Here is a 63,996-nt window from a genome sequence, read left to right on the forward strand (position 1 = left end):
CATTGCCATCTACTGTGATAAGATGGTTGTATCATTGCCATCTACTGTGATGTGATAGTTGTATTGTTGTTGTCTACTCTATTGTGATGTGATAGTTGTATTATTGCGATCTATTGTGATGGGGTATTTGTATCGTAGTGGTCTACTGTGATGTGGTAGTTGTATCGTTGCAGTATACTGTGAGGTAGACTTATATTTCTTAGGAAAAATACTTTCGATTTTACAAAAGATCAAGTGGAGCAAGCAGTTCTTGTGGAATCCATCTCGAAATTGAATTTTACACCAGAATCACAATCGTTGGATAGGGAAGCGTGGGTGTAAAAGAAGACGGGGAAGAAATTGCACCGGATCGCGCTCGCAAAGGAAATAAATACTTGATCACAAACGAAACGTGCGTTGATGCGTTTGACTCGGATATGTTTGATGAAAACTACCACTTGTGCTACGGATGCCTCGCAGGGAGATGCTCAATAGCTTCGGATAGCGACTCCGGCTCGCCAGCGGTGCTTTTTAAAGATGGACTTGAAATTGTTGTTGGAATCCATCGGCCATCCTGTGAAGACTGGTCAGATAAGTGCACGCCGGAGTCTCCGGGCGTGGGCATGGACATTCGAAAGTTCCGCGCGTGGATGGACAAAGAAATAAAGGAAAGAGAAGATAAGTTTACGGAAGAAAATGTTTGTAAAAAAGCGATGGGCTTGGCTGGTGTGGCTGCAACCAGTGCTTTTGCATTCTACTACAATTATTAACACTTGACAATACAGTGTACTCTTTTCAACAGAATGATAATTAAAAATAGTAACTTTAAAATCTTTAATAAAAAACCTATTTTAAAACAGCAGCTGTTTTGATTTATAATAAGTAACTAATAGTGCTATGATAAGTTATAAAAAACGATAACATAAAGTAACCAGTATATTCAAACAACAAAACAACTCTAATGGTTTATCCAACTAAATTAATATTTCAGCTTTATATATTTTAAACAGCTTTTGACAATGACGTGTATTGCTGTTAAGCAGTTACATGTTAAAAAACTAAAAATATCAATAAACTTTCCTTAAATGTTTATAGTAAGTATCAATTCATTGTTTTTTCTACTTTTATCTTGTTAGTAAAAGTTTCGTTTTGTTTAAAAATAACTTGAAGCACAATTCAATTTCAAAGTTGTTGCTCAAGCTCAATTTTTTGAAATATTTAAAGCTTGTTTAGTTTTATTTTTTAATTTTGTATAGTTTGTTTTTATATGTTTGAAATGATTAATAAATTTGATGTAGAACCATGAAAAAACAAACATACTAAACAAAGTAGTCATTAAGTTTCACTTTAGCAAGAAGTTTCACTTTTGCAATAAGCGATACTTTAGGACTACTTTGTTTAGCATGTTTGTTTTTTCATGGATCTACATCAAATTTATTAATCATTTCAAAGCCAAAGTTACACTCATTTAAAATGAAATCATGCTTTTTCTAAAATTACAGCTTCGAATATAATAAACTTAGTGACTCTTTGTGTTAAAAAATCTCACCGTGCTAAAATGTCACTGCCTGTAAAGTGACCTTCTGTGCAAAGGTGACACACCGTGCTAAAGAGTCTTTCTAAAGTATAGAAGTATAAAAAATAGAACATACTAAACTATCATGCCTAAACTAAGGATGTAGCACTGTGAAAAACAAACAAAATTTATACCGATTAAGTACAACTAAGTAATTATAAGCGCGGGTAGATAACACATGTTTAATAAATAAATCAAATTGTAAGTTAGTAAAAAAACTGAAATGTAAGCCTCATATACAAAACAACAGTTCTAGCAACAGATTTTTTTAGAGAACTTTTAGGTAACAACTATTCAAAATGCGTAATTTTAGTTATGATTTAATTTCGACTACTCAGTCAGAGCCAAAGTTTACCATTTAAATGTGAAACAATTTTCAAGTAGAGCCTTTGTAAACTTAACTTAAGTAAGTCTAACGGCTTAACAATCTACATACAAAAAATTAAACAAACATATTAATAAAAATATCATTAAACATATCAATTTCATTGCAACATAAACATAACATTTTTAAATTAGGTAGTTTTTTCATGCAAAATAAGTGTTTTAATTTTTGTTTAATGTTTATGTATAATCTAGCATAACTTATCAAAATATATATATAGTCTATAAATTTTCGGTATACAAAATAGTATTGAATTTGTCAACTATGAAGACTTTTCAATTTGATATCAAGTACATAGTATTTGAGTTTCTATAACTTACCATAAAAACTTTTTTTTAATTAGCGGTTGAAATAGATATGGATATAGAATTAAAACTTAGAAAGTTAGGCAACTAGCCTTAATTAATTAAAAAAAATTTTATAAACCCCATGATTATATAGTCCTTGCTTTGAAAGTTAATAGTTTAGTGGCGATACACTTATCTTAAAAAGTACACCTAAGCAAAACACTTTTAGTTAAAAGAATCGTTCTAAACTCACATTAGTACTTACTAAACTATCATTTAGTTTCAACTTTGATCTAATTTTTATACGTAACTAACAGCATAAATTCTATTTTTATCCGGGCTAAGTGTTTTTATAAACAAGTCGGGCCCGCGAAAATAATTGCAAATCTGCCCCTCCTCCGACAAGAAATAATGCCCTTCATTGCTTTAAAGTGTTTAGAAATTAAAACATTGTTTATTTCAGCGTTTTTGGAGTCTATACCTGTGTACTTTCTTTTATTTTTATCATTAATTTTTTTGCGGTATACTGAGTAATTTTTTGAAATTTTTAAAGTATATAACTGTTTATTACTTTTACTTATCTGGTTTATTTTTAATTTTTTACTATCAATGTTACCCCTAAAATTTACCTTCAGTCAGTTATTTTGTTGATTATTATAATTTTTTTAATTCTCGTGCAAAAATGAACCTTTGTGCAAAAGTTACCTCTTGCAAAATTTTTTTGTGCAAAAGTGACACATTGTCAAAAGTGTCTTCGTGCAAGAATGTCCCTTCGTGTAAAAAAGTCACCATGCAAAAGTGTTCCTTTGTGCATATTAGAACTGTTCCCTGTTTTAGTAGGTTTGCTTGTGTTTTCTTACTAAGCTTTTTGTATGTTGAATCTAACAACTTTACTTAGTAACAGCTGAAAATAATTGTAAATTAAAACTTCATAATATATCATAACAAATATAAATTTACTTTGTCGCAGTAATCATGCGATAAAGTTATTTAAAAGCGAATGTTGTAAAGTGTTTTACGCAGTTTTCGTGCCGTGATTCCAGTAACAAAAACAAACACTTTTTTTATTTTAAGTTGTTAATTTCATTTCAATGCGTATACATTTGCGTTTGTCTTTCAAATACGCGTTAGTTGCTTAGTTGGTGAATTAGTTATTCCGCACTTCAAGTTACGATTAAATTCAACGTTTTATTTCTAGTTTCGAGAATAAAGAAAACGTTTACACCGCGGAGTTGATGTTAGTATTTTATATAACTTTACTATTGTTAATACTTTTTATAGAGCTTATTTGTGTCGTGATTCAATAGTTTCTTTCTTCAGAACTAAGAATTATTATTGAAAATAAAGTAAATTGCATTTATTCAAAGTGTTTTTTATTCATAACTTAGAGATAAATTTTTGTAACTTATTACTGTTAGCATATTGTTACTATTAGTAAGTATAGCAGTCAGTTAGTAAGTTACTAGATACCACGTAGTTAAGACCCAGAACATAAACCAATAATTGAATAGCCTATTTGGTTAAAGTGGAGACCACGTATCTAATACATAAACATAACTAACATTAAATAGCATATTTGGTTGTAGTGGAGACCACGTAGTGTCTATCAAGAACCTTGTTTCTTCTTGTAGGAATCTTTAAGCAGTCAACAGAATAAATGCACACAAACAACAATGACGATCTCAATCTTAATAATTCTCATCAAGCTGAGATAATGGAAGATAATGTTGAGTTTTGTCCGTCAAAAAAATTCAACAAAAATGTAAGAAATCAAACAAAGTTAAGCAGCTAACAACTGAAGAAGAGTTACGAAAACTGCAAAACGAAATTCAAAATTTGAATATTATATCAAATCAGTCTAGCTCATCAAATTACGAATGTGCGATGCTAGAAAAACGCGAACCTTTTTACGATAACTACTAAAGTAATGATACTAGTTTTGATAATTTTAGCGATACATTTAAGGCGCAAAGACTAAATAAAAAGTTTAAAAGATAAGACTTTGTAAGAAACCCTCGTGACACTTTAAGATATTTTAAAGAGGAAATGTTAAATGAAGGTATTGCTAGTGATACAGAAAAGTATAATCTTTTAACAGGGTCTTGGCCGAAGAAGAGTTGTCAGATTATTATAAAATGACAGAACGAGGTGAAAGAAATTACAGTTCTTTAAAAAATATTTTTTTTTTATTGGGACAACCAGTTAGCTGAAATTTTAGATAAAGTTACACCTTGGAATGAGCGTACACATTTTAATAAAATATTTTCTAAAGCCGTAAGTTTGGCTAAGTGTCCAGAGCAGGAAAGAATTAAGTTTTTTTTTTGCATACTTGATGCCCTTTTCAATCAAAGATAAGATTAGAAAAAAATTTTGATGAAAGCTTAGAAGTTTTTAAAAGAAAAGGACAAGCCATATGTTATGCTTATAAATAAATGGCATGAAAAACTAAGCAAATTAATTACGATAGACTACAGCAGTATGAGCAAAATCATTATAAGTCTAAAATAGATTACCATAGGCGAGTTCGTCCTAATAATAAACAAAACTTTCATTTAAGAGATAATGGTATTAGTCATAGTTACAATTATCGTCAACATAATCTAGATAGAGATAATTTAACATAGCACAGTGTTTGTCATGTCATCAACACTTACCTACAAAAACATCTAATACAACCAAAGAGTTTCAAACAGGCAAAGAGAAAGCTAAGATAACCAAAAACACTATAGCAATTGGAGTAACTGGTCAAGTAGTATGGCTTAATGTTCGCAAAGGTTACAGTTTTATTCATCGTGATGATCGGAACAATGATATTTTTGTTCATTATACAGCTATAATAAAAACATCCCAAACAAATTTTTAAGGTCTCTTGCACAAGGAGAAAAAGTCCAGTTTGATATTGTTGTAGGTAAAAATGGCATGTCAGAAGCCGCAAACGTGATAGGTCCTAATGGTAAAACAGTTCAAGGGTCTAAGTACGCTGTAGATAAGAATTCAAACTACAACCAAAAACTTCAACAAACGATATTTAACGCAAATTATCATTATATTAACCTCGAACAGCAGAAAATAGAAACTAGTAGAGCTTATAAGTAAGCTTTTGCTTTTACAGCAAAACAAGGTAAGCTCAGCAAAGGAAAACATCAGAACCAAAAGCAGAAAAATAGCAGTTACAATAAAAAGTATGATAGCGAACCAAAACATAAAGTGCCAATATTACAGCTTAAAAGTTATAAACAAGACTCAGGCTATCACAATTCTTCAAAAACTAAATCAGAAACTAGTGTATCAAGCAACATGTTAGCTAAAAATTAAAACAATTTGGCAGTATTTGGTTCCTTTAACAAATAATAAATTATAACACAGAATAGAAAAGAGTCAAAATTACTAATAGCAGGTCTGAAACTTTTAACATTTATCATAAAGCCCTTTTGAAGATAAAATATAAAAAATTTCACAAAACAAACAAAACATACTTTAACAATGGTAAAAAATTGTAACTTTTTATTAACATGAAAGTATATTTAAGTGTTTTTTAAACTCAGGTAATATTTTTAAGAAGTTAAACTGAAAGAAACTATTAAGTGTGTTTGTTTTGTGTTCTTTTCTGATAAAATTTCTGAACTGTAAAATTTTATAGCTTTTTTACTAATGCTTTAAAGCTCTTAAATAAAATTCCTGTTTTGAAACAGCAGCTGTTTTAAGTTATAATAAGTAATTAGTAGCGCTATAATAAGTTATAAAAAACGAAAACATAAAGTATCCAGTATATTCAAACAACAAAACAACTATAATGGTTTATCCAACTAAATTAATATTTAAGCTTTTTATATTTTAAACAGCTTTTGACAACGACGTGTAGAACTGTTAACCAGTTAAATTTAAAAAAATAAAAATATCAATAAACTTTCCTTAAACTTTTAAAGTAAAAACAAACTAATTATTTTTTAACCTTTTTCTTTTAAATAAAAAGTTTTGGTGTCTTTAAAAATAACTTTTAGCACAAATAACTCACAAAAATGTTGTTTAAGCTAAATGTTTTAAAATATTAACAGTTGGTTTTTTTATTTTTACATTTTTACAGCTTTTTTCCGGTGCATAACTTATTTAAAAAATAAAACAAAACGCATTTCATTTTTTCTTAAATTTTTTTTAGTACTTTCATAGTAAGGCTCATCAGAAATTGTATCTTACCAAGTTAAAACTGAAATAAAAATAAAATAAAACCATACTTTAGTTAAAAATTTTTAAATGTAAAATGACGTAATAATCGGATGTTAAAACTAAGTGTAAGCTTATACTGTAGACCAGTGGTTCCCAACCTTTTTGATGCCCCGCACCCCTAAAATAATTTTATTTGCTCTCGCACCCCTTACAGTACATATAATGATTTATTTAAGAACAATTTTATAGAAAACGATAAAGATCTGTTTATCAATTTTTTTATAGTGGTCTATATTAAGAAGAAATAAATATATGGAAATTAAAAAATACAACAAACTGCATAAGTTTTTTTTCTAAGGTAAAAAACAGCAGAGCTCACACTCCTTCTGCAACGATAAACGTTTTCTGAAGGTCAAGCAAGTGATTTTTAAGCTCATCACTCGTTATTCTACCTGCCCTATCTTTAAATAAGTTAGAAAACAATTAACTTTTAATCGAAAGAAATAAATATGAACCTATATTTCAACACAAAAACAAATCTTTTATTTTTAACTAACGAAAGTAAAAACAAAAAACTAATCCTATTTCTTCAATAAAACTCCTATTGACAAGATTTGGATCTAGTTAGTAAAAAAAAACTTACAGAAAAGAATTTAAAAAAAAAAAACCCTGTGTAAATTTAAAAGAGTCATATTCGTCAGAAAATCCGTTTGAAAATTAAACACCAACCGTGATTGGCTCATTTTGTACACGTGACTAATTTACATTTGTTCACATTTAAACTATGAAACAAACATTTCAGTAATGCAACTCTTTACCTATGTTGTAAAATTAAAAACTTTACTACCAAATTGTCAATCTTATGGCTAGCTGCTCTACTGATTATGTAATTAAAGTAATTTTAGACTCAGGCTAGTTTGTACTCACTATAGCTAGTTTTTTCTGACTTAAACAGTGGCAACCCTGCTAGTTTGAAAATTTTTGAAAATTTTGAAAATCTAAGGCTGCCTCAGGCTAAATTAGTTTTTTATAAGAATTCAGGCTAGTTTTAAGATTTTTTGAAAAATTTAGGCTAGTTTTCTTCTAGATTTTGAATGAGTTTGAGATGATCCAGTTTTCAATATTTTGTGATTTTCTAGTTAGTTTTGTTCAAGAACTTGATTTTAATTGATTTTAGATTGGTAAGGCTATAGGAGGGTCCACCTTGATTTTTACAAACTGATCTTATTTGATAGATTTTAATCTTAGCTACCAGATACTTTTTACAGCTTAACAAAATTCAAAGTAATTTTCGAGATACAAGGGGTCAAAGCCGGCCAGCCCAATAGCTTCCTTACAGAAGGTGCAAACTAAAAAGGCTAAAAAAAAACATTTCATTAAAAATTGATCTCCTCCTACAGTTTTTAAGCAATATTATTCAAACTTTCATAGTTTACTCTTTACTAAATTTTAAATCATTTGAGTGTAGGAAATTATTTTATTTATAGAAAAAGTCCCCTTTTTTCAAAAAAAGGTGTTTTTTTCGAATTTTAGACCTTAAATTTGTAAATTTTAATTATTTTAAATTCCAAAACTTAAAAGCTTTTATACTGTTTAAGAAATACTTTTTTGAAAATTTGGAGTACCTAGCTTAAAAAACCTAGGAGGAAATAGATTTTTAGTGAAATGGATATTTCCGCGTTTTTAGCTTGCGCCTTCCATTAGGTCCCTATGGAACTCTCCGGCTTTGACCGCTTACATCCCAAAAACTACTTTGAGTTTTGTAAATCTATAAAAAGAATCTGGTAGCTAAAAAAGTATTCTGTTAAATAAGATCAACTTGTAAAAAAAAGTGTTTAACCCCCTATAGCCTTAATTGTAAACATTACTTAAAATGTTCAACCTTTTGGCTAGCTTTTCTACTGATTATTAGCTTAAAGTAATTTTTTTTTTGGTTTTCCAAAACCTCATTCTGACTCAGGAAAGTTTATAATCACTCAGATCAGTTTTTTTGAATCAAAGAGTTGCAACCCTGATATTAGCTAAAATTAGGTGATATTCTGGTTGCAAAAAATAATGGAAAGTTTATAAGTTTAGCAAAAAAGATATTTTAGTGTTTTTTGTTGTTCTTTCAATTTGAAGTTTTTTTTACTGTTCTTATAATTTCAAGTTTTTCTTTTGTTCTTTCAGTTTAATCTAATTTGTGCCGTCGCTGCTGTGCTTTTGTTTAGAGAATGGGGCAACTTTCGTTATTTCGTCGCTTTGCCGGACGGATAAACGCTGGAGAAAATGTTTGTAGTCGCTGCTGTGCTTTTGTTTAGAGAAAAGGGCAGCTTTCGTGAGTTTGCCGGTTTGTCGGACGACGTAATGCTGGAAGAAGTGTTTGTAGTCGCTGCTGTGCTTCCGGTCGTAGACGAGGATAATTTTCGTGCGTTTTCCGGTTTGACGGAAGGCATTTCTGAACCGGCTGTTGGCTCTAATTGTTCTGGTGCTGGCTGCGGTTGTGCTGACCGTTGGGACTGCTTGTTTTGGTGCTGGCTGAGATGGCTCTGATCGTTGGCGCTGGTAGCATAGGTGCTGGCTTCGGTGGCGCTGACCGTTGGGACTGCCCGATGTGGTGCTGACTAAGATGGCTCGGATCTTTGGTGCTAGTCGTAGACTCTGGCCCTGGTGATGCTGCCGTGGTTGCTTAGAACGTTGGTTCTTATCAGGTATTTTTGTTGCATTACGTGACGCTGTACTTGTGACGTCATAATTCGGTATGGCGACAAAGCGATTGCGTTTTAATTCTATAGCAGCTTTTTTGTGATTAAGTTCGGCTTATTCGGCTTCTAACTCGCGTAATTCTTGCATAGATTGGCTAGCAATTGCTCTGCGTTCGAGTTCGGCGTATTCGGCTTGTAATTCGCGGAATTTCGATTAAGATTCTCACTATTTCTCTTATATGAGTTACGTAAAAATAGCTTTAAGTTAGCGAGATTTCTATGTTTAGTTGTGTTTGATTTAAAAAAAAAACAAACATCTCATCAGGAAGTAAAACATTGGACCATAAGATAAATTTTATTCTTTCACTGTTGTCAAGTTCGTCGATACGGTTGTACCTACAAAAGTTTTTGAATATGTTAATTATCGTCTCAACATCATTTATTTCATGGACTACGCCTAATAAAGGGAGATATCTCAAAACATTCTTTATATCGTTAAGGTGCTTAAAGGTTTCTCTTAATACAACTTGGTACTGTTTGTTGCTAAAACATTGGTATTCAAACCATACATATTTATCAAACTGCGTTTTCTCGAATATATCACGCCTACTTTGCCTTTTGTTAAATTGTACTCTTAACAAATCAAATTGAACGTTAAAATCTATAATTTCGTTACAGGCTGTTATAATATCTTCGAGTTTTTTGTGGGCTTCATCGATTACTTCGATGCTCCTATATTTAGGCCAATCGTAAAGAAAGTGGTCTTCCAAGAACCATGGAAGATTTCTTAAGCGTTTAGCTTCACGCTCTTCCCAAAATAAGCTCGTAAAGGTCTTTATCTAGGCATGACATTAAGCAATACAAATCTAAGTAGTTAGTCTGATTGTGATTGTATTTAACGTTTGAATATCTGTAGGGTACTGGTTCGGGTGGATCAGACGAGGGAAACTCTGCTATTAATGTTTTATATTTGTCTTTTTTTAAATTTCTCCCAGGCCCTATAAAGTTGGCAGCTATTAGGCATAAAAAAAAAGTATATCCATGATACTAGTAGATTTTGTTAATGATATAATATAATACTGTTTACTGAAAGTAGGTATAGTGTTTATTGAACTTATACTACTGTTTACTGGAAGTAGGTATAGTGTTTATTGAACTGATACTACTGCTTGCTGAAAGTAGGTATAGTGTTTATTGAACTAATACTACTGCTTGCTGAAAGTAGATATAATGTTTATTGAACTGATACTACTGTTTACTTGAAGTAGGTATAATGTTTATTGAACTGATACTACTGTTTGCTGAAAGAAGGTATAGTGTTTATTCTAAACTATTTTTGGGTCACCATTACGAAATGTAGAAAATGAAAAGAAGAAGTTACGGACTTAAATAAAGTGCGTGTTAAACAACTAGGGTTCACCATTTAACGATCGACCGATGTTTAATTGTTTATTTACTTATATTTACACGAAAATGGTTATTATCTGACTCTTGGAGTTATAATAATATCGGTGATGTTATTTAAATGTAAGAAATGACTCAGCTAAGTTATTTAGCTAAGTCGACTTATTGAAATGTGAACTTAAACATAGACTATAATTTAATGCTTAGCCTAATTAAATAGTTAGATTGTTAGAATGCTTAACTAATTGTATATAAAGAAATCGAGTTCCAGAAATAAAATCTGAATTTTGATGAATACAAACTGCGATAAACATAAAGCAAACTATACAAATAACTTCTTCAATTCAAGAGTTGATATAAAAAACAGTCGCCTTCGTACAACAAGTACGAGGCGAACACAACCTTTTAAGCACGATATGTTATAATTACAAACTAAAAAACTAGCTGGCAAAAAACTAGCGGTTTACTGAATTTAAGCGTTTTAAACTTTGAGAGAAAAGGAAGAAAAGAAAAGTGTTAGCTTTTACAAAGCAATTCAAATCATTAACAAAAAATTGATAATTACACCATAGTATAATAGAATAATTTTAGCCTGACTTTTAAATTTAATACTAATTTAGTAATAAAGAATAACATTTATTTATAATTTAAAAATAAATAGGAAAAAATGGTCATTAAATTTAAAGTAGATATTTTGTTCAACCCTAAATGTTTTCAAGAAAATCTAGCATAAATAAAAACTTAATTTTCCGTTAAATACGTTTTGAGTATTTGCCAAACGACGTGTCAATAGGAGTTTTATTGAAAAAATAGGATTAGTTTTTTGTTTTTACTTTCGTTATTTAAAAATAAAAGATTTGTTTTTGTGTTGAAACATAGGTTCATATTTACTTCTTTCGATTTAAAGTTAATTGTTTTCTAACTTATTTAAAGATAGGGCAGGTAGAATAACGAGTGATGAGCTTCAAAATCACTTGCTTGACCTTCAGAAAACGTTTATCGTTGCAGAAGGAGTGTGAGTTCTGCTGTTTTTTACCTTAGAAAAAAACTTATGCAGTTTGTTGTATTTTTTAATTTCCATATATTTATTTCTTCTTAATATAGACCACTATAAAAAAATTGATAAACAGATCTTTATCGTTTTCTATAAAATTGTTCTTAAATAAATCATTATATGTACTGTAAGGGGTGCGAGAGCAAATAAAATTATTTTAGGGGTGCAGGGCATCAAAAAAGTTGGAAAGCACTGGTCTACAGTATAAGCTTATAGTTAGTTTTAACGTCCGATTATTACGTCATTTTACATTTAAAAATTCTAAACTAAAGTATGATTTTATTTTATTTTCATTTCAGTTTTAACTTATTAAGATACAATTTCTGATGAGCCTTACTATGAAAGTAGTAAAATAAATTTAAGAAAAAATAAAATGCGTTTTGTTTTATTTTTTAAATAAGTTATGCACCAGAAAAAAGCTGTAGAAATGTAAAAATAAAAAGACCAACTGTTAATATTTTAAAACATTTAGCTTAAACAACATTTAGTGAGTTATTTGTGCTAAAAGTTATTTTTAAAGACACCAAAACTTTTTATTTAAAAGAAAAAGGTTAAAAAATAATTAGTTTGTTTTTACTTTAAAAGTTTAAGGAAAGTTTATTGATATTTTTATTTTTTTAAATTTAACTGGTTAACAGTTCTACACGTCATTGTCAAAAGCTGTTTAAAATATAAAAAGCTTAAATATTAATTTAGTTGGATAAACCATTAGAGTTGTTTTGTTATTTGAATATACTGGTAACTTTATGTTTTCGTGTTTTATAACTTATTATAGCGCTATTAATTACTTATTATAACTTAAAACAGCTGCTTTTTAAAAGAGGAATTTTTATTTAAGAACTTTAAAGCATCCATTCTAATTACTATTCCGTTAAAAAGTATTTACTGTATTATCAATTGTTAATAATTGTAGTAGAGTGCCAAAGCACTGGTTGCAGCCACACCAGCCAAGCCCATCGCCTTAACAAGCCAAGCCCATCGCGCATTTTCTTCCGCAAACTTATCTTCTCTTTCCTTCATTCTATTGTCCATCCACGCGCGGAACTTGCGAATGTCCATGCCTATGCCCGGAGAATCTGGCGTGCATTTTTTCGACCAGTCCTTACAGGATCCCTGATGGATTCCAACTACAATTTCAAGTCCATTTTTAAAAAGCACCGCTGGCGTGCCGGAGTCGCCGTTCGCACCCATCGCGCATCTCCCGTAGAGGCATCCGTAGCACATGTGTTGGTTCTCATTAAATTTAAATGGGCCATACGCATCAACGCACGTTTTGCTCCTGATCAAGTTCAGATTTCCTTTGCGAGCGCGATCCGGTACAATTTCTTGCCCGTTTTCTTTTACACCAACGCTTCCCCATCCAACGATTGTGATTCTGGTGTAAAATTCAATTTCGTGATGGGGTTCCACAAGAACTGCTGGCTTCACTTGGTCTTTTGTAAAATCGAAAGTATTTTTCCCGAGAAAGATAAGAGCAATGTCATAAAAAGGAGGATATTTATAATCTTCATGTACGATCACAGCTGACATGTCGACTGTTTTTGATTGAGTATGTTCTCCAAAGGCAAGTCTGTTTTTATTACCGGCTTTAATTACTATTTTGTCGGGTGGATAACTTATGCCATAAATAACTTCGTTATCAAAATTATGGGCAACAGTCAATATCCAATTTTCGCTGACAATAACTCCTCCTCCGTAATACCTTCGATATAGCAAATTTGTCCTAGGGGACATAAAATTTACTTCGATGTAAGCTAGATAGTTGAACTCTTCATCTTCTGCTATTTCACCTCCGACCACTTGAGATGTTGCAGTCGAAGCAAGTACACACAAAATAAATAAAATTAATAAGTTTTTAAACCTCATTTTCATAACTTTACACAAAACAATGAACTGCATGTAATTTCTGTAACTATTCCATGTTAAAATTTTTCTGAAAGTTTTTCTTAATTGTGACGTAGTGCATTTAAAAACTTATCCTGGTAAATTTTTGATAAAGCATAGATATTAATGGCGTTATTTTTTTATCTGTTCCACTAAGGTTGAAACTTTTATTTAAACGTTTTTACTTTTCAGGTTATCTTTTTCAATGTGGATACTTTCCAGAAAGAGTGGTTTCGTGTCACAAATTAATAAAATTTAAATAATGTTGTTTTTTTGTAATATTTGAATGAAACCTGAACATTATCTATAACTGGTAGGTTAGGTAGTAGGGTAACACAATAGACACTTTATAAAAGGGTCGTAGTAGGTGAGAGTAGTTTTAATATGAGTGGATAATATTGTATTCTATATTAAAATTATTATGAAAAAAGCAAAACAAGACTCAAAAGTATACGCAATAACTGTGTTTAGAATAATTTATATTGTTTCGTAAAACAGTGATTGGTTATAGTAACAAAAAAAGAATTATTCAAACCTAAACTACCTTTAAAATGTTTGTTTAAGCATACAGTTTTCATTTGATAAACTGTACAACTAAACTAATTTAAAGCAATAAAAAGACTAATATTCAGTGTTTATTTTCGATGCCAAATTGTTTATTATACCTGCCTCAATCGAAATTGCACATTAGGGTCATCTTGTACCCCGAAGCCTTTAAGTTTAGCACTGCTATTTTTAGTTTGATATATCATGTAAAATACAAGCACAAAAAAATAAACTTCATAGCTTTTATTAAAATTGACCTAACGACATTTGATAATTTCATACTAATCGGTATTTTTTTAAGTGAAACGGATAGGGATGATTTTTTTTCTCAGAAGTTAATTTTGTTTAGTATATATATTTTTTCAAGTTATAAGTTGCTTTCAAAAGCTTTTCATAATGGTCTATTTTTAAAGATATGCACAATCAAAGTTTGAAAATTCAATTGGTCTTTTAGGTAAGAAACAAATAAAGGAGCATTATTTTTGCCCATACCATGGCTTCCAATTTTTTTTTTAAAGCCCCTTTATAAAAAATAAATAAAAAGATTGACTTTCAATTATAATTCTCAAAATAAATACTATTAAATACGCCTGGGACCTTTTTTTGCTCTTCATTATCAATTCCAGAATATCTAGTGTAAGTTTTAAATTATTAGCTAGTCACGCCCCCCTCTCTTTTCTTTACAGCTAATAGACCCTTTAATATCTGAAATGGCACACTTTGGAAAGGTTAACTAAGGTACTTAGATTTGAAATGTTAAAATGTGCCCAAACTGTAGAACAGTAAAAGAAAAGAAATAAAAAACTTGTTACTAATTTCAAAGCTTTCAGTTTTTGCTGTCTTTAGCTTTATATGTATATTTATTTTTAAAGAATTAGTGCACAGTGAATGAACAATGTATAGTTTTTAGAATGATCACTTTAAAAAAGTATACACAAGTTATACACATACTTATCGAACATGTTTAATTTTATCTAAAATAAAGAAAATTTTAACTTATGAAAGACTAAAACTACACTCATGATTACGATTTTTTCGAAATGCTGAATAAAAGAAATTAGTTTAACTCATCTACAACCTTGTAAAGTTGTGTCAATACGAGTTTTGTAAATGATGAAAGCAAAGCTGGTATTTTTTTATAATGTTTATTTTTTTATTTATTTTTTTTTAAATTTTTAAAGGTTTTTCACTGTGCAATAATTTCTAACGAATATTTTTTAAAGTGCTAGTTACCTAATCTTACCTATTAAGGACATAAAAAATTGAAATAAAATCGTTTTATAATGGGACAGAACTAGCCAGTTGTTTGTGTGCGAACAAGCTTTAATCCTTCTGCGTAACTGACTATACTTACTTGTGTAAATCTAAGGTGATTTTTATCAATAGTGAAACTTTTTTTATAAACTAGGGCACAGTGGGCTGGCAAGTGGCCATTGACTATTTTCGCGACTGAACAGTTCAAGCAAGTTTTTTATTAATTATTTAGAGCGGGGTTTCGTCTTTTAAAAACTGGGTTTGTTTCTGTTCTGCTTAAAGTATACTAAAAGTTATGTAAGCTTAAATGTAGCCAAAGTTTGTTTTTTTAAGTTTAAAAAAGCCTCGAAAAATGCTTGAATTTTTGTCAAAATTAAGGTCTACATCTACTGTTAAAAAACACCATAAAAGCTTTTATACAAATACTTTTTTTAAGTTTTTTCATTTCTTTGTTTTAGTGTTAATTGAAAAAAGTCAAAATTCTTTGAATATTTAAATGTAAAAGTATATTATTTCTCATTTAAAAAATCTTCTATTCTCGTCGAAAATTCATTGATGCTTTTCTGGCAATTTAGGGTATTCTTCAGGGTTAATTTAATCAATTTGCCACCGTAGAACCAACATATTTTTTTAAAATAATTTAGTAAAAATGACAAGGAATCTATATACAAATTTACAGACAAATCTATCATGTGGAATATAACTATTTTTTTAAGTTTTGATAAGCGATATTTCTGTTAAAAAAATTGATATAATATCCTATCCCTGGTTTTTCACTATGACAAAAAAGACCATTTTGTATGTTCTAGAAGGTTCCTAATGTGTATAGATTCACTTACTTTTCTTTACAGATCATTTAGGCTCCAGGAATGATGAGAACAGTTAGTATTGGTCAAAATATGGTAGCTTAGCATATGTTTTAGTTATTGAAATAGTTTTTTTTTTTACTATTTTAGCAAATTAAAGGTTTTCTCGAAAAACCGTATCCCACAGGCCATGGTGAAACCTCTACAACAGGTTACGTAATCAAAACTTTGCTAAACATCAATAATATGACTCTGCTGACAAAGCATATTTCTGATGTTAGTTTAAAAGAAAACATTGACAAAATTATTTTGTATGTTTTTATTATTTTATGTCTCATAAATTCTAACATAAAGATTAATGTAGAGAAATACTCAGTTTTATGTCAAAAAAATAATGATGCTGGTCATGTCGGTTAAATGGATTCGCTTTACACCAACTGCGCATACTGTTCTTGCACATAGTGCAGAACTAATTGATCAAAACAACGGTAGAGGTTTGCTAAATTACACCGAAAGTGGATTGGAAGCTAACAACAAGTTTCTAAGGTAGTACAGAATGAACTTATCAAGGAAACAAACCCAGTTTTTAAAAGACGAAACCCCGCTCTAAACAATTAAATAAAAAATTTGCTTTAACTGTTTAGTCGCGAAAATAGTCAATGGCCACTTGCCAGCCCACTGTGCAGTATGAAAATTTAACAGACTGTTTAAATCGATTATGGGGCAAGAAAGACTACGATGTTAACAACACTTTAGACCAGGGGTCGGCAGGCAGTTGGTGGTCGCGGGCCAAATTTCAAGTTTCCAAAGTCTTCGCGGGCCGCAGTTTTAGTTTTAGTGACATTTATAATCTTATGGTTTTAGTTTTTGTCACACTAGAGAAAAGTTTTATTTTTATTCACCTTATTATTTAAAATGACTTTTAGCTATACATAGAATGCCTATTAAAAATAATATTCATTAGATTATGATTTACATTGACTTATATACTTTAATAAATATGTACTATTTGTTAATAAAATATGTACTCTCATAAGCACTTAACAATTTAAACTTAATACTTTTTTTAATTTTACTTACAACCTAACTCTCTATAAAAACCTAACTTGAAAGACAATTTATGGGTTACTTTTATACATTTGTTATATCATCAACACCTTATCATATTTCTAAGAATATTTACTTCGAAAAAAGTTTTTGCGAGTTAAATAATTTACACTCATTAAGAAATTTAGTAATTAGTTAACATAATAAAATTAATACCTGTTTGTATTCCAGAAAACTAAAACAAATGATTTAACATAAATTATTCTCAAATACTTTAATAAAATAATTTATTAGTAATTAGACTTTTACATGGTTGCCACTAAAAAGCAAAAATGTCTGAGATGTATCAAACCAGCTTAGATTTATTAAAATTAGAAAAAGCTAATAAATAGTGGTTAATCAAGCTTAATTACCTAGTTAAAATATCATCATTATCAAAAAGTACACAAAGTGTAAGAAAACAAGAAAAAATACAATTAGTAAACTACACAAGAGTCATAAAAACTATTCTGAGAATTGGAAGATTTCTTTAAAGTGTTTAAAATAAAAGCTTCACACACACCTGAGTTTTTAAGCTTTTAAAATAGCCTGTTTGTTTAGCAATCCAGTTAACATAAAGTTCACTACATAAAGAAATAACAAAGGTTATTAACAGTAAATAAATTACATGCCAAAAATATATAAGTCAGCTGGAATGGACAATTGAGTTTCTTTCACAAGTTTAACAAAAGTATATAATTCTATTGAGTCATTAGCGAAGTAGAATTTTTTTTATTAAGCATGATAGCAATTCTTTATTTGCAATAAGAATATTGCATTTAAAAATATTAATTGTTAAATATAAGACGAGCTACAAGAATAAAAAAGCGTTAGTTAGGAGTTATTGCGAAAAACAATAAAAAAATCACCGAAGTCATTTCCGAAAAAGCACATTATTATCTTCAGTAACTACAGAATAATCAGAAAAAATTGTTAAGGCAAGTAACAAAGTAGCAAAACTTATTACCTAAAATGAGTTATCGTTTATAATTGAAAATTTTTATAAAAAATCGATGTTGGCGGTAATGAAAAACTTTTGTTTTTGTTTCTTCAATGACAACATGAAGTCGTGTTTAGGAAATGCGTTAAGGTTAAAAAGTCGCATAAATCAAATTAGGACTTAATCAAACTTTTAACATGAGAGCACTAATAGAAAAACTATTGCTCATCTGAGAATTTTTATTAGAGATGTTTTTACTAACTTTGACATTTTAAAAGAATTTCTTGGTTTAGTTTCAACGCGAAGCACAACAATCGCTGAAATTTTTTAAGTAAAGGTGCAATGTACCAACACGGAGTTTTTGAAAGTACAATTTCTTCTTTTATTTTTAGTATAAAGTTTAATTAAAGTTTCAAAAAATGTCTTAAAACATTTATCAATATTAGAAAATACTGTTAAGCTACTATAATATATTTTTAATAAACAAACATTTATTTGGTAATTTTTTTGAGTCAAATCGAAATTTCATTACTTTAAATGTAAAAATAGTTTGAAGTTCCAAGTTTTTTCAAAAATTCTCAAATTAAAGCTTTTTTCTAGAATTTTTAACCGTAAATTCACAAATTCAAAGCTTTTCCGGGATTCAACTTTTTTGGCAACACTGATTGTTCATTCTTTAATGTACACAATAATATAAATAAAATTTTGAATTATATCAACTGCAAGACTTAAAATTTAACATATAACAAAACTCAAACTAACACTGTTTATTGAGCAAAACATACATCATAAGTTTAATTTGCCACTCTTTGAAGCAAAAAAGCCAGCCTGAGTTAACAAAAACATTTGATATTTTTGGATAAAAAAAAGCAATTCTAGCTAAAAACTTAAAAAATGGCTTAGTTTGCCTGAGTTTTGAAGTCTTCAAATAGTGATTGTCTGAGTGTGTGGCAATGTTTAGTGTTTTTTTGCTTGAATTTGAACTATTTTAATTAACAATGTACAAACTTTATAAATTTACTATCCCTATATCAAGTTTATATTAAATAAGTAGCTCGAAAAAACAGCAATTGTGTTTATTGATATGCAAGGAATAAAAATTAAATTAGCTTGAAAAAAACAATGTTTGAAAAATGGAATGTATACCTAACAAAAATTATATTAACTTATGTCATATATATTGTTTTAAATGAGTCTGTACAAATTTAGATATGACATGTATAAATACGATGTTAGAAAAGTATGCATAAACTAAACTTAAACTAACTAAAGTATTAAATAAAAAGTGGTTTAAAATATGAGCATTTTTTTAAGTTGGTGTGCATAGAAAACTTATGAAAAATTTAAATGTTTCAAAACAAAAGTCATATGAACCTTATTTCTTATTACTATGTTATTTTAAATGTATTCACACTAAAATATAACATTTACAAATAAAAAAACTATAAAAGAAACTGAGGTATAAAAAATATTGAAAAAGAATATCTAAGCTATAAAGAAATGACACTTTAGTTAATTACTGTGCATTACTTTTGTACAAAATGGAAAATATTTGCATTTAGTTTATTTAATAAATAGGTGTTATATAACCAAGCACTCTTAACACTCTTTTTTCAGATACTTACTTACTGTTGTAAAAAAGAAGTTATCATGAAACTGAGAAACATATCCTGTTAGAACGCTAATCTGTTTTTTTCACACTTTAAACTAAAACAGTAATAACTTGAAATAATTTTAGAATGTTATAGAGAGACTTAAAATCGAACTAATCAAATTTAGCCAAATTACCGAAAAAATTTAACCAGAAATATAATTTTGCTCAGCGGGCCACATTTACATGCTTGCGGGCCACAAAATTTTCTTTCGCGGGCCGCATTCAATTCAAAAAAATAACATGCTCGCGGGCCGCAGATTTTCCCTTCGCGGGCCGCAGTTTGCCGACCCCTGCTTTAGACAGACTGAATTGCACTTATTGTAAAGAAGTTGGACATACTGTGCGAAGTTGTTTGCAGCTATATGAAAAAATTTCATCATGTAGTTCAGAATGGGAAACGTTGTTACATATGCTTTGTGCTACTGAATAGAGTGTTCTATTTATTTGAGAAACTTAATTTCAAAGAAGTTTTAAGAACTTACTGTTTGACTTATACTTTCTAGTAAATTTAAAGTGCTTTTTTTTAATCACAGTCTAAATTATTTTGTTTTTTGCACTGTTTTACAACGAATAAATGTTTTTATTGTTCAAAATGTTTACAGTTTTTTTCCTTTGATAAACTAGTACAAATTAATTTATTAATAGTACAAATTTTGATATACAAAGATCAGCCTTAAATTAAAAATTTACTGTATTTAGAGTAAAGTTTCAACCGGCTTGATATTTAAAACTCATTCATATTTAAACTAAAATTGGAGTAAATGTGACTTTCTTGAGGTAGCCAATTATTATTTTCTTTTTTTTTTAAGTTTCTTTCTTTAAAGTTTCATTAGAAATTAAAATTTAAACAATTTCTTAAATGAAAACAAACATTATTCTTATTGTAACACTAAGTGTAACTTTGAATTTTATTATAGTGCTTTTTATGACAGTTTAATGTCAATGGCCGCTTGATCCCCGTTTTCAGCCCACTGTGTAGGGATCGGCAAACTGCGACCCTCAAAGGCAAAATCTGCGGTCAGCAAGGTACTTGTTAGAAAAGCAAACTTTTTTAAAACTATAATAAGAAAATTTTGTTGTAAAATCTTACAACTATGCTATAAATTTTATAATTACTAATCAGTATTGAGAATTCTGTACTAACTTTATAAAAAATTTTGTTTATAACCGTAGTTTTCTATAGACTACTAATTCTTTTTAGGAATAGTTGAAGCCCATGGAAGTTTAGCACATAATTAGAAAAATTAAATGCTATTTTTGTGTACAAAACATAAAGTTTTTAAAACTAATAATTACTAGCGTGCGATCATCGTTACCAAGGCGTGTTTGATGAAAACTACAACTTGTGCTACGGATGCCTCACAGGAAAGGGTGACGGATGGCTTCGGAAGGCGACTCCGGCTCTCCAGCAGTTGTTTATAAAGACGGAAAAGAAGTCGTTGTTGAGATCCATCAGCGGTCGTGTAACGACCGGAATGTGAAATTCACGGGCATGGACATTTGTAAGTTCCACGCGTGGATGGACAAAGAAATGAAGGAAAGAGAAGCTAAGTTTACGGAAGAAAATGTTTGTAAAAAGGCGATGGCCATGGCTGGTGGGGCTGCAACGGGTGCTTTTGCATTCTACTACAATTATTAACATACAGTAACTCTTTTTATAGAATAGCATTTAGAAATCATTATTTCGAAGTTGCCTAATTAAAATACTATTTTGAAGCAGCAGCTGATTAAAGTTGTGATAAGTAGTGATGTATCGGACTCACTATCCGGGTCCGGATCCGGCTGGATCTTGATATAAAAAAAAATTTAGATCCGGTTCCGGACGGATTCTAATTTGAAAAAAAAGTCCGGATCCAGGTCCGGCCGGATCCTAACAGAGATCCGGCCGATTCGGATCTAAATAGTAAAAAAGAGCTTACAGAAAAGTATTTTTTAAAAACAAACCCTCTGTAAATTAAAAAGAGTCGTATTCGTCAAAAAATACATTCGAAAATTAAACACCTACCGTTATTGGCTCATTTTGTACACGTGACTAATTTACATTTGTTTACATTTAAACTATGAAACAAAGATTTTAGAAATGCAACATTTAACCTATTTGTAAAATTAAAAACTTTACTACCAAATTGTCAATCATATGGCTAGCTGCTCTACTGATTATGATATTAAAATAGTTTTAGACTCGGGCTAGTTTATACTCACTCTAGCAAGTTTTTTTTGACTTAAACAGTGGCAACCCTGCTAGTTTGTAAATTTTTGAAAATCTAAGGCTGCCTCAGGCTAGTTTAGTTTTTTATAAAAACTCAGGCTAGTTTTAAGATTTTTTGAAAATTTAGGCTAGTTTTCTTCTAGATTTGGAATAAGTTTGAGATGATCTAGTTTTCAATATTTTGTGATTTTCTTGTTTAATTTTGTTCAAGAACTTGATTTTAATTGATTTTAGATTGGTAAGGCTATAGGAGGGTCCACCTTGATTTTTACAAGTTGATCATATTTGTCAGATTTTATTCTTAGCTACCAGATACTTTTTACAGCTTAACAAAATTCAAAGTAATTTTCGAGATACAAGGGGTCAAAGCCGGCCAACTCAATAGCTTCCTTATAGAAGGTGCAAACTAAAAAGGCTAAAAAAACCATTTCATTAAAAATTGATCTCCTCCTACAGTTTTTAAGCAATATTATTCAAATTTTCATAGTTTACTCTATACTAAATTTTAAATCATTTGAGTGTAGAAATTTTTTTATTTTGAGAAAAGTCCCCTTTTTTCAAAAAAAAGTGTTTTTTTTTGAATTTTAGACCTTAAATTTGTAAATTTTAATTATTTTAAATTCCAACACTCAAAAGCTTTTAAACTGTGTAAGGAATACTTTTTTAAAAATTTGAGGTACCTAGCTTAAAAAACCTAGGAGGAAATAGATTTTTAGTGAAATGGATATTTCCGCGTTTTTAGCTTGCGCCTTCCATTAGGTCCCTATGGAACTCTCCGGCTTTGACCGCTTACATCTCAAAAACTACTTTGAATTTTGTAAAGCTATAAAAAGAATATGGTAGCTAAGATAGTATTCTGTTAAATAAGATCAACTTGTAAAAAAAGTGTTTAATTCCCCTATAGCCTTAATTGTAAACATTACTTAAAATGTTCAACCTTGTGGCTAGCTGTTCTACTGATTATTAGCTTAAAATAATTATTTTTTTGGATTTCCAAAACCTCATTCTTACTCAGGAAAGTTTATAATCACTCAGATTGATATTTTTGAATCAAAGAGTTGCAACCCTGGTATTAGCTAAAATTAGGTAATTTTCTGGCTGCCAAAAATAATGGAAAGTTTATAAGTTTAGCAAAAAAGATATTTTAGTGTTTTTTGTTGTTCTTTCAATTTGAAGTTTTTTTTACTGTTCTTTCAATTTCAAGTTTTTCTTTTGTTCTTTCAATTTAAGAAAAATTAAATGTAAATATTGTTCAGAAAATTAGCAAATATGCCAGCTACTATTTTTAATTGATAATCTTAACTAGACCTTAATAACATATCATAAAATTTCTTATTATTTAACTATTTTAGCAGTACATTAATATTTTTTAGTCTAAATTTATTAACCATTATTTTTCAAAATTCATAAGTATATAGTTAGATTTAACACATAAAAGATAAACTTATTTAGTAGTTAGTTATATAAAATTGCATTATTGTACAAAGTAGTTTTTATACTAATTACATTACAAATAACTTAGAGTATTAAGAATCCGGTTCCGGATCCGGTTGGATTTTAATTTGAAAAAAATACGGGTCCGGTTCCGGCCGAATTTTAATTTGAAAAAAAATCCGGATCTGGTTCCGGCCGGATTCTAATTTAAAAAAAAAGTCCCGAACCGGGTCCGGTCGGACCCGAAATTGTGGGTCCAGTACATCACTAGTGATAAGTAACTATTAATGCTATATTAAGTTATGATAATATAAAGTATTTAATAACCAGAAGAATTTTCAAATAAGACTACTTTAATGATTTATTTAATTATGGTACATTTTAGTTGTAACATATTTTAAATAGATTTAACAATGTTGTGTTTAACTTCAAAAACTGTTTAATAACAAAAAGAACTTAATAAATCTGATAACGTTTTAACCAATTAGGTTATATTAATGTTGGTTATGTTTAGTCTTAACTACGTGGTCTCCAGTAACTTACTAAGTGACTGCTATACTTACGAGTAGTAAATAATATGCTAATAGTAATAAGTTACAAAACTTATCTCTAAGTTATGAATAAAACACACTTTGAATAAATGCAATTTACTTTATTTTTAATAATAATTCTTAGTTCTTAAGAAAGAAACTATTAAATCACGACATAAAAAAACTCTATAAAAAGTATTAACAATTGTAAAGTTATATAAAATACTAACATCAACTCCGCGGATTAAACGTTTTCTTTATTCTCGAAACTAGAAATAAAACATCGAATTTAATCGTAACTTTAAGTGCGGAATAACTTATTCACCAACTAAGCAACTAACGCGTATTTGTAAGACAAACGCAAATGTATACGCATTGAAATGAAATTAACTCCTTAAAATAAAAAAAGTGTTTGTTTTTGCTACTGGAATCACGTCACGAAAACTGCGTAAAACACTTTACAACATCCGCTTTTAAATAGATTTATCGCACGATTACTGCGACAAAGCAAATTTATATATTTTATGATATATTATGAAGTTTTAATTTACAATTACTTTCAGCTGTTACTAAGTAAAGTTGTTAGATTTAACATACAAAAAGTTTAGTAGGAAAACACAAGCAAACCTACTAAAACAGGGAATAGTTCTAATATGCACGAAGGGACACTTTTGCATGGTGACTTTTACGCACGAAGGGATATTCTTGCACGAAGACACTTTTGAAAATGTGTCACTTTTGCACAAAGGTTCATTTTAGTTACGTATAAAAATTAGATCAAAGTTGAAACTAAATGACAGTTTAATAGGTACTAATGTGAGTTTAGAACAATTCTTTTAACTTAAAGTGTTTTGCTTAGGTGTACTTTTTAGCATAAGTGTATCGCCACTAAGCTATTAACTTTCAAAGCAAGGACTATATAATCATGGGGTTTATAAACTTTTTTTTTATTTAATTAATTAAGGCTAGTTGCCTAACTTTCTAAGTTTTAAAAGGCCATGTCTATTTCAACCGCTAATTAAAAAAAAGTTTTTATGGTAAGTTATGGAAACTCAAATACTATGATATCAAATTGAAAAGTCTTCTTAGTTGACAAATTCAATACTACTTTGTATACCGAAAATTTATTGACTATTTATATATTTTGATAAGTTACGCTAGATTATACATTTACATTAAACGAAAATTAAAACATTCCTTTTGCATGAAAAAGTTACCTAATTTAAAAATGTTATGTTTATGTTGCAATGAAATTGATATGTTTAATGATATTTTTATTGATATGTTTGTTTAATTTTTTGTATGTAGATCGTAAGCCGTTAGACTTACTGAAGTTAAATTTACAAAGGCTCTGCTTGAAAAATGTTTCACATTTAACTGGTAAACTTTTGCTCAGACTGAGTAGTCAAAATTAAATCATAATTAAAAATACGCATGCTAAATACTTGTTACCTAAAAGTTCTCCAAAAAAAATCTGTTGCTAGAACTATTGTTTTGTATATGAAGCTTACATTTCAGTTTTTTTACTAACATATAATTTGATTTATTCATTAAACATGTATTATCTACCCGCGCTTATAATTACTTAGTTGTACCAAATCGGTATAAATTTTGTTTGTTTTTCACAGTGCTACATCCTTAGTTTAGGCATGATAGTTTAGTATGTTCTATTTTTTGTACTTCAATTAGTCATAGCTTTTAGTTTTAAATTTCAAATTTAGGTTATAGATCATAAAAAAAAAACAATATGACATTTTCCAACCATAAGGCGTCTATACAAACTGTCAATACCATACTTTTGAGTTGACTAATTTTTGGATTTTGTTTTCAATTTAGCAAGTTGCTTTTGTAAAACATGAATAAAACATAATTTAAAGTTCTCACTTTTCGTCAAAATATTTGGTGTTTTCTTATTAAAATGTGGTATTTATTATTTAAATAAAAACATATTTAGTTTGTATCTTGTTTTTTCTCTGGATTTTTTATGCTTAAAATTATAAACGTTTGTTTATAATACTATATTTAAAAAGAAATTATTGTTTACATAAAATAAATTACTCTTGTTGTAGTTAGATTGTAAACCGGAAACGGGTGAGAATAGCACAGAGAAACTTTTGAACAGAAAGACTCTTTAGCACGGTGTGTCACCTTTGCACGGAAGGTCACTTTACACGCAGTGACATTTTAGCACGGTGAGATTTTTTAACACAAAGAGTCACTAACTCTATTATAAACGATGCTGTACTTTTAGAAAGAGCATGATTTCATTTTAAATGAGTGTAACTTAGGCAAGAAGTTTCACTTTAGCAAGAAGTTTCACTTTTTGCAATAAGCGATACTTTAGGACTACTTTGTTTAGCATGTTTGTTTTTTCATGGTTCTACATCAAATTTATTAATCATTTCAAACATATAAAAACAAACTATACAAAATTAAAAAATAAAACTAAACAAGCTTTAAATATTTCGAAAAATTGAGCTTAAGCAACAACTTTGAAATTTAATTGTGCTTCAAGTTATTTTTAAACAAACCGAAACTTTTATTAACAAGATAAAAGTATAAAAAAAACAATGAATTTATATTTATTATAAATATTTAAGAAAAGTTTATTGATATTTTTACTTTTTTAACATGTAACTGGTTAACACAATACACGTCATTGTCAAAAGCTTTTTAAAATATATAAAACTTAAATTTAATTAAGTTGTATAAATCGTTAGAGTTGTTTTATTATTTAAATATACTGGTAACTTTATGTCTTCGTTTATTATAACTTATATAGCGCTAATAATTATAGTTAGCACTATTAGTTACTTATTATAACTTAAAACAGCTGCTGTTTCAAATTAGGATTTTTATTGAAAATTTTAAAGTAACTATTTTTAATTATCATTCTGTTGAAAAGAGTATACCGCATTATCAAGTGTTAATAATTGTAGTAGAATGCAAAAGCACCCGTTGCACCCACACCAGCCAAGGTGATCGCCTTTTTACAAACATTTTCTTCCGCAAACTTTGCTTCTCTTTCCTTCATTTCTTTGTCCATCCACGCGCGGAACTTGCGAATGTCCATGCCCACACCCGGAGACGCCGGCGTGCATTTTTTCGACCAGTCCTTACAGGATGACTGATGGATTCCAACTACAATTTCAAGTCCATCTTTAAAAAGCACCGCTGGCGAGCCGGAGTCGCTATCCGAAGCTATTGAGCATCTCCCTGCGAGGCATCCGTAGCACATGTGTTGGTTCTCATCAAACGCATGTGCACGTCGAGTCAAACGCATCAACGCACGTTTCGTTTGTAATCAAGTATAGATTTCCTTTGTGCGCGCGATCCGGTGCAATTTCTTTCCCGTCTTCTTTTACATCCACATCTCCCCATCAAACGATTGTGATTCTGGTGTTGACTGCAATTTCGAGATGAGGTTCCACAAGAACTGCTTGCTCCACTTGATCTTTTGAAAAATCGAAAGTATTTTTCCCAAGAAATATAAGAGCAATGTCATAAGAATTATCAGTATCGTCTTGTTGGTAATCATGATGTACGATTACAGCTGACATGTTGATCCTTTTTAATTGAGTATGTTTTCCAAGGGAACGTCTGTTTTTATTTCCTGCTTTGATTATTATTTCGTCGGGTGGATAACTTATGTTATTAGCAACTTCGGTATCAAAATTATGGGCAACAGTCAGTATCCATTTCTCGCTAACAATAACGCCTCCTCCGTAAAACGACGAAGGTGGCAAATTTGTCCCGGGGAACATGAAATTTGCCCTGACGAAAACTAGATAGTTGAACTCTTCATCTTCTGCTTCTTCACCTCCGACCATTTGAGATGTTGCAGTCGAAGCAAGTACGCACAAGATAAATACGATTAATAAGTTTCTAAACCTCATTTTCATAACTTTACACAAAACATTGAACTGCATGTAATTTCTGTAACTATTCCATGTAAAAATTTTTCAAAAACTTTTTGCTAATCGTGACGTAGTGCATTTAAATGATTTTTCCTGAACATTTCTGATAATTATTTTATAAAGCAAAGATATTAATGGCGTTATGTTTTTATCTGTTCCACTAAGGTTGAAACTTTTATTTAAACGTTTAAACTTTTCAGGTTATCTTTTTCACTGTGGATGCTTGCCAGAAAGAGTTGTTTCGTGGCACAAATTTATGAAATTTAAATACTTTTTTTTTATATTTGAATGAAACCTGAACATTATCTATAATTGGTAGGTTAGGTAGTAAGGAAACACAATAGGCACTTTATAATAGGGTCGTAGTAGGTGAGAGTAGTTTTAATATGCGTGGATGATATTGTATTCTATATTAGAATTTTTATGAAAAAAAGCAAAACAAAACTCAAAAGTATACACAATAACTGTGTTTAGAATAACTTATATTGTTTCGTAAAACAATGATTGGTTATCATATCAGTAAAAAAAATGAATTAATCAAACTTAAAATACCTTTAAAATTTATTTATACACCTTTCACTGTTTTCATTTGATAAATTGTACAACTGGACTAATTTAAAGCAATAAAAAGACTGATATTCAGTGTTTATTTTCGATGTCAAATTGTTTATTGTACCTGCCTCAATCGAAATTGCACATTAGGGTCATCTTGTACCCCGAAGCCTTTAAGTTTAGCACTGTTTTTTTAGTTTGATATATCATGTAAAATACAAGCACAAAAAAATTAACTTCCTAGCTCTTATTAAAATTGACCTAACGACATTTGATAATTTCATATTAATCGGTATTTTTGTAAGTTAAACGAATAGTGTTTTTTTATTCACAAGTTAACTTTGTTTAGTAGATTTTTTTTAAGTTATAAGTTTCTTTTAATAGTTTTTCATTATAGTCTATTTCTAAAGATGTGCACTATCAAAGTTGAAAAATTCAATTGGTTTTTTAGGGAAGAAACAAATAAAAAGAGCTCGTTTTTCGCCCAAATCCAGAGCTTCCAAAACTTTTTTTCATACGGCCCCCTATCAAAAAATAAAAAAGCGATTGCCCTTTAATTTGATTTCTCAGAAAAATTAATTGTAACCTTTTTTTTGCTCTTTATTATCAGCTCCAGAATATCTAGAGTAAGTTTTAATTTATGGCCCGTAACTAGTTATATATTTAACCAATATGCTTGATTTTATCAAAAAAAAAATTTCTAAAAGTTTAAAACTACACTCGTACTTACGATTACTTTAAAATGCTTTATAAAAGAAATTGTTTTAACTCATCTAAAACCTCATAAAGCAACGGTTGGTTTACACAAGTTTTGTATATGATGAAAACAAAACATTTTTTTTTTTATAATGTTAAATTATTTGTTTTTGTAAAAAAAAGTTTCAATGGTTTTTCATTGTGCAAAAATTTTTAACGAATGTATTTTGAATTACTAATAAAATTACTTACCTATTGATGACATTAAAAAAATTCGAAATAAAGTTGTTTAATAATGGACAGTATTAGCTAGTTGTTTGTGTACAAATTAGTTACAACAAGCTTTAGTCCTTCTGCGTAACTGACTTTACTAGCTTGTGTAAATGTAACGTGAATTTTATCAATAGTGAAACTTTCTTATAAAATAAGGATCGGCAAGCTGCGGCCCTCGAAGACAAAATCTGCGTTCAGCGACGAATTTTTTTAAACAATAAAAGTTTATTGAGTATGTGTTTCCACTTTGTCCAATCAAAATCAATTTAGTTAAAGAGAGAATAAAATTGACAAACTGTGTTTCTTTCTTTTACTTGTGATTTTCAAAACAAAACTTAAAATCAGTTACTACATATTACTAATTTAGAATTGATAGACATGTAGTTAGACAATTAGTGACAAAAATTTTTCCAAACAAGGATTAAGTTTATCTCATCTTTTGCTGTTTCATGTATATTAAAATTAGTACTGAAAAAGATTACTTAAACAAATATAATATCTATAATTTTCGAAAATTTTTTTTTTTTTAAATAGTCGAGCTAAGCTTTATTATATGTTTTTGTTGTTAAAAAAACTAGGGGCGTGTCTAAACTTTTTTCAGTAGGGTTGCACATCTTTTCGTTTAATAAGAGAGCATTTATTGTTATAGATTTTAATAAAACAATTTAAATTATTACATAGCTGTCTAAAATATCAACTTAGTCATAAAAAAGCAGTTCAACAAGTTTTTGTGCAACAAATCAACACTTTGAGGTCAACATTTATTTTTTCAAAACACTTAACAAATGCAAAAACAGGGAAAACTTCATTCATACAAACATATTTTTTTGCTAAAAATAAAGAATAATTTTTAACTGCAACCTTTAATTAATGTTTCCAGTTTTTGTTACTCTGTTCAAGTTTTATTTAAATTATATTTTTAAACGCTCACTCGTTATTTTGAAAACGTATTATAAACTGATGATACGTTTTATAAGAAGAATTTTTTGGTTTAATTTTAGCAAATATACATAAGTTTTATAACGTTGCGACTTTTATTCGTTGTTTTCATACTCGATATGCCAACTAAAAGCTTTTACTTTCTAGCGTGCCAAAAATAAAATTTAATCACATAGTTTAAAGAAACTCTAGTTTTAACTCAAAACAAATAAAATATGTACTTTTTTACAGCTTATTTTTGTATTCAAAAAAATTGTTAAAGAATTTATACCCAAGAAATGCTGCAATAATAGAAACCGGATTCCTAATGAAGTCTTATGCTCAAATAATACTTATTTTTATTAAGAATTGAGAGCAATAACATATTAATATTAAAAGGAACTAGGCAAGTAAGAGTTTTCTACATTTTCTATTAATGTTTATTTAGCAAGTCTTTTCGACTAAACTGCATCTTTAAAAGTAAAATATTTGCTAGTTTAGAAATAGCTTGTTTTAATTTTAACATGTAACTTTTAAGAATATTTACTGTAAATTAATTTGTTAAGTTTAATTTTTTAAGGTAGTATGCTTAGGTTAAAATGAGACTGTTAGCAAAACAATATCAATTTTATTTTTGAATATATTAGTGACTTTTCTAATATAAGAACTAACTAAATCACAACTTAAGTTTTCGGAGTACTTTTTATTTTAAAACAAACTTCATTTACTCTTTAAAGTTTTTTCTAATGTTTAAAACCACATACTTAAAAAATCGACATCGCAAATCGTCATGTAAACCTAAATTTCAAAAACTATGTATCCATTAATAAAACACAACGTGCCTTCAACTAAAACAGAAAGCACCTGTTGGCATTATATATAAAAAAAGCAATGCTTCAAGTTAGCAATAAAAATTAGCAGCAAGCGCCAGCTTTCCACTCCTCCGCACCTTACGACTGCTGTCTCCATTTGAACTGCTTCTTCTTGTACCCGCGCTTCTTCAGCGACTTCTTCGCCTTCTTGTTGGACCACAGGGAGGCCAGCAGCGAGTTGGCGATCAAGCCCACCATTTTTCCGTACCTCTTCGACGTTTTGCTGAATTTTTGTTTTTGTAAGCAAGTTTGAAAAATACTTTTTTTTTCATGGTGTTAGTCTAGCTTTATAAGCAACAAGGTACTAGTGAGAAAGAGAACTGAAGTAAGTTTGTAAAGTTATTGCAGTAAATTAATATAGATTTATATTTGACGCTCTCAACTTATAGGACAAAATAGTTCTCAGCTTATTTGAAAATAAGGAGACAACATTAATTAATCAAAATTTTATTTGTAAAACTAAGTTTCAACCTATATGGTAAAACTTAGTAAAATATTATGTAAAAAATAACATTCATTTCGTAAATTGTTAAAAAAACTTAAAATTAATGAAACTTCTGTTTAAGTAAATTTACTTTAGTAGTTTAGTTTTAAATTAATTAAAAAAACTTTAAATCTAAAGAAAAATGGTACTTTTATTAAATAATGTACTAAATTTTTCTGTTTTTTACCTTGATTTTTTAATTTTATTACTTTAAGTTTTGAACAATACTAACAATTAACTAAATTATTTTGTGGCTATACTTTTTTAAGATTTATCAAAATCGACAGTATGATTTATATTTTTGTAATTCTACATAAGCTTAAATCTAAATCATTATATCAATACTTTAGTATTTGAATTGAAAAGAATTACTGACTTCCAAAAAAATTTTTTTAAACAAAGGTACTTGATAAAAATGTACCTTTTAAAAGAGTATTTCATTTAAACCTACAACAATAAAAAGCTATATTAAGCCAAATACAATCACAATTGCCTTATTTAAGAAAAACTCTTGTTTACACTGTTTATATTAAAACATTTAACTAAAAAATTATATAAGAACTAAGTGCTAATGATATAAAAATTAACTTTTTTTAAACAAGCATTGTTTTATAGAAAAATAACGTACTTGTAAGCTTTATAAAACTACTAACTCTATAAAAAAGTAGATTTTTATAAGCATGATAAACATTACCATTCAGTCGCTATACAAGTTAGTAAGATATTTTTAGTTAAGTTTTATTCTCTGCTAACGACTGTATTTAAGATATTATAAATAAACTTATTTAAGTAACTTATAACCACCTAATAAACTTGTGTCTATCAGTGTGCATTAATATAGTTTTTTAAATGTTCAAATTGAAATTCAAAACATTTAAGTCATAAAATCATTATCTAAAACTTTTATTTATTAACACTAGTATTAGTTTTGAAAATTTACAGAAACTTTTTTTTTTTTGTCATAGCAATAAATTTTCAAAACAAACGCAATTTAATATAAAAAGGAACATAATACAGTTTATAAAACAAAGTTCTTTTCCTAAAAAATATTTTGGCAAAGTTTTCTTTTTTTATTTACGACTTTAAAAGTTTAAAATAAAAGAGAAGTTGTTTTTACGCTAAACAGATAACTTTAATACAAAGTGTCCGAAATACTGTTCAAATTACGTCAAAAGTTTAAAACTGACAAACTTGCGTGTCGAATTTTTTATGATTAAAACAGAAATTTAACTTTTAGCTACCCTTATCTCACAGTTTGTCCGAAATTCCTAACCTGTACAAATATCTATTGCAAAAGACATAATTGTAAAAAGATACACCAGTGTTAAAATAGAGTTATGCAAAAACTTTTTTTTCATTTTTGTTTGTGACTTGTTTTGCATAAAGCCGGGCTGTTTTATTATTTCAAATACTTTTTTGTTTTAGTAGAGGTACTTTTTATATTTAAAGCACAGTTCTGTAAACTGCATATTTCCATACATTTTAGAAATTGGAAATATATTTGCCAACTATTTATTATTTTAAGTGATATAATATTAACACTTATAATATAATTCTATTTGTATATATATTATTGAATTAAAAAATATGTTTCCTCTATTTCACATTCGTTTGCTTATTTTACTTAAACAAACTTCAAGCTTAAATTACATCAAAATAAGGATAACTTCAAATAACCACCTCTAAAAGTCGGAAACCATATTTTTTTTTTCAAAAACTTAATTTTAATTTTGCGTAAAAAACAGTTCACCCGTCTTTGATGTCGATGATCTTCTTGACGGTCTTGCACTTTTCCAGGTCGCACACCAGCTCGGGTTTGGTTTCGAGGAGGAGCTTGACGGCGGTGAGGATCGTCCTCAGGGTCTGGTCGTCCACAAACTCATTCTCCTCGCCAAAAGTCGGCAGGTGATCGCTGAGCTTTTTGGCGAACTGCAAATCTGAAAAAACAACAAGATTAATTACGGTGATGACAAATGTGAGCTGTGATGTTGTATTTGTTCTTTTATGTGCTTTTAACTTTTTTTAATAAAACTGTTTGAAGCTACTATAAGTACTACTATTTTTTGAAACTAGTTTGATGTTTCTAAAACTCATGTAAAAATTAATTTTATTAAATGAGAAGCATAGCAGCTTAACAGCTTTTTTGAAAGACAACCTACCCATTTTTTGGAAAATTGCAAACCTGAATTCAGTACGAGTCTGATTAAAGCAATAGTGTCAATTTAAAGCCATTGGTATTTGCTTATCTTTATCTGTTTTTTTAAACAGCACGGTTTGTGTTTTCAGACATTTACATTACTCATTTAAAATTTAATTTTATTATTTTTTTTATTTTTTACTTATTGGGCAACGTTGAAATCAACCTTTTTTTTAAAGTCTAACCTAACCATTATTTATGTTTCTACAACTCAACTGATATTAACAGGTGTTATAGCTTAAAATTTTTTTTGAAAATCAACCAACCCATTTTTTCCACGCACAGCGGCTCATTAGCCAAGTTGCGGGTTATTCTCAGACCGATGAGGAAGGTGTCGCGGTCTTCGCTCCCCAGCATGTACTTTAACACGCGGAACACGTCGGAATCTGACACTATCTTCTTCATTTGATTCGCCAGCTTTGTGTATTTAGTCAGATTCAAAATATGTAACAATAAACTTTTTCATGAGTTTTAACAATGTTACGGAAATATGAAACTTAATAAAAAAAGACAAAGTTTTCTTTAAACCCAAAACGTTCAATTAAAGTGATAAAACATTTTAAATTATTGATTAAAGCATATTGCTAAAAAATTTGAACAAAACTAATGTTAATACTCAAGTTTGTTGTTATTTAAATAATAAAAATTCAACCCAACCAGAAGCGTGGATGATTGAAGTAATTTTTTTTAAAAGGTAATAAAATTTTGACATTAAAATAAGCTTAGTCATATTAATTTATTTCGTTGTTATTATAAATGGGTAGTAACGTTAAAATAACTATAATCAAGTTCCAACAAAAACACTTAACAATATACTTTATCAAAGTAAAGTTAGTTTCTCACTACAGATAATTATAAACTTATCAAAAAAATAGTTTTTATTCTAGATATAAACATTTCAGTTTATGATACTTTATAAATATTTTTGAAAGTAGTAGTAAATTTTAGTACAGATACAAAAAAACAGTACTTTTTATTACTTTTTTTTAATGAAAAGAAAAAGTTTTTTTCTTACGTTTACCATCAAAACTCTTACAAACTTTTGTCTTGCCATTTGTAAAGATGCTGATTAAAGCTGCAGACTTCAAAAACATTTCAGGGTCTTTGTGCTCGCTCTGAAACAGCTCCACAAACACTTTTTTAGTGTCTCTTAAGTGCAGCAGTCTGGCTGGATTGCTCTCATCGACAAGCTCTTCATCTTCTTCAACTTTATCTTTGTTTTTCTTCTGACCTAAACCGAACGATTTCAGTTACATTTAAATACTAATGAAGTAATATTGTTAAATTGTTTTGTGTGAGTTCTTATAGAAATAATTTTCATAAAAACAAAAACGAAATACTTCAGGAGGCAGAAAGTAAAGTTAAAATGTACCTTTGAAGAATAAGTTGAGCCCTCCTTTAGGTTTTGCCTTTTCCTTGTTGATTCCCTGTATTTTGTCGTTCCATTCGGTTGTTGTCAGGTAATTTCTGACAACCATGCAGATTATTGACAAGGCTCGTCGGATCGTCTGTTGTTATTAATTGTTAGAAATTATAGCATTATGTTTATTTATACTATCTTTTTAGTATAAACGAGAAGTTAGAAAGCTCATTATAGAAAAAATTTAACAACTTTTAAAAATTTTAATTGACATGGTTGCCTATGTAAACATTGTAAATTAATAAAAAAAAACTATAGTTAACCGACAATAAGTTTGTTTTTAATACAACAGTCAATTTAATTTTAAAAGTGACTTAATTATAAAATCTAGTACAATATAATAAAAACTTAATAGCTTTGTTTTACGTAAATACTAAAAAAAAAAGTTTTACGACCATTTTTACAACGTTTTTTGTTAAATTTAAGTATATTTTCGTGTTAATGTCCTAAAATACACTTTAAGTGCTTAAAATAATATATTGTTTATTTTAAGTCTACATAAAAAAGATCTTATAAAGTCACCTAAATGTCAAGTATATAAAATTTTCCTGTATTTGATGTTAAACTTTTAATTAAAAACTAAATACATTGCTTTAATTTCAAAAAGAATTAAAATCAAGTACATATACATAAATTTCTTAATTAGATACCGAATATAAAATTTAATTTTTTCAAGTTAACAAGTTACAAAATTATTTTCAATTTACTAGTAAATTAGATTAATAGAAAGTTTTTATGTAAACCTAATTACTTTTAGAAATAACTTATACTTTTTAGCTATTTATCTTCATGTAGTTAAAGATTATTTTAGCCACTTTATGCAAATACACAACTGCAAATTTCACAAACAAAAAAATGTAAAAAAAAATAATCTAAAATTAAAAGTAGCTAAGTGGTGCTATTAAAAACATTAGGAATATTTTTAAGTTACAAAGTATTTAAATAACATCTACTTAAATCTTGATTGCTTTTATAACACTCTTAAAAACTATAAAAGTTTTTAGTTTCTTTTTAATACTAAATTGAGTGGGTTTTTAAAATCAACTATAAAAATTTTTTTATATACTAAGCTTTTAAACTTATCAAATAAAGTTTTTGTAAGATATAATTAATTATTACTAAACTATATATTAAACTTTACACCTGTAGAGATTATATGTTAAAAAATTCTTTAAAATTTAGTTACAAGGATTAAGAACTAACTTAAACAAACAAAATGTTTGTAAACTTACTTTATTATTATTTATCATTTCACAGTTGTTAGTTTTATATAGAGTTAAACAGCTAGGTCAATAAACTAGTTTACAATAACAAGATACTAGATAAATACTTACGCTGAATTTATAATAGTTTATAATACTAAGATTTTATAACTGAACTTTTAAATAATTTAGTATGTAGCAAAACTTTTTTAAAAACTATAGAAACATTAATTTAACTATAGTTAAAAAGATACAACTGCGTTACAAACTAATTTGATTAACTCTTCTTATTTAAAATAACCATTACCTTAGTCATTAAAATACCAAGTTTTTATATCTGTATAGCATAATGGGATGTGAAGTATTTTTCACATGAAATCGTAATACAAACCTCATCGGCAACGTCCAGCATTTGCACTTTGAACCTGATCAACGAAACCAAACACTCGAGAAGACCTTCGACCTGCAGCAACGCGTCTCTGTCTTCGTCCTTTTCGCTCAAGTCAATGTTCCTGCAAAACCATGTGAATTCCGTTTCAAAATAAAGGTTTACAGTGGTGCTCAACGTTTAAAATATTTTCCCAATGCTCATAGAAAAAGTGTGTGATAGTTAGCATTGACAGTCAAAGTTATATACATAATACTAACGCGATGATTCCGATTGCAGCTGAGAGATAAACTCCAGAGTTGGTGCCATCGTTTTTAGGATCGTTTTTGTAATCATTTACTATCGGCTCAATGACTTTCTTAGTCAGTAAAGGCAAAATTTTGTTGATCATTTCCTTGTGAAGCTCAGGTGTGGCGGATAAATTCCATAAAAGCTCTGGAACACGATGAAAATAGCTATTTATAGTTATGAACTGTATTAATTCTTTCTTTACTAGTTGTTAACAACTTGATAAATGCTACAAAACAAAACTTTTAAGAACTTAAAAGTTTGATTAATTGAATTATTTTTGAACAAAGGTGTCAAAAGTTCAATAAAAATCACATAAGTAAAACATTAGGTAAGCTATTTTAGCAAAAATGCGTAAATTTTTCTATACATTTAAAGCTTTAAAGTTTAAAAAAAAACATGTAAAAAAACATTATAAAATTTATATTTTAACAAGTAAGAAACAATTTAATCCGCTTTCAACTTTTACTTGATATAGTTTAAAAAATTAAACAAAAAGTTTTTATAATCTTTTATATCGTTTGATGTTTGAAAAAGATCATTAACCAAAACAACATATTTTAAACTTTGCTTATTTTACTTAATTTAAGCAGACGTAATAAACTAACTCAACGCGGTCAATCTGGTTTCCAGCGAGGCGTCATGCGTGATTATTGCGGACACTTTGGAGAGCCCCTCGTTCGTCATGAACTCGACTTTGTTGACACGTGACCCGTAACTGAGGTTTCTCAACGTGTGCAGGGTGTAATGTCGCACATCCTCGTTGGGATGATCCAACAGAAGGATCAGCTTTGGGATGGCTCCTGTGTATGAATGTAGTTTAAGTCAGATAAAGTTTCTTTTAATATTTTTAAATCAGACTGAATAAAGGACAAAGTTTTATGAAACAATTTTTCTGTTTGCATTTTTTTCATAAAACCATAGAAAGTGTTTATTACTTGACATTTGACATTTTATACTTTTATAGGTAATCTTTTTAAATGTATAACGATGTTCCAGTTTTAACGTTTAAAATAATTATTACTGCTGTTTTATAATGATAGTGTTATACAGTTTATAAATAATGTTTTTATATAGATATTGGAACATAAGTGACCAGTAAATATACAATAAGTTACACAAGACACACAATTTCAAATTTCAACTAAATATATTTCGAGCAATTCTCTTCAGTAGAGTACAATGCTAAGAGTAGTAATAAGATTCTATTGAAGAACATTTAGTTAATAATCCAACTTGTGCAAATAGTTATAATATAAATAGATTAAAAATTATTAAAACTTGTAGTAATGTTTTCGATTTGATTAAAACAGAAGCCATTTGTATTTTGTTAAGGAAACCTGTTTTATGTAAGCAAAACGATTTTGACTATACTGTTTCTTTATTTTCGTAATATTTTATAAGAATTGTTTTCATTTTATTTATGTATAGTTTTACTTCAGATCATTTATAACGTAAATGGTCTTATTTGATTTTAACTGTTACTAATTGCTTTTGTCTTTTATTAATCTCTTGATTACTTTATGATTACTTGGTTACCATATAATTGTGTAAAATTTTATTACTTGTTAGCATTGTACTCTACTGAAGAGAATTGCTCGAAATATATTTAATGTTTTTGAAATTGTGTGTCTTGTGTAACTTATTGTATGTTTTTATATAGACTAAATCTATTTTATAAAAATAAATTAATATAACTACCTTTAAACTTTATTTGAACCCAGTATTATGTATTTACATAATGAAAGGCTGTGAGTCACTAAAATATCTAAAGGTTATAAATTATTACAAAACTAATTTCAATTTGTTCTGCATATAACATTCAAAAAATTAATTGCTTTTGTAAAAATATGTTTAAAATTTTAACCGGAAGTTCTCATGTATTCCTTGATTTCTTTGCACTTGTAAGTACAATGCGCGAGGAACTGAAGGGAACTTGTTTGGTACTTTTCATCTGCTGACAGGCAGCTTTCCATGGCTTGTTCCACATTTCTTATCACTTTCATTCTATATCAGTATTTATATTATAATAAATGTTGTGAAGTAGATTTTTTAATAATATTTAATAAATTGTTTTTAATACAAAAGTGCTTAAACTTACAATCCGGTTGAGTCTTTGTAATTCAGAGTTCCAACCTCTGAAAATCTGTTTATTATTTCCAAAATTTTATAAACTTGTTGTATAACTGTTTTCATCATAACTATAATTAGAAACTTTCACAAACTTTTGTGCAAGTTAAAAATACTAGTTTTTTGCATGTTTATTTTCTCAAATAAGATACGTAAACAGTTTGTTTTTAAAACTAAAACTTTAACAAAAAGTAACTTATGCTATTTTTACACATAAAAACAACAATAACTGTTTCAATCAGAAAAAAGTACTAGTACTTTCCAAAGTTCAATTTTATATATCCGACAAAACTTAAATTTAAATTGTATAAACTAAACATAAAATATTGAAATTCGTAAAGCGTAGTTGTGGAAACTTCAAGTGCATTATTTAGTATAAAAAGATTAAAGTAGATGATACTTGATTAGTATAAGAAAAAATTTATACATTTTAAACTGAAATTACTTTAATGTTGAACAATACTTTTTAAAATTACTTTTACTTGGGCAGTATTAGAATGTCAATACAAAATGTTTCATTATCTAATTGAATCAATTATAGTGTCGAATAAGCTTCAAATATGCTAAATATTTCAATAATTTCATTTATTAAAAATTTTAAAAAGAAAATATCATTTATGTCACAAGTTTTCAAACGATTTTTTTTGTGAAAATTATGAATAAAAAAAAACCTTGCCTTGTGCATTTTTAACTTCATAATTTGTTTTTATAGCTAAAGTGAGTGTAAGAAAGTTTCTGTAAATACTGAGGCAAATAAAATAAACCCTTAAGTAAAAAATATATTTAAAATATGTTTATGAACTTTAGTTTATTTAAATAAAATGTTTTAAATAATCAAATATAGTATCTTAGTATTCAATAATCAAATTTCTCACCCTAATTCAGAACAAGGGGGCATGTACATACCTCCACTGGTTTTCTGCTTCCTCAACCTGCAAATAAAAACATATAAAATCTTTACAGAAAATCCAACATCTGTAGTAAAAGTTAAAACTTACGTATTGACAGTATCGGCAAAGTTTTTCACACTTCTTGGCGCGGGAAGAGGTCTAAAAAAAATATTTTTAGCTTAAAAGAGACTAAAATTAATTTTTTAACTGATAATAAAATAATATTTTCTTTTTTTTTTTAAATAGATAAAATTATAATAAAACAAGTTTTAAGTAATGTTTTAAGATAAATAAAAAAAGCTACATAACAAAGTAAGCTATTTATCAAGTAATTTTTATAAAAACTAACATTTGTAAGCGCTATATTAAGCAATAACAAAAAAAACGAGAAACATTTTAAGGTTGAAGAAAATAATAGAAACTTGTGTCATTAATAGTTTGCAGATTTACAATAACAGTGTTCGAAAGCTTTAAAATATATGCTTTTGTATGCATAAACTACTTGTTGTTCAATAAACAATACGTTTTAAAATATTATAATAAAAGGCATTGATTAAAAGCTTTAGGTCAATCAAACAAAATTTGATCGTAAAAACACTATATTTAAATTTGAATAAGGTAGAGTTTTTCTTTGAAATACAAACAAAAAAAAACTTTATTTAATATCTCGTGAGATTTTCAAGTTCACAAGCAAAACATTCACAAAAACTTCTGCTCATGTGATTTTATAGTTCTAAATAGTTTTTATAAGAACAAAGAAAACTTTATTATCCAGGTGGTACGAATTAAACTTAATTTATTTAAAAATTAAGTAAACATAGTCTTTAGTCGTAAAAATAGTTAATCTATAAAAATAAAGTTTAACCGGATTGAAAATGTTTTTTCTTAATTAACTTATTAAAAAATTTAAAACGAACCTCAAAGTTGAAATGTCCATTACGCTTCTAAGGTGGTTTTTATTTCTTCCTATAGTCATTGCAGTGGCAGCATAGTCAACATTTTCTTCATGTGTATCCAAACTAAATATTAAAATGTATGGGTACAAGTAAACAGCCTGCTAAATATAATGCTTGTGTTGTAAACAAGTAGTAAAACTTTTTATATTCAATATTTTAAAATGCTTATTTGTCAAATTCCGGTTAAACCTTAAGCCTCTAATTAATTATCAAAACATATGAAGTTTATGTACAAAAAAATTCTTTTTTTTATGTTGTTTAAATTGAAAAAAAAAAGCTGCAAAATAAAAGTCACAATTTAAAGTTTTTTACAATTTTTTTTAATGTGATTTGAAGAAAAACAAACCCATTTGTTCCTACATATCCATTGTTGAATCTATCAGGTCTTTGTTTGTGTCTCATGGATGCAGCTCTGTTTGAAACAATTATTATTTTTGGTAATTTTTCATTTTTTGAAAATTTATCTAAAAGCTTTCATGTTGTTTAAAAATACTTATAAAAAAATCAGTAGTTAAACTACATCAGCTATTTTATTTATTGTGAATGATTCTAAAGTGTTTTGGTTTTAATAACGGAATAAGATAATTAAACAACAAGTATTCTTTATTTCAAAAAAAAAACTTTATTGTTGTTGCTTGTTTGTTGTACAAATTTTTGTAAATAACCATAAAAACTTAGAACAAATTTTCATAAATAACCGTAGAGTAATTTTTTTTTAGACGCAAAAAAAAGTTTTGTTTTAAATATACAAGAAATACTAACCGCTGCTTGAGAATGTTCTGAATGTGCGGGTTTCTCGCCAAGGTGGCGTTGTTGCGGTTGGAACTAAAATCAGGTTGCACCACGTTTCTCCTTCTCATCGTGCTCAGGGTGCCGCAGTTCATCGCCTGGGTGGACTGGAACCTCCTGTGGTTTGGCTTCCTGAATTCCTGCGGGCTGCATCTGGACCTACTGGGAGATTGGCTGTGGTACCTGTGGTCATCGTACTGGTCAATGAGCTCGGATGCCATGTTTTCAGTGACATTGGGTGCATCGCAATCTTGCGAGTTTGAATCTTCGCCTTTGAGGTACTCGAAGCAGCCGTGGTGTAGATTTGAGCCTTGCTCCATTAAAAAGTTGTATATTAATTAAAAAATCCTGTAAAAGTTCTCATAAATGACATTCACCAAGTTTATCTTACTAAGTTAATAGTTTTTTGTTTTTTTTTTTACTTTTCAAAAGTTTTACACAAAAGACAAAATTAAGCTTTTGTTTTGTTTTACTTAAAACAAATTGTAAAAGATTTATTCTAACAGTTAATTTTTTTGTGCTATTGAAAGCTTTGAATTGAACTTTAAAATCCTTAATCTGTGCTTTATTATGTTTTTGTTAGGAGCTAGTAGAGTTTTACAAAATTAAGAATGCCTACAAAGCAAGTTCTAATATTACTTACAATACTGAATGTTTGATGAGATACAAATATAATCTTATAAAAAGCAAGTTTGTTAAAAGTTTGTTTTTCTATTTTATTTTCTTTGACTAATAAGTAACTTATCGTACCATATAAGTTTTTGTTATTACTTTGCTTCAAGTCGTGTTAAAAAATGTAAACAATCACTGTTATTTTATAATGGTACTTAAGTACAATAAGCTAATTTTATAAGTCTAATCAGAAAACTAATTATTTCTAATGTCTTGTTTAGACTTTTTAATTATGCTTGTTTAGTAAAAACTTAAAAAATGTTTTAGTTGTGATTTATAATAAGTTTTATTTTAATAACTTGATAAACACACTATCTATATATGGTAGTAGCCTTTTAGATTTGATAAAAAAATAAGTTACTATTTAATACTAACAAAGTATACTATACATATAATGAAACAATAAAAGAAACATGATTAACAGCTTAGTTAGTTAAATAAACTCAAGGGTTTAAGTTATTATAAGCTGGAACTTCTTAGTTAAGTACAAGTTTTTTTTTACAGTTTATAAGTAGTAAACACTTGTTCTAATTAAATGATTTAGCTTAAATGTTTTCAAAAGTGTAAGATTTAGCAAAAACTTTTGTTTACTCTTTAAAAGTTTTATAATTAACTTAATTAAGCAAGTTATACTTTTCAATATTTATAACAGGTACTTAAGTACTAAAATATATATATTTAAAACCGTTATATAAAAATAAACCATCAAAAAAATTAATTTGAGGAAGGAAAAATAAATTTTAAACAAAGTTATAAAAATTCAGTTTATGTTGCGGTTTTTATAGGCCTAATAAGTATGTACCTAGTAATCTTTATTAAGTTGAAAGCTACAAAACTGAAGCTTTTATTAAGAATGCAATGCTAACAATAGTTAAAACAAAACTTTTTTTTCTAGAAATTACCATCTGGTTTTCTCTAGTAAAAATAATACACAGCTTAAAACACACAAAGCTCATTTACGCTCTAATGAATACACAAACTTTCTTTTTGTACACTGATTCTAGCCTGGCGCGTAAAATGAGAATTGTGGTCATGCAGTGTGAAATATAAAAACATATTAAAAAATTCCATAAATATCAAATTTAAAAACTTCAACTTTTACTTTGAAAAAATAAAAAGTTTTTAATATTTTTTTTTTGCATGAGTCCTATGTAAGAAATATCTGACCACTTTATTTCACTTGTGGTATTGTAGCATTAAAATTAACTTTCTTAAAATATAGTTTTAAATTTTTTGTTTAATTATCAGAATTTTTGTTTATTACCACAACTTAACAAATTAACAAATTTTAAATAGTTTAGCTTATAAAACTGACAAAAAGTTCTTGATTACATATTTATTTTTTTATAGTTTCCTAAAATTTTTAACAAAACATTTATTTAAAACTTAAATTATGCTTCAAAAAATTAATCTTAATAAAAGACAATATTTATTTTTTATTTTTTTGGTGATTTTGTAAACTCAATATGGTTTAATAATAAAAATAATACAATACATACAAACAAAGTATATTAAAAATATTAAATCTGAAAAAAAACTTGCTTGCTTTTAAACAAAAAAAAATAACTCAAATACACATCTTGACTGTAGCATGGCTGAAGCTAAATGGTTCAGCAGTAGCACAAATTATACAAGCTGACGCATGCTAAGGAGAAAGTGCATTTCTCTTCTGAGAGAGCACAAGCTAGCATGCCTCGCCGAGCTGCTGAGTTCGAACCTTGAAGTGAGAAGCAACTCTTTATTTGTACCTTGAAATAGTTCTTTTGTTGCATCAGTTTGTTGTTTTACATGTCATAACGTCGTGTTTTTTACAGCCATATAATATTTTTAACATAAATCTTTAATTTTTGCTGCAGTAATTAGTTTTAATTTATCTGTTTTGAAAATAAAAATACAACAAAATATGTATGTATATTTAAATCATTTGTAATTTTAAGCTTAAAATTTAAATTAAAAAATTTTATAGTTGGTTTTGACTTAAAATTCTCTTTTTAATAGTATATTTCATTTGTTTCTAAAAAAGGCATGATATCTAAGATATTTTGATATTAACAAAAAAGTACAAAAGGCTGTTTAAATTTTTTCTTTTGCTTTTGACAATCAGTAAAAAGTTTTAACTAAAAAAATCGTTTAGATTTTCAAAAGCAGTATACATTCTCTTGAGAATTAAAAATGTTTATGATATTTAACATTTTTTGTTTATAGTAAACAATGCCAATATATACTTGTTTGTTATTAGAATACCAAAAAGACAAAACAAATATGTATCTATTTTTTAAGAATTTTCGTGAAACTCTTTAAAATTAATTAAAATAATTTATAAAGTGAGTTTAAATTACATTTTACTTTTATTGTATATAAATTATAATAGATTATAATGTTAAACATACTTAAATTTTAGTTTTTTCACAAAATTTTAAATGGTTTTTTGAATTTTTATTTTTTGCAGAGTTGCCAAAGTTCCTTAAATAAAATATTCTGAATTCTGAATAAAATTTTGTTTTTTGTAGTTTAAATTATTTTGATGTGCGACTAAATGTGTAGTTATTTGCTTGTAGAAATAGTAAGCTTTTAAAACAAGTCACTTTGCAAAGTTTATACATCAGGTTTTTATCATAAAAAAAAACAATAGTATAGCAGAAGTTTTAGTATATATATAATTAGCTACTAGCTAATTTTTGAGTTATAAATATTGACTTAAAAATACCTACTAAAATGCTTAAAAAACAATTAAATTGAAACAGTGAAACTGTTTTATAAATTAACACATGTTAAGAAATCAACAAAGCTATGAAACACTTAAAATAATATTGTTATTATGTAATTTCATATATATATTGATATTTGTATACTAAACGTCTGAAGCTTATGAAACAGCGAGTTTATTAAACATGAAAAGACAAAAATCATCAAAAAATAATATTTTAAAGGACTTGGTGTACAATGAGACTTCCTGGTCATAGAGTCATACACCACATAGTTTATGTACTTTTTGTAGAAAAACCCTTTACTTTTTTGAAACTTTACCTTAACTAAATAAAAGTATCGTGAGATAGTAAAAATTACGCACAATAGTAAACTAAATCCTAAACATTTTATAAACTGTTTAAGTTTAATATTATCTATACTAAAACCTAAAAAAAAACATAAACTAGTGTGGTGGTATTATGATCTTAACTAGAACTTTAAGTTTATAAACGTGTTATTTAAATTTGTTTTAGTCCTAGATGCAAAATTACTGGTTTAAAATTAAATTAAGGTTTTGTTATATTAGTGTTAAAGTCTAAATATGATCAGCGCCGCTTTTTAATTGAAAAAAATATTAAGTTCTGAAATGCCTTAGTGCTAGAGTTAGTAGTAAGTTTTATAATATTCAATTTGACGCGAATATTTTGTTGGACTTTTTAAGAGTAATTGTTCAAGTTTGTTAGCTTAAACATTATTAAAAAAATTTTGAGGGCATCATCAAAAGATGTAACATTAGTTTTAAAATTTATAGATAATCTCGTTTACTTAAAAGGCTTGAATCGATGTTTAGATGAAATAGTATGTTTTAAATAATGAAGCTTTTAAGTAAGGTGGTGAATAAACTTTCGTATAACTACATAAAGTTTCTTTCCAAGCAAATTTTATTAATTTAAGAATTAAGAAATAAAATATAAACTTAACTGAATTTTTAGAGCCAAACTTCATTTAGAATAATGAAATATTATAAATAGAGTTTAATAAAAGCTATGACAAAAACATTTTATTTATTTGTTGATACTTATATCAGAATTAGTACAAAAGTTTTAGTTTAATATAATGCTATAACCGTTTTTAAAGTTGCCTTTATAGTAAAAGATTAAAGTTTCTCGAAGTTATAAAAACTAAGTTTTACTTTACTACTAAGTAAAATATTATTAAGCAATTGCTTTTAATAAAACTGTTTTTTTTTTGTACTTAAACATAAGAAAAATTTAAAATAAGTCTAGTATTTAGAATTAAATTTTCAGCTTAACTTTAAAAACTTTATTAATGATACATGCATAAACTAAAGTAATTAAGTACTAAGTTTGTTTCATTTAAACCAACAGGTTTTAAAATGAATAAAATTTTCAAATAGTTATATTTTAATGCAAAGCTATTAACAATTTTTAAACCGTTTTGAATTAGCTACGACAAAACTTAAAACTTACAACATATTTTTTTTTGCAAGTTAATAAAATATACGTTTATTCTAATTCTTGTAATGTATTTCTACTTTTACTAGCTCTTAAACTTTTTAATATTGTTTTAAAATTTAAAACATTTTAATACCTTTTTTAAGACTTTTTAAAGACTGACAGAAAAGTTCCTATAAGAACGAAACCCGGGTTTCAATCTACTAAAAGCTGATGGTATGATGGATGAAATGAAATGATCATCCCTTCTTGTTAAAATTTTTTAATTGTTAAAAATTAAAAACAAATGATCTATTTATATTAAACTAAATTTTATCAATCTTTAAACACCTTTTTTATTAAAAATTTTTATAAGTAAAAGTTGATTAGCGTTTAAGATTATGAAAATTAAAAGCTTTCTAATTTAAATTTTTTTAAACGTACATTCATAAAAAAGCTCAATATATTTCGAAAGAAAAAGATTAGTTTCTTAAATTCTAGTTTTTTATTTTTATTCACATCGAAGTTTTCTATAAAAAAAAACTATGCATTCTTAAACTTGATAAAAAAAGTCTCAAATAAGTTCAAATAGATCATATGAGAATAGCTTGAGTTGAGTCTACAAGGAATTACTAAGATACAGTAATATAGACAGATTGCTTTGATTAAAAAGGGTACAGTTTATTAAACGACAATACAAAAGACGCTCAAAGTATTTGTTCCTTGGACCTGGTGCCCGAAGAACCGTTCGGTTATCGAGTCGCACACCACGGATACCTTTTAACGTCTTGTTCAGATTCAAATAGTAATTATAAAAACAAAAAGTAAAGTTTTTTCATTAACTACATATGCAGTTTCAAAACTTACTTCTATATATATAGCAAATTAGGTTTTATACTATTTAAAAGCAAGTTTGTTATTTTTATCCACTACAGGCGATTAATTTCTTCAAACATTAGTAACAATGGTGAACATTGCGGCCCGTGCGTCAAAGTTCGCCCACCAAGTGCTAATCGCTAAAAACTATTAATGTAAAAGGAGCAAGTTTTAAATAATTAGTCATGTTCTATTTTTCTTAGAGTAAATTATTCTACTTATTTTATGTTTACTTTGTATACAAAGTTTATTTTTAATCTTTCTTATATTTTTAATTTATTTAAAAGAAAGTACCAAGATTTTTAGTGTTGCTTGCAAACAAACTTTTAGTAAAGCTGGCCAATTTCTCAAAAAATTATGTTAACCTTTAGTAAAAACAAATTATACAGTAATCTTCCTTTATTCTACCAACATATGTTTCTGTGTGTCAACGAATCAACACACTTCAACTGGGTTCTGTAAAAAAATAATTACTGTAATGAGAGAATAGAAGCATAGAATAAAGTAGGTGTATATATGTTTTCATTAAAATAAGGTATATTCTACAGATAATAGTTATTAATAGGTGAAATACTTAACATTAAATCCGACTGTTATAAAACTATATGATATTTGTAATTATTAAGTCTAAAATAAATAAGTAAGCTAAATTATACAACAAAATATAATATAAACAAACAACTTACGTTAATAGGAAAGATAACTAAATCAAAATTTGCCGTTGTTAACTAACGAAAAAAATACATTTGTTACAACTAATAATTACGTCACTATGTAAATGAGGCCACCTAAACTATTCAATTTGTACTGCAAGAACATTAATTTTGTTTTTATTTAATCTATTTTGAACAAAAATAAAACATTAACCATCAGTTAGTAAATCAATAAAATTTAATAAAACTTAACGACGCTGAAGGCAATAAAAGTCACAGAAACTCGGTGTAACATGTATATTATATATTGAATGTTAGTAATGATTGAATCAAAGTTATATAGAATTAGGAAGCAGATTTAGTTCAAATGTGAAAATCAAAAAGTGAAAAAATGAAAAAATTAAACTTTAAGGAAAAAAATTAAACTTTAAGGAAAAACAAAACACAAAAAACATAATTATTACTAGGCTTACAATGTACTGACCGATAATTAATTTACAGCGACATACATAAAATCATAGTGACCTGGATTAAATATATATTGTATTTTATAATTAATAAAATAATTAATTGGTAAAGTTGGAGACTCCAACTTTACCAATTAATTATTTTAATTATTTAATTATTTAATTATTTAATTATTTTATTTAATTATTTTATTAATTATAAAATACAATATATATTTAATCCAGGTCACTATGATTTTATGTATGTCGCTGTAAATTAATTATCGGTCAGTACATTGTAAGCCTAGTAATAATTATGTTTTTTGTGTTTTGTTTTTCCTTAAAGTTTAATTTTTTCATTTTTTCACTTTTTGATTTTCACATTTGAACTAAATCTGCTTCCTAATTCTATATAACTTTGATTCAATCATTACTAACATTCAATATATAATATACATGTTACACCGAGTTTCTGTGACTTTTATTGCCTTCAGCGTCGTTAAGTTTTATTAAATTTTATTGATTTACTAACTGATGGTTAATGTTTTATTTTTGTTCAAAATAGATTAAATAAAAACAAAATTAATGTTCTTGCAGTACAAATTGAATAGTTTAGGTGGCCTCATTTACATAGTGACGTAATTATTAGTTGTAACAAATGTATTTTTTTCGTTAGTTAACAACGGCAAATTTTGATTTAGTTATCTTTCCTATTAACGTAAGTTGTTTGTTTATATTATATTTTGTTGTGTAATTTAGCTTACTTATTTATTTTAGACTTAATAATTACAAATATCATATAGTTTTATAACAGTCGGATTTAATGTTAAGTATTTCACCTATTAATAACTATTATCTGTAGAATATACCTTATTTTAATGAAAACATATATACACCTACTTTATTCTATGCTTCTATTCTCTCATTACAGTAATTATTTTTTTACAGAACCCAGTTGAAGTGTGTTGATTCGTTGACACACAGAAACATATGTTGGTAGAATAAAGGAAGATTACTGTATAATTTGTTTTTATTTATATTCCAGTGAAGATACTTCACTAGGATCTTTTATTAGCAAACGATTTAACCAATATTTTTGAACAGTTAACCTTTAGTATAAATTTTTTTATTGTTTTTCTTGATTGCAAAATAAAACTTAAACTAAAAATCTAAGAAATCTAAATTAATATCGTGTGTTTTATTGGCGTAAGCATTATATATTATTTTAATATAAAACAAATATATTTTTTACCTATGTATGTAGTTCAAATAAGTGAACTTTTGTAAATTTACGTAACGATTATAGTTGTGTTTTATTAGTATAAGTCTAGTTTTTAAAAATTAATTTTAGTTGTTTTGCTCACGTTTACAGGAACAACTAAACTTTTTTTTAAAAGCTTACTTTTTTTTAAGTAAGCAATGTCAATAATTTATATACTAACTCCTTTTTGACAAACATACCAAATACCGCTCACTTATCAATAAAAAATCAGTAGAACAATTAAATAAATTTTAGAGGTAAAATAAGTTTTTCATAAGTTTTTGTTATCTACAACAACGATACCATTTAAAGCAGAGTTTAACTGTCATCGCGTGTTATTGAGCAGATTGCGTATAACAAAAATGTTTTAAGTTCAAGTAAGTTGCAACCAATTGAAAACGCATTCAAAGTAAAAAAAATCAAAAAATTATTAATAGTTTTACATGAAAAAAAGTACTTATGTATTTATATGCATGTATTTAGAAATATAGTTTTATTATAGTTTTTTTAAAGAATATATGGTTGCGCTTGATTTATTTTAAAGTTAATAAAAAACACTAAAAATAAAATATAGAATAGAGTTTTTTAATTAATAAAAACAAAAAATTGGAAAAAAAAATTGTTACGTCTGTTTTTCTATAGTTATAACAAAAATACTACTTAGAATATTTAAAATAGATTATAAACTTATAATAAGTAAAGTTGAATAAACTAATTAAATAAAACTCTTATAATAAGCTACACAATATTATCAAAATGCCAAAATATTATGTAGTGATAACAAACTTAAAAGTCATTACGTAAGGAATTATACGAAACTTATGCTAAATTTAGTTTGATCGGTTGTTTAATTTTCAAGATTTTAAGAAATCTTCTTTAGTTAAAGCAATACAAACAGTATTGTTTTTAAAACGTTATAAGTTTTATTATAATACGATAAGTAAATATAAACAACAATTCTCAAAAATTATTGTTTACTAAGCGTTACTGATTTAAATGAAACAGTAAGTGTTTAGATAAAATAGTACTTTTTTGTTTTGTTGAGTAAAATCTTTGTTTAGTGTTTACAAAAAGAATATATGTTTTGTATAAAATACAGTCTGCACAATATTTTGTCACCATTTTTTTTCTACTAGACATAGTTGTCAACGTAAAAGTATAAACCTTTTTAACAAGTTTTAAAATTAGATTTTTTAACAACTAGTAATTAGTAATAAATAAATAAATATGTCTGAAGACAATGAAAGGACTGCAATCAGAAGAAAAGATCCTGACAAGTACTTTGCAATTAGACGCAAAGAAATAAGGTATTATTGCTAAAATAAACTGAAGTAATTTTCTGGCAATTTCTTGCAAAATTAATTTTTCGTTACTTATTAAGTATTAATTGTTGTTAGGCCTAAAGTACAAGAAGAATGTGATATGACTAAGCTAAGTAATAAAAAAAAACTAAATAAAGAAAATAAAAGTGTCAGTGAGCTTCCGACAACAAGTAAAGATGTAAACCTTAAAACGAAAGGAACAAATGATGAAAACGATTTCTTTAAATTGACACAAAAGCACAAGTTAGTTTTATGAGTTTTTGACTTTTATTCAAACTAAATAACAACTTATAGACCACAAATAAGTAAAAATTGAAACTAAGTAGAAAAACATTTACTTATTTAGAATACTTTAAATAAAGCTTTTTGTTTCGAGCTTAGTCAAAATTGTATTTACAAGTTATAGTAAGATTAATTTATTTTTGTTTTATACTTAAAAAACTAATAACTTTTTTAAAGAGATTATTGTATTCATACAAAATTTATTTTTCAGATAGTTAAGTTAAATAGTTCGTGTACCTAAAATAATAAACCGGCAAACTGCGGCGGGCGGAACAAAAAAAAAAACATTTACTAACATTAAAAATGGTTTTTGGTAGTGGAATCTTACAATAAGGCTCTATTTTTTTACAATTAATGTTTACTAGTGTTTTTTTTTACTTGTTTATAATATTTTAGGATTAAAGTAGAGTTTTTTATTAATTAGTAATATTATTTTAACTAAACTTGGCTTTTTTTCTAAGTAAAAATTGTCTAATACTTGCAAAAAGCTGTCGACTTTTAGTTTGACGTGAAAAAGTTTTTGTTTATGCTATTTTTAAAAGTTATAGTTTATAAGTCTTTAAATAAAACAAAGAAAACTTTACAACATTAAATTAAGTGTCAATAAAAAACATATAATTTATTTGAAACATTTGATAAAAATTTTTTTTTTTTAATAAGTAATAGCTAAAGTGAAATTATAAATGTATTTTTTTCATTTCAGATTGTTAAGCTTTAACGAGGAAATAAAAAAGTAAGTTATGAAAGTCTTTTTTTTCTTTCTTAATGAATAGTTTTAAACAATTAGTATTGATATTTAAACTATTTTCTAGTAGAAGCATACATCAACTATAAATTTTTAAAGTTTGGTTACTTTTTGAAACTATAATTTTAAAAATTGTAAACACGAGATTCTGACAAAAATATTTTTTTTTCTATAAGGTACTATAATATTAAATAAAGTCGTATTTAGTACTTAACATAACTGGTTTTAAGCAATATCAGAAACTTTAATTTTATATAAAATACATTTTACTTATATGATTAGTAAAATAGATCATTTAAGTTATTATTGTAAGTACATAAAATAAAATACAATAGTTAAGTTATAAACAGTTTTTCAGAAGAAGAGCTACTTGTATTACTTGTCAAAAAGCTTAAAACAGAGTTGTACTTAGACAGAAAACAAAAAATTATGGAAGTTTTAGCTTTAATAGTCGAAAACAACCAAGATCTTAAAAACTTGTTCAGATTAAAAGGTATGTTGTCTATTCTTTCTTTATTTAGCCAAGATAAAAAAATCAAGTTTTAAAATTTGATTTTTTTTTACGAAAAACAGAAGGAATAAAAGTTATACTGAGCATCTTAAATAGTAAAAATGAAGATGTGCAAAAATCAAGCGGTCGATTGCTGTTAAAAACTTGCGAAGACAACCACTTTAACCAACTTGAAATTATTATGAACGATGGAACTGGAATACTAACTAGAATACTTACTAGTTCTTCTACAAAAGAACTTGATTCTGTTATTTTAGGTAAAACTTTGAAAGTTTATCAATAAGAACAGGTTTTTGTTTTTCAAAACCTTAACTTTTTTTCTGATCAACTTAAAATTATACACCTTTATAGAAATACTCAAACAGCTCTCTACCGAGAAACAAGCGCGTCAAGAACTCATAACAACAGTGTTTGAGATTTTGTGCGAAAAGTTCTTGTTTAAATTTGCAAAAAGCACTCGAGACAGGCATTGTCAAGTCGATGATTGTGATAATTATTGCAGCTTACTCGCGCTTGAAATTTTAATGTAAGAAAAGTATTTAAACCTATCAAAGTACAAAAATAATGCTAATTTAATCGCTTTAAAAAAATCTAAACAAGTTTTTAAAATAAATAATAGATTACTCTGCAAAACTTTGTTTTATATATTAGGAACGTCATAAAAACGTCTGAAGATCAAGCCTGTAAAAAAATATATGAAACTCCAAAATTTGTTTGGATTTTTCTACAAACTGTCAAAAGCAAATCGTTACACCTAAATATTACAAACAAAGTTAGATCTTTGTATAACTATCTGCTATTTTATCTATATCGAATGTTGCTTTTTCTTTGGATAAATTTATTAACTATGCTAAATTAAATAAGTAAAGTAGAGTGTCATCAAAAAATTACTTTCTAAAAAATAAATTAAGTTAATAACGTTTAATACTTTCACTAAAATTTTTCTTGAAACTCTTGTATACTCTTTTACAAAACTGTTGTGAATAGTTGTTATTAATAAGTTTAAATCTAAAAAGTGTAATACATTTAAAATTAAATTGTTTTAAAATGTATCAAATATTTTTTAACATAACTAACAAAATGTTTTTGTTATTTGCAACTAATTAAAACGCAGAAATTTTTATAACATAATCGAGTAAAATTAAAAGACTAAAAAAAGTTAAGTTATGTTAAAAAGCATAGATTTTTTTTGATTATTTCTTTTAAAAAATTGATATAGATATTCTAAAACAGAAATGTGAATTGTCCCTGTTGATTCTTGAAAAATTGCTAATATATACAAACTCGATTAAAAAGAATACAGTTGTAGGTTAGTGATAAACTGTTTGTAGCGTTTTCTCATCAGCTAAACATAACTTACAAACATTACTTTAAAGATTCAGCAGCAATTAATTCGAATTTTGACGAGTTTGATTTTGAAAGAGAAGATTCGTCAGTTTTGCTAAACTGCTACTGTGTTGCGTCGATATTATGCAGGCTTCTATCGAGGTTGAGTGTTGATGAAAGCGTGTACTTGCCGTCCTACCGATTGTTGACGAAATTGACTGATGGAAATTGTAAGGTCGTTTATTAATAAATACTATTTAAAGTTGAAAGAAATAAAAATATAAATTATTTGTTTAAAATGAGAAAATTGTTTTGAAATAACATAGATACTTTATATAAAACAATATGAATTTGTTTAAATAAAACTTTTTTTCTAAAAAAATTATTTTACTATTCTTGAATTTTTCTACTTTCGTCAAAAAACTACATAAAATTTAAGATATTTAATTAGAACAGTCGTTAAACTATTATTAATTCAAAAAATAAAAACATCAAACATACAATAAAACAATTTCTAATACGATTTCAAAATACTCTTTTTTACCACTACTTTTATAAAAACTTATAGGTATCACAAAACATGGGACAAATGATACTAAACTCACAAGAGTTTATGCAAAGGTTTTTAATTACGGGTGTTAGATCTCATAACAATCTGTGCCTGAGTCCAGTTATTCATGTTTTGAAAAATTTGATGCAAAACAATGACTTTGAACCGTGTGATGGTATTTGTTTATATCTTTTTTTAATATTGTTTTATAGCTTTTCTAAGCTGTTTAATAAGTATGTTTATAAAGTTCCTTAAGTAATGTTTGAACTTTAAAAAAGTTTTAGAATTTTTTTAATGCTTTGAAAAAAAATAATTAAAAAATTATAATTTTCAGCCTGTATAACTACTGCTTATTAAAATTAAACTACTAACTTACAAAGCTTTAGAAGTTATGTTTAAACACTTAAAAAAGTTATATATATAAAATCATTAAAAATAAATACAGAAGTTTTAATAAAAATATAATTTCTTGAAAAAAAAATGTATTTTTTATTATACTAATTCGAAATTAAAGTTTAACGATAATTTCTACATTAGTTGCACCACCAGATAAAACTTTATTTTATTGTACTAGTATAGCAGTAACATACTAGTATATTTTGTCTATAACTTTGAAAATGTAAAATAAAACAACATAAAATTCCTTGTTTGGACTTTTGCATAGTTTCATTAATTTTTTACTGTATATTTATCAAAAAACTAGACAAAACACATTTGAATTTTACACAAATTATGAATTGACAATTGTTGAATAAACCATATTTGAAAACTAAGCTCTTTATATTGAACACTCTACTTCATATACTTTTTTAATATATGCATAAATTATTAGAAACAGTTAATTAAACAATACTATTTACTATTTTCACTTAAGTTTAAGAAACTTCTTTTAAAAAAATTATAATTATCTGTAAATATTCTTGTAATCAACTGTTTTACTCAAAATACTGAACAATAATTTGTAATTTTTGTTGAAATATTTAACCTTTGTTTTTTGTAGTAGAAAAAGTTATGACTTAAAAACGTATTTTTAAAAACTGTTTTAGATTTGATTGCTTGTTTAAGCGAGAAACTAAATGTCGATGACTTTTCCACTATGCATGAAGTAGGTCAAATGCAATTTTTAAAGTTTTTGACATATACAGTTCAAAAGAACCCAATGAAGTGTCTTGTAATAAACAGCGCCGGTGGACTAAGAAACTTGATTTCAATACAATCGACATGGTGATTTTGGTTTTTCTAGTTTTGTTATATTAAGTTAATTACTTTTAAAATATTTTATAGCTCAGATAGAGTATCAGAACCAATCAAAATAAAGATACGTGACATGATGTCGACTTTATGGAAATGTAAGCCAGTTCGAAAGCAGCTGCTGAAAGACGGTTTCACAAAAGATGAGTTTTATTCATCTAAGGATTACGGCAAGAGAAACAAGCATTGTCAGATATCTTAAATAACTTGATATAGTTTATAAAATTTATGTATTGTGTTTTGATTATTGTGTTCTTGTACGTATATTAATATAAACACACGAAATAAACGATTTCAACCAAAAACAACAAACGTCTATGAAATAATGTTTTTTTTTACACTTCTTAGTTATTTGAGATTACTAATTGTTCAAAATTAGTCGTTGACATTCTCTTTCAGCATTTTTCTTTTATGGGTTTCAAATTTAAAATGAGTGAATTAGAAATATTAATTAAAGTTACCAATAAATTTGTTCTATAGTTGAAGGAAAATGAATGTTAGTTTATTCTGTTTTAATTCAAAAAAAAAAAATAATCTTTTATAAACGTAAGCCAAGTTTGTTAGACTTTATTACTAAAAAATTTTTTTTTTGTTTTATAATCCATAAGAGATTTACTTAAATTCAATAGAATTTATACTGAGTTTGTAAGACATACTACTTAACGAAAACCTTGAGTTATTCAACCTCAGCACAATTAAATGTTTTAAAATGACTTTAAACTAAACAATCTATACACAGTTTGTATGGTGAGAGCAAACTTATACTTTAATAAGTCATAAAACTAAGAATTATTTGATTGACTGAACTTGCATAATACTTGTTGTGTCGTTGAAACAGATACTGTCAGTGAGCTTTTTATTTTGCTTAAATTTACTAACAAACATTTTTTTTTACTTGTTTTGTAAATTCAAAAAAATTTGTATGTAAACAGTACGAAAGTGCAATAATATATCATTTACCTACAAACAGATGCTTAAGCTAGCACTTAATAAGACTTAAAACAGCGGTTTATCTTAATTATGTTTACCTGCTAAGTCCTGATGAAGATAAAACCGTTTAAAAGAATCTTACTGTGCAGTTTAATGCATAATATAAAATATAAGTTAGTTTAAAATGTCTGCACGAACTGTTTATAATAAAAAGTTTGTTTTGTTGTAAGTCATGACACTAAGACAAAAATAAAGTATTGTACAAAATGAAAATTTTGCAAAATTCTATGCACTTAACGTTCTAGATTTCCCAGTACTTTTAGTTCAGTGTCACAGCTGAAACGAAATTGAGTATCATAGCCAACAGGTGGTTAGTGTCAACGGGCATCGTTTTGAACATCCTCTGAATTAAATTTTTAAACAGAGGTGTTACAAAACAAAAACATTAGTCAAGTAAAGTTTTTAGATCAAATATAAGATTAAATTAAAATGTTTATTCTGATCTACCAAATAATTATTATCTATCAAAGTTTTCAAATACAACACAAAAATCACTAAAATTTTTAAAACAAAGTTATAAGCTTTTTAAATGGACAAAATTAAGCTTATTATTTCAAAATGGTTTATTTAACTCACATAAAAATTTTTAAATATAATTTAACTTCTGAATTGTAAAGTATTATGAGATACGTTAAACTCTAATTTAAAATTAGAGTTTTATTTACAACTTAGTTTATATTTTTGTGTAAATTACAGTACTAAACTAGCAATGACTGAAGATTAAACATAACGAGCATACTTTTATTTTCTATAATTTATTCTAAAACCTGTTAACATGTTGGAAAAATTGACAAAGAGCCTTAAATTATCTAACAGGCGAAGAAAATTTTACTGATCATACTAATTTATAATAGTAATATAAATTTAAGTTGTTTTAAATAAAGCTTTATAGTTAAAATACTAAAATATGTAAAATTATAGATAAAAATTTTATGTGAATAATAATTTAAATTACAAAAGTTTGATTTAGTTTGGAAACTTTTCCCGTATGTCAAATGATATTTCTACTTAAACTAAAGCTTGTGTTTTGTTCTAAAATTTCTTATTTAGTACTGAAATCTAGTTTTTGTGCGTTTTTTATCAAGTATATTATTAAGCATTAGTTTTTTGTCTAAACCTAAATAAAACTTTTACTGCTTCAAACATTTAATAAAGTAGCTTATTATTCATTTTTTCACACTATTTCTACTTCATGTTTCAATTTAATATTGCTAGTAGTTATTAATTCTTTTTTTCTTGCAGTTTGTTAGTTATAGTTTTATAATTTTATGTTTATTATTTTCCCATTATGCGTGTTTTCTTGGTTTTTTATCCCGGGCACACAAAAGTACAGTAGTTTAAACATTTTCTGAAACTCGTTTTTTCACGAGTGTGTAAAGCCCTAAGTTTCAACTTTAAATTTTAGCGAATCGTTATAACCTACATAGGATTGTAGGTATGGTTATAGTGTCTTAACAAACAACGCTGTTAACCACAATAAATAAATAATAGCCCTAACTTAACTAGTAAGGATACTTATATTATATGTTACCTAGGTCTACTCAGTACGAAATGAATGAACGTATTTTATAAAAGAAAATTGCAAATACTAACAAATACAAAGAACTATATAAAATATGGTTATATAAAACTTTATGCTTTCGAAATACCTTAAATGTTATTGAAACCTTAAAACACTTTTAATGTTCAGAAAATATTTTTTAATAATGAATGAAATAATATTAAATTTAATTACTTGGAATTCATGTCAAAAAACTGCTCATAGAAGTTACATTGTTTGAATAAAAACATTACAATAAACGACAAATAATACAAATGTTACATGTTAGCAGCAGTAAGGTGGTCGAGAAATCCTGCTACAACTGATGAGAGTTTATACATGGCTGTAATATGGGAATTCAAACTTGCATCAGTAAACTCGCGACTGCTCTTTGTTTTCTCCTTGTCTATACTCTACCAAACTCGCATCAGTATTTTCATCCGTTTTTTTCTGGGATGTCCCCTTAAACACAAAACGGTTTCAAGTACAATTTGAAGTACCGTTGTACCGTTTTCGGTGACGTGAAGATCATAGTGGCTTGTTTATACTTGCAGCATTAAACTTAAGACAGAACTTATGAGCTCTATATAAACTTGCAATTCTTAACATTTTGACTTTTTAAAACTTTTATCCATTTTTAAACATTCTTGTCAACTTTACGACCGGTCGTGGGTTGTCCCGGATGCTGTTGTTGTTGATCGTGTGGTAATGTTCAGTTTTTATTATTGATGGTGCGAAGCATTTCAACTCTGTTAATGATGGCCGTAAAAATACTGGTTGTAACTAGTGTTTAGAAAAAACTTCCGCATGATAATTTAGCAACTAACAACAGTTTTAATAACACAATTCAGACTATTTTATTCTTAACTTTTATTTATTGCACATGAATTGTAATACTGTTTAGTTTTGAAATAATCAGAAACGGTTGTTCAGATACTTCTTATAAAAACAAAAACTACAAATAAATTTATGGCTTTTGCATACATAGTTTTGAATTTTTAAAATGTTTATAACTTTGTAATTGTATATTATTGAAGAACTTTAACTAAAATACAGGTTGTCCCGAAAAAATGTACATACATTAAATAGTTTCTAATTTGTAGTTTATTATAGTTAGAATAAATTTCAACATGCAAAAGGATTCACAAATATTACTCTGTGTCTTGGTATCGCATGTTATCAAACTCTTGTCTTCTCCATACACATCTTACAACGCAAAGCGATTGAGTTGCGTAATAATTTCTTTGGTATAATCGTACATTAACATGGTGCCAAACAAGTAGACGAAGGATTTTGTCAAGTCACTAGATCTCACACGACTAGATATATTTTTGTTGGGATGCCTCAAAGTCAAAGTCTACGCACAGGAACCAGCAAAACTCGTTCGATTAAGAATTGAATGTAAATGTACAAATAACAAATTTCAAATGTTTTTTTAACGATAAAAGAAACACGGCCGAAAAGTTTGGTCCTAGGACGTCGTGCACTAAAATACTTTTTGGTTATCGATTTTTGGTCTTACACCATGGATTTAGTTTAATTGATGTGTAGCTTGATGACCGAAACGCTTTTCTGCACACCATGCCATTTGATCAAAATATTTCATAGTTGATTTTTATCGCGTTCAATAAACTATTGACTTGTCCAGAATAACAATGAAAACTAATGAAACGTGGTATTTAAATTCCTTAAAATTATTTTTGTTAAAATTATGCACACCAAATGATTTGAACTATTTAGTATAAATAAGCAAACACTTAATGAGCCAATTAAAATTTAAATTAAAATTAATATGTACCTTCTTTATTACTTACAACCCACCCAAAATTTAGCTCTCAAGGTTTGGGTGAAGTTTTAATTGGAGTAGGTCATTGTAGGTTAGAAACTCGAAGCAGAAAACTGTCATTTTAGACTTTTGTTTTGGGAATCAACGATCAGAAGCTATTAAAGTCGTGTATCTTTGAACCCAAATTTCAAACTGAACTAAAAACATGAAAAAAAAACCTATATAATGCTATATAAAAATCAATTTTGAACATGACTATAGTCATAAAATAGGTTATATGCTTTATTTGAAACAAAACTTTAAAGTTAATTAATCACAAAGGTTTCGACTTAAGCTATCTTATTTTTTTTGTTTTCAATATATGATTTGATCTTTATTAGGTGGTGTGTAGAGAAATAAACTATTTTTTTTTATTGTACTTTATTTTTTAAATTAGTTACTAACAGTAGTAATTGAAAATGGTTAGCCGAAGTATATTTTACATGCATTTGCTCAACAAACCATTTTTAAATCAGTTTAAAGCAATTATTTTTTATATGCTTTATTATCATTATATTGGTGTTCAGTTTCCAAAAGACTTTGAAATTTTCTAAAAAAACAAACAATGTTAAAGATAAACAAACAAACAAAAAGAATATTAAAAAACATATCTAAGAATCATGAAAACCGCATTAAGATTTGAACAATACATAAATTTCAAAAATTGTAAAATAAACGTCGATACTTATTAGCAAATTATTTAACAAAATGTTTATAGATACAGTAACCTCTCGCTTGTTTACGCACATTGTGTCCACAGAAAAAATGCGTAAAGATATGAGAGATCGTAAAGATACGAGAGGTACCAAATGTACATACTATAATGGCTGTTTTTTGATATTGCTTCTAGTTAAAAGCAAACTTTCCTACTTTTAACAATTTGTTTACTTTATTTACAAATATAAAAACAAAAGATAAAACTATACATAATTAAAAAAAAGAATTGAAATTTGTATAAAATAGTAATACTGGTAGAAAAATTTTACTAATTTTAATAATAAGTAGCTTTTATCCTTATCTTTATTTGTATGTGACTTATTTGATACTTAACATTTATATTATATTCTATGTACTTAGCAAAATCATTTTATAATTAAGCATTTGTTTACAATTTAAAAATGGTGTATTTTGCTAGCAAGTTTCATTAGATTTCTTTTTAGATGTTAATTCATATATAGGACAAGAGTGCTGTATTATTTATTTGTATTTTAAACTCTCACTATATCATTATACTTTCATTATTTAAAACAGTCATATTCTTTCAGAGTTTTAATTTAATCTCTTATTGTTAATAAAATTTCTGATATACTGAGGTATAAATAAATGTTTATCGATAAGTCAAGGAACATTAGTTTACAAAGTCTAAAGATAAAGAGAGGTGAGTTAGCATTTAAAAACATATTTTAAATTTATAAATATACAATAAACCTAGTTTGTACAATATTAAAAATAAGGACCGCAGTTGCTAATTTTTTTTTCTTAATTACGAAAACCAGAATGTCCAGTGAAATTTTAGTTTCCTGTAAATTTTCCCTTAGACTTCTTTTTGCTCTTAATTATAAACCTACACATGTTTTGTGTAAATTTTCTAAAATGTTTTTATTAGCCTCACCCTCAATTAGATTGCTGATCCCTGCTATAAAGCTTACTTAATTTGATTTTAAATATCTCAAAAGCTACTTTGAGTTTTGTTAAGTGGTTAAAGAAATTTAAAATTTTAATAAAGAAAGAATAATATGAAAATTTATTAAGATATTTTAAAACTTATATTAGTTATATCTCAAAAAACGTTAGAAAATTAGCAAAAAATAAAATAAAAACGAGTTTGTAAGTAATTAGTTAAGTTACAACAGTTCTTTTTTAATCTTTTTTTCGATTTAATTTTACTTTTTAAGAAATGCCGTCTGAATACTTTTTTGAGAATTAAGTTGTCGGAATTTGAATTGTTTGAACTCGGATATTCGTGCACCTAAAATTTTTTTTTGTGACTGTTAGCTATGTATACAAATAATCAAAATGGCTTGAAATGTTTCTCCTCAGTAAGTTATAGATCAGAAATGTATAATTAAAGCATTATAAAAACGTGTACTGTTTAAATTTTTTTTACAACGTTACTACATTTTTATTTTTGCTATTTTAATAAAAATCATAAAAAACTTTATGACTGATTCATAATTGCTTTAAGTCTTATTGGGTATATTAGTTTTACATTTTGACTTCTTTGTAAAGTCTTTAAGATGCTAACGCTTTTACTTTTGTAGTACTAATTTCTTACATGTGTGCTTCTTTTTAACCTTGTTCTTAATTTAAATGATTTAAAAAAATTGTTTTTACACTCTTTTAAAGTACTACTTTTACAAGTGTAAGAAATATTAAAATAACTACTTTTTTAAATAAATGTAGCAAAAAATCAAAGAAGAAACTGGATATGGGTGATTTTACTCCAATAGACCTTATTTTGCCTTTTATATTAGTATGTATCTTGTTGTATTGCCTTAAATTAGGGATGGGCAACGTACGGCCCGCGGGCCGGATCCGGCCCCCGGAGTCAAAATGACCGGCCCCCAAACCTTTTTTAAGTTTAAATGGAATCCGGCCCGCGGACAAAATTTATCCGGCCCGAGAGTCTATAATCCGGCCCGCTAGGCATTTTCAAAATTTATATGAAATCCTACAAGCGAATCTTAATATTACAAAATTTCTTCAAAACCTTTTCTAAATTATTTTCACAAAAAAAACTATAAGATTTTAACCCCAAAACATTTTTCAAAGTGGTTTTAATTTTTGGAGTAAAAAAAAACACTCTTTTGTTATAGTACCTTGTCCTTTTTAAAGTCAGTTGAATTAACTCTTTCTCAAATTATCAAAAAAAATTGTTTGCTGAACTAGCTTTGATGATCTTACCTATCATAATAATTTTCATAAAAATTACATGTAAAAAATGATGTATTTCCAAGATGTGTAGTGAGTTGTTCTTATAAATGTTAAGAAAATTTGTTTTTAATAACATTGACACCTACTTTTAGTAAAACTGCTCAACTTCACATTTTAGTAGAATATTCCAAGTTGAGACTACAGTTTGCACACTTTTCTGCTTTTGATATTTTAATTAAGGAATTTTGATCAATTAAATGGTTAAGTTTAATTATGACCAACTGATGACAATATCTCATTAACTTTAAGTATGATTTGATTAGGAAATTTATTTATGTATGTTTGTAATAACAGTTTACAATCTAACAAAATTTTGAATGAATCTTCATAAATTAAAAAAAAAGATATTAGTTTAATATTGTAATGTTATTGAACTTCTGAATGATATTAATAATGTAGCCTCGAGCCAAGGATTAGATAATTTCAAATTGTTAAAAAATTTTAATGTTTTAGTTTGAAATCTCAGGCTCGAGTAACTTTTAGTAAATAAATTATTGTTTCTATAAAACCAACTAGTATTAAATCGGTCCAGAGTTGTAATAAATACAGAATTATGAGTACTTTATAAAAAAAAAACTTAAAATTTTATACTTGATTACCTTGGTAACTAATAAATTGATTTAAATTTTTAAACACCAGATCAATTAGCATCCAGCCGGATCCAAGTCTTTTGAAATTAGTTCTATTCGTATAAGAAACCTTGTCTAAAACTAGTATTTAGCCGGATCCGGATAAATTTTTTGAATAAAGATCCGGATCTAAAAAAAGGATCCAACTGAATCCGGTAAATCACTTACTCGAAATACTCCGGCCCGCTGAGGA

General features: G+C 27.2%; 2 protein-coding genes across 2 annotated transcripts; both read right to left on the reverse strand.

Annotated features, from left to right (window-relative positions):
- Positions 1-27,256: 27,256 nt before the first annotated feature.
- LOC145843024 (coagulation factor IX-like) lies at positions 27,257-27,706 on the reverse strand. The gene has a single exon (XM_082950495.1). It carries the CDS (start codon positions 27,704-27,706, stop codon positions 27,257-27,259), a length of 450 nt encoding a protein of 149 aa, XP_082806621.1.
- Positions 27,707-31,058: 3,352 nt separating this feature from the next.
- On the reverse strand, positions 31,059-42,168 carry LOC145843025 (plakophilin-1-like). The gene is made up of 15 exons (XM_082950496.1): positions 41,822-42,168; positions 41,406-41,471; positions 41,021-41,122; positions 40,212-40,262; positions 40,089-40,145; positions 39,185-39,229; positions 38,951-39,090; positions 37,692-37,886; positions 37,056-37,230; positions 36,799-36,919; positions 35,158-35,293; positions 34,826-35,016; positions 34,052-34,202; positions 33,339-33,525; positions 31,059-31,327 (listed from the first exon to the last, which is right to left on the reverse strand). Exons 1-15 carry the CDS (start codon positions 42,166-42,168, stop codon positions 31,183-31,185), a joined length of 2,109 nt encoding a protein of 702 aa, XP_082806622.1. The 3' UTR covers positions 31,059-31,182.
- Between the last annotated feature and the right edge of the window lie 21,828 nt (positions 42,169-63,996).

The sequence above is a fragment of the Thalia democratica genome, chromosome 8, assembly GCF_965202585.1.
Source record: "Thalia democratica chromosome 8, ktThaDemo2.hap1.1, whole genome shotgun sequence".
Classification (NCBI taxonomy): Eukaryota; Metazoa; Chordata; class Thaliacea; order Salpida; family Salpidae; genus Thalia; species Thalia democratica.

Excerpts from the sequence above, each read along its gene's own strand:
- LOC145843025 (XM_082950496.1), bottom strand. The coding sequence starts at position 42,168 with ATGGAGCAAGGCTCAAATCTACACCACGGCTGCTTCGAGTACCTCAAA. Across the intron at positions 40,146-40,211 it reads TTTGCCGATACTGTCAATAC|GTTGAGGAAGCAGAAAACCA; the intron begins GTAAGTTTTAAC and ends TTTTATTTGCAG. Across the intron at positions 33,526-34,051 it reads GCTGTGCGTGGAAAAAATGG|ATTTGCAGTTCGCCAAAAAG; the intron begins GTTGGTTGATTT and ends TTGTTTTTTCAG.
- LOC145843024 (XM_082950495.1), bottom strand. The coding sequence starts at position 27,706 with ATGGTCGGAGGTGAAGAAGCAGAAGATGAAGAGTTCAACTATCTAGTT.